Here is a 71,823-nt window from a genome sequence, read left to right on the forward strand (position 1 = left end):
GAGAGCAGCAGAAGACGGCCCAAGTCGGCCTCCCACATGGGAGACCTGGATGGAGTTTCAGGCTCCCCAGCTTCGGATTGGCCCAGCCACGACCATTGCAGCCATTTGGAGGGTGAACCAACTGATGGAAGATCTCTTGGTCTCGCTCTGTCTCGCTCTCTCTCTCTCTCTTTCAAATAAATAGACAAATCTCCTCTCCCCGCCGACACACACACACACAGAGAAGTCTTACTTGTCTAACAATGAGTTGCTATATGTAAAGCACAATTCTCCAATGGAGAAGACAAAGCTGCAGGAGCAGAGAGAGAAATGCATTCGCACTCTCGGCTGCCCACAGCCGTGGGGACCGTGCGGTGCTGCTCCCACCCTCACCTGGGGACAGAGCTATATCACAAAGCACTGGAAAACGGGCACCATTTCTGGGACACAGATGCCTGAACCAGCCTCTTCATGCTGCTGTTTGCCAGAATAATGGCTAGAGATGTCCACATGCTAGTCCGGGGAAGCTCCGGCTCTGTCCCCCCACCCCGGGGTGAATGAGACTTAGTAGATGTGATACCACTGCGGATCTTGAGATGGAGAGAGTTTCCAGGACAAACCAGCTGGGCCCGGTATCACCACCTGGGTGCTTAGACAAGGGAGGCACCCGGAGCAGGGTGAGAGAGACGAGAGAAAAGGGTGGCATCAGAGGTTGGCGTGGAGAACTTCACAGGGAGAGGGAGAGGCCACAAGCCAAGGAATGCAGGCAGCCTCTAGAGGCTGGAGAAGGCCCCGCCCCCTCCTGCCAGCCAGGTGAGCCTGACTCAGCCTCCTGCCCTGCAGAACCAGAGGCTGAAGGCTGCTTAAGGCACTCAGTTTGTGACGGTTCCCTCCAGCAGCAAGTGGGAGCCGACCCACTTCCCTCTGCCCACCACGTGCACGGCACCGGGTCTCAGGCGTAGGAGAGTTTAATAAACTGATTGAAGCATCACCACTCCTCTCCCATAGACTAGGTAAACAATGAGACAATGATGAAGAAAGCTTTGAGGGTGCCGGCCACTCGGCTTCTGATCCAACTCCCTCCTAAGGCGCCTGGGAAAGCAGCTGAAGATGGGCCAAGTGCCTGGGCCCCTGCCACTGACCTGGCTCAGCCCTGGCCATTGCCAGGAGTAAAGCAGCAGATGGAAATCTCTCTCTCTCTCTCTCTCTCTCTCTCTCTCCTCCCCTCCTCCTTCAAAACAACCAAAATCTGGTTTTAAAGACCTGGCTTTTGTACCTTTAAGGCCAAAAAAAAAAAAAAAAAAAAAAAAGTCCTGCCTCCAAGCAAGGGGCAGCTGTGCACCCCTGTCTGTCCTTACTGGGGCAGGATGCTCGTTCCTCAATCACTCAGGGGCTCCAGGACAAAACTTTTCCTGAAACTAGACTCGTGGGCTTCTTTTTCCCTGATTCAGTGAAATTTCCTTGCAGCCTTGTCAAAGAACACCAACTTCTCCAATATGTTTAGCAGACAGTAAAAACGGCGACACTTCCGCTGGAAGCCTTTTGCGCAGGTTAAAAAGTGGTCTCCGAGGTTTCCTTTTCATCTGCGGAGGATGCATTGTTATAGGGAACACATGGTGCTCAACAATCATACTACAGCGTAGTGGAAATCTTTCCAAACATCTGCTTCCAAAATGCTCTCTCTGTAGCACAGCTTCCTCCCGAAAACCAGTAACTGTCTTACTTAACATTACAATAGCACCTTTGCCGTATAGATTATGCTATGTGTTACTCAAAAATCTGTCTGCCAGCCTGCAGACCATGGACAGCCACGCACCATTGAAAGCATCTATGAGTTGCGCATTCGTGATGCCGAACTTATCCCAAGAAACTAGATTCTGCCTGCCTTGGTCAACCCTGGCAAGCTCTTCGCAACCGATAACCATGGGCTTCTGTGACCAAATCTCTACCCAGCGACTTCCACTTCCCTTACAGATTCTTGCCCGTGTTCAAGTGTTGTGTGTTTATCGCCTTTTGGTTTTTGTGTTTGCTTTACTGCCTTTTTAAAAATTGCGTTTCGTTTTGAAAGCTAGCCTCATCACTGTCATCTAAGGTTTGTTCCTTCCGGTGAGAACGTCTTAAAGAGAGCTTGTCCGCCAGCAAAGTCACCCTGGAGGGTCCAGAAGAGCAGGTTAAGCCACCGCCCGAGATGCCAGCATCCCATATGGGCGCCAGTTCATGTCCCGGCTGTTCCACTTCCGATCTAGCTCCCCACTAATGGCCTGGGAAAAGCAGCAGATGTCTCAAGTGCTTGGGCCCCTGCCACCCATGTGGGAGACGCAGATGAAGCTCCTGGCTTCTGGCTTTAGCCTGGTCCAGCCCAGGCCATGGAAGCCACCTGGGGAGTGAACCAGCAAATGGAAGATCTCTCTCTGTGTGTCTCTTCCCTACCTCCCACCCCTGTCTGTAACTCTGACTTCAAATAGATAAATAAATCTTTAAAAAACAAAACCAGAAAGAAGCTCACCCTTGGATCTCTCTCTCTAGGGTTATCCTGGGATTCCTTTCAGAATCTGGTCAAATTGACTGCTACATCAGGGTTACACCAATATTGCATTTGCGTAAAACACTGTTCTTATTACCAGAGTCACTTAGCATTAAAAATATCTTCTCTAGTACATCTTCCTTTTAGAGGTTTCCAAAGAAAGCCATGCTGGATGTATTCCATTACTGAGCGGAATTAGCAAATTCCATAAACTGAGACATGTTGGAAACATCTGTACCCAGATCCAACTGTATAGTAAACCTCCCACACAGTCTAATTTCTTCTGGTGCTTATTTCTGCAACCCCACAGTGATGTTTTCAAGGCACTTCCAACAGTATTTGCTGACAAAAGACTACGTCTTTGTTTAGCCACCAAGCTGGGTTCCATGCATTCTTTTCCAGCTGTTGTCACCACAGGAGGAGTAACAAGTGTCTCCTCTGTGGTGTGTAGCACCAAGCTTCAGGAGGGGCTTCCAAACACTGTCATCAAATCCATGGTCATTTCTGGAAGGTCCTGGATCCAGTCATCAATGGCGCTAACCATTCAAGGAACTATAGAAATTGAGCTTCATACTCTAGATAACAAATTTCGTTTCTTTTCTTTTCTTTTCTTTTCTTTTCTTTTCTTTTCTTTTCTTTTCTTTTTTTTTTAACAGGCAGAGTTAGACAGTGAGAGAAAGAGGGAGACAGAGAGAAAGGTCTTCCTTCCATTGGTTCACCCCCCAAATGGCTGCTACGGCCAGCGCGCTGCACCGATCCGAAGCCAGGAGCCAAGTGCCTCCTCCTGGTCTCCCATCCTTCACTGCCTTCCCGGGGCCACAGCAGAGAGCAGGACTGGAAGAGGGGCAACCAGGACTAGAACTCGGCGCCCCATCCGGGACTAGAACCTGGGGTACCAGCACTGCAGGTGGAAGATTAGCCTAGTGATCCGCTGCACTGGCCATAAAATAAATCTTTAAAAAGATAGAGAGGAAGAAGCAAATGAGACCAAGACATAGGGGAAGGGCTCATCTCTAAAAATATGAAGAAAATTCACCCCTCTCCCCTTCCTCTGACATAAAAGAGAACCAGAAGACGAAAAGAAGGAAAGATCTAGAAAAGCGGTGGAACGGAAAAGATGAAGTCGCTTGTGCTATAGATCTTCTTTTTTGGAAAAGCTGGTGGTGTGGGCATCTCCTTGGAGTGCAGGTGCAGGCAGAGCCCTCAGCACAGGGAGCCATCCCCACCCGACACCTGCCATCTTCAAATCCTGTCCATTGAAGGCCCTAGCACTTGGGATGCTGGGCACAGTGGGCTGCAGGGGGAGTTTTGAAAGGACATTGTTTTAAGGCGGGGTGTTGCATGGGCCGAGGTTCCTGGCCCCGCAGAGGGCTTGTAAGGTTCGCTGGAAGCCAATAGAGGAAACACTCCCATCATCCCACGGGTCTGGACTGTAAGGCCAAAGGTCCAAATGGACTCTGCTGCTGATGGACAGAATCCACCCCATGACCCATCACGGGGGTTGCCAGCTGAGGCCAGGCTCTAACTGGACCTCAAAGATCTCAAAGAAGGGCCGGCGCCGTGGCTCACTAGGCTAATCCTCCGCCTAGCGGCGCCGGCACACCAGGTTCTAGTCCCGGTCAGGGCGCCGGATTCTGTCCTGGTTGCCCCTCTTCCAGGCCAGCTCTCTGCTATGGCCCGGGAGTGCAGTGGAGGATGGCCTAAGTGCTTGGGCCCTGCACCCCATGGGAGACCAGGAGAAGTACCTGGCTCCTGCCATCGGATCAGCGCAGTGCACTGGCCGCAGCGTGCCAGCCACGGCAGCCATTGGAGGGTGAACCAACGGCAAAGGAAGACCTTTCTCTCTGTCTCTCTCTCACTGTCCACTCTGCCTGTCAAAAAATGAAAATAAAAAGATCTCAAAGAAGGCGCTGAGGGGTGAGAACTGGGTAGCTGTAGAAGACGGAAGAGCGGCACGGGCTACCACAGAGCAAGCTCTGCCTCCCCACCCCCACACCCCGCTCAGGATGGGCGCTCAGTCCATTTCTCACCTGTCACACTGCTGCACTTCAATTCTGGTCGGCGTGATGGAGGAGAGAGGCAGATCCTGTGGCACAGAGACCCGGGGACGGGGACGGTCCTGCCTGGCCGCTGGAGCACGGTTCCAGCCGAACTTGAGCTTGAGCAATTCAGGTTGGAAGCTGCAGAGACGGAGAGACGGAAGCCCGGCCGCTGGGCCAGGCATCTCACCAGCAGGCACCGTCCTAATGAGGGAAAGAGCCTGGTTTAGTTTGCCCGGGTGGAGGTAATGCATGTCACATTTCTCCGGATCATTTATTTATATGTCGTCTTCTTTTTGCAGCATAAGAAATTCAACAAGTGGAAAAGAACCCTACATAAGGGGTTTTCTCATTACTCCTGAGACAGCCACTCTCCCTGGAAATAATGCCTGCAAGTGTTTACGCTGCCTTCCGAGGCACAGAGGCGAGACAGGACCACATTTCCCCCAGTTGTTGCCGTCTTCAAAGTCTTCTTCCAAGCCCCAGCACAAAGATGCTTTATGGAAGCCCTGGCCCCCACTCAGAAGGCTTTTTGTTGCATTGTGTTCTTCTTGTTGGCATGACGAGAGCATTGAAACATGTGTCCATCCTCACGTTTGAGCCTGAATCCAGAGCTCCCTGTTAGAAGACTGGGTATGGGGGAAAATGGCCATGACAGGAAACTCAACCAGGATCACGTCCAAGCAAGGGGAGGACAGACGGGCCGTGCAGGCAGACCAAGAAGAGCCGGCTTCCGTCCCCGTCCTCAGAGGCTTGACAAGCCGCCGGCACTTCAGACCAGCATCCTCGAAGGAGAGGCCCCTGGGGAAACGGGCTTAGTGAGCCACGGAGGGGGGCGGTAGCCTACACTTGCTCCCCAGAGGACCAGCTTCTCCAAAGCTTGAGCCAGGTGGAGCCCCTGGGGGCTGCCAGCCTTGGTCTTCATTCTCTGTTGTTTCTGAATTCACGCTCAGAAGACAGAGGAAGAAGTATGCGGGTGGAGCTTGGGCCAGGAAACCTGGAGAGCTTCATGTTTTGGGTGAGACCAAGCTTGAGAACGTGGTATGAGAAGACACCCCAGTCCCCTGTCCCGTATCCTGTGAAGCTGGGATTCCTCTCCCATTTCTCCATCGTATTCGGTGCCCATTGAGAAGTAGTCCCCTTGATACCTGGCCACAACTCCCTTGTCACACCCCGCATCTCAGCCCCTCTTTTTGTGTTCCCACAGCACCCAACACTTAACTCCCACTGTGTGGTAAGGCACCTGCTTGCATGTCCCTCTCCCTCACAGACTGCATGATCTGTGAAATCAGGGATTGTCCTTTGATGCTGCCCCCTCCCAGGACTTAGCACAGTGGCTGACTCCTAGCTCCACAGTTGTTTGTCAAGCAGATGAATATATGAATGAACAAGCAACTGGACTTGCTCACATCCGCTCATTCAACCCCAGGTCGAGGTGGCCATTCAACAATACCAACCCAGCACTTCCTGGAGACCTGCTATGCACGAGGCCCTATGCTGGGCCCAGAAAGAAAGAAGCAGGACTTCCAACCCCCACTCGGGCAGGACAGGTGGGGCGCACTGAGCGCTCTGTCCTGTCCTTTCTTGTTGTTGTTAAGATGTATTTATTTACTTGAAAGTCAGAGTTTCAGAGAGAGGGAGAGCTAGAGATAGAGAGAGGGAGAGAAGGGGGGGAGAGAAAGATAGAGAGAAAGAGAGAAAAAGAGAGAGAGATTGATCTTCCATCCATTGGTTCACTTCCCAAATGGCTGCAACAGCTGGAGCTGGGCCAAACCTAAGCCAGGAGCCAGGAGCTTCTTCAGGTCTCCCATGTGGGTACAGGGACCCAAGGACTTAGGCCATCTTCTGCTGCTTTCCTAGGTGCATTAGCAGGGAGCTGGATCGGAAGTGGAGCAGCCGGGGCTCAAACAGGAGCCCATATGGGATGCCAGCATCGCAGATGGCAGCTTGACCCGCCACGCCGCAGCGCTGGCCTGGCCTGTCCGTCTTGACCCGGAGGGTGCCGGGTACCCATCTGGAAGATAAGCACAGTCCGTCCAGCGCCGTGCAGCCCCCAGCCCGCCCTCCAGACTCCTCCCTGGAGCTGCCCCCTTGAACTACTGGAGTCCTTCTCTCCTCCCACGGTTCTCAAGGGGTGGGAGTCATGTTAACAATCTGTACGGCATCTTCATCACAGCGATCAAAGGTGTTCCTCTAATATTTTTCCTGGGGGCGAGGGACGCGCCACTTCCAGCGACAGCCGGGACAGCTCCCTGCAGTGAGTGAAGCCTCATCCCACATCCTCCCTGATTTTCAAATGTTCCAGCTGAGCTTCATGTGGGGAAAAACTGTTTGTTCTGTTTTACATATAAACACAAAGGACTTCTTGGAAGGTTTTTAAAGATGCTGACATTTCCAGGAATGAGATTACCATGTAAATCCAGGAACACTGCACTTTGTTTACCAAGAGTCGGGCCCCGTGCCGGATGCCGTGTTACCCACAGCTGTGTCGCATGGTGTTTGGGTCACCAGCGTGGCTCACCTGCAGCTCACCTGCTGCAGGCTGTGTTGCGTCCGCAGAGAGGTTGCCCGGTGGCCAAGTTCCCAGCTCGGGCACTGCACTTTCTCCTTATTCCTGCCTGAGTGTTTATACCCACAGAAACACGTGATTTGATTATAAATCATTTCCATTTGTTTTCAAGTCAGGGCTTTAAAAAAATAATAATATATGTAGGGAGGTTTTGTGATTCGTTTCTGAGCTGAATTTTATTCTTTCCAAAAGAAATGGTAAAGTTGTAATCCGCACTGTCTCAGAACATATTTATTTAGACATAGAATCTTCTCAGAGATAATTGACTTAAAACGAGGTCATTAGGGTAGGTAGGCCCTAATGCAAGCTGACTGTCGTCTTTATTTAAAAGGGAATTTGGGGCCTACTTGTTGGGTAAGCCACTGCCTGCAATGCTGGAATCCCATTTGGGCACCAGTTCGAGCCCTGGCTGCTCCACTTCTGATCCAGCTCCTTGCTAATGCACCTGGGAAAGCAGCAGAGGTTGGCCCAAGTCCTTGGGCCCCTGCACCCCCATGGGAGACCCAGATGAAGCTCTTGGCTCCTGGCTTTGGCCTGGCTCAGCCCTGGCTGTTGCAGCTATTTGAGGAATCAACGAGCAGGTGGAAGATCTCTGTGTGTGTGTGTATGTGTGTGTGTCTCCCCCTCTCTGTGTAATTCTGCCTTTCAAATAAATAATAAATCTTAAAAAAAGGAAATCTGAACCCAAGGCACACAGAGGAGGGAGAACACAGAGAAGTTGGCATCTACAAGACAAGAGAAGTCTAGAGCGGATACCCCACCCCGACCAATCCTGCTGACACCCCGATCTTGGGCTTCTGGTCTACAGAAACACAGGGCAAGAAATTTCTGTTGTGTAAGCCACTCAATCCATGGAACTTTGTTATGGCCTCTCTACCAAACTAACATGATTTTATGCCAGAAAAGTGAGAGGGTGTGGAGTATGTTCTACGCAGAGGACACCAGGTAGCGAGTGCCTTAGAATAACCATGCTGTTCAGACTCTCGAACGGAGCTGCTGAAAATGACTCCAGACAGCAGGAATTATACACAAAAACTGGGCTTGTGTTGGCAGAGGCCGATGCCATAATGGGCAATTTCAGTGTCAGAAATAATCAAAGTATGAAATATCTAGTAAAAGAAAGCCAATCTCTAGCTATGGAGACTTCCTGAATGCAAGAGGCATCAAGCACAAGGCCATTAGAGTTAAACAAGAAAGCGAGCAAGCCTATTTCACACTTAGAGAAAGCTCTTGAAACTCCTCTCGCTGCAGACAAATAGTCCTACTTGTGTTTGTATTTTGAAGCACTTCGTGTGCTTTGTTCCACTTAAGTCTTGCAATAGTCCCAAGGGGGTAGACAAGGCAGATAAAATTATCCTTATTTTAGAAACGAGAAATCGGTGGCTGTTAGAGCAATTTGTCCGAGATCAAATAAGCATGAAATTTTCCTTTATTAACTAGAATTATTTTGGCTGTAAGTGCTAGCTGCCAGCACAGGTAACTTAGACATAACATAGTTGGACAATGGAGATTCCCACAGCCTAGAAAGCCATGGGCCTTGGGAAAGCCACAGCCTTCATGTTTCCAGGGTCTCCCCCAGCAGTGGGCTAAGGGTCTTCACCCAGGAGGCTGCCATGAATGATTATGACTCCGCAGTCAACCTCCAGGATCTGACCCCTCATCAAATTTCAAATTCCTGGATGGAAGAATCAGGTGTGTCTGTCCTTCTGCCAACTGACTGTGGTCAGGACAGGGCAAGGCTTATTAGGGGCCATTTCTAGAGAGACGATAATCATCACACACTCCAGCTTCCCTGTGCATCCAGATTTGCCGCTGAGTAACACACATGGCAGAACGTGGACGCGCACGGCAGAACGTGGATGCGCACGGCAGAACGTGGACGCGCACGGCAGAACGTGGACGCGCAGCGCACTCACCCACCCCCCGGGAGCTGACAGTCTAGCGCTCATCACACCCGATTCCTTTTCTCCCCGGACTCCCAGATGGGGAGAACCATTACCCAACCTCTTTAGAATTGGATGTGGCACGTGGCTGCGTGCTAGGGACACGTTGGTCATCACTTCCAGGCCTGGTGGTCTCTGCAAGCCCACTTCACAGACTCGATACACACGAACGGGGTGGCCTTGGCTGCTCCTGGATACTGAATACGGAAAACCACAACATGGAAGGGGCCCAGGTCCCGGAATCGCTTCTTGGAAGAGAGGCACCAGCAGACCAGGCACGACTTCGGAATTTTAGGGAAGCAAGAAACAAATGCGTGTGGTGTTGGAGCCCTAACACCTTCTTGGCTTGGGTTTTACCACTGTTAGTGTTATCTTAACCAGTGCAGAGGATGATGCTACAGGCACGTTTTCCAAAATATTCCCAAATTCCAAGTGCTCATTCCTCCCCTTCAGGCTCTCACACTCATTTCTGTTTGTTCAATACCCTACAGACTCCACCACCACCATTATGCTTCAGACAAAGCAGTAGGAATAAAGAAAGAAGAAATGACAGTAGGAACGTGTCTAGAGACGGGGCTGCCCACGTGACTCCTAAGTCTGTGCTTTTTTGATCCTGGTAATTCCCTTTGCTCTGGGAGCCACAGGGTCACGTTTCTACTGCATGCATTTGCCTCCTGCGAGCCGACTGGGACAGGGACATTTTCCTGACTTCCATGGGCCAATCCTTATCTTTCTCCTGGGAATTAGGAATTTGAGGGAGAGCAGCAGAGACCAGGAAATGAGAACTAACCACATTAACAGCAGGGCCCCGGGGGGAGGATCTATTAACTCCTGAGCTTGACATCACCAGAGTAGCCCAGTTACTGTCTATCTTGAGTTCACTTGTTCAGCTCTTCCCGGAATTACACGATTTGCCAAGTAATCTTCCAGTAACTTCTTAGAAAATTTTGTAATCAAAGGAACTCTGGTGAAGAAGGTAGTTCTAGAAGAGATTTACCGATTTCCTCAGCATTCAAAGGAGAGCTCGTTAACCACTCATTCATACACTGAAAGAATAGTTATTAAGCTCTTATGTGTGCTAGCCGTACTGTGCTAGATATCGAAGATTCATTGGTGAATCTGCTCTGTGCCCACCCAAAACTCACAGCCTAGAGGGAGAAGGAGTTTATCAGGTAAGCTCACTCATGAATTTGCAATTGCACACTGCAGTAAGGGCTTCAGAGGGAAGATTCAGGTCTACAAAGGAGCATGGCAAGGCATGGACTTGAAGAGGTGACGCTTGCCGGGAGTCCTGAATACCGAGTAGGCAACAGCTCACGAGGGACAGCAATGCCTGGCAATGCCTGGGCAAATATTTACAGAACTCTCTGATGGGGGCTTAAATATACGTCTACAATAAGTACCCTGGGAGCTGAACACGAGCATTTTAACGTCTGTGAAGGGAATGGAAAAGTCTTCTCACAGCTCGAGCCATTTCACCTACTTGAGAAATGAACTGAGTTGAGCTCCAAAGGATAAAAAGTGGTTTGCAAGGAAGCAAAAGGAGAAAAATACTCCAATCAGTGGGGGAAAGGCGAGTGGAGAGGCGCTAAGGCATCAAAGGCTCAGAACAAATGGCTCTGTGTGGCCCTGGCACTCCGGGGAAGGATATTTGTGAAGGAAGCGGCCAGTGCAGAAGCGACAGGGCCAGGTCACAAAGGGCCGAGCGTAGGTCATGCTAAAAGGGTGAGATTTTATCCGGTGAGCACCAAGGACTCAAAGGGAGGTGAGCCCAGGGGAGGGGAGGGTAAGATTTGAGTTTCAAATAGCTCCTTCTAGGGTTGGTGAAGAACAGGTGCAACCTGGCAGGGAACAGAAGGTGTGAGGACAGTTAGAACCAAGTTGTCATCGACTAAATGAATCCACTACGGCCCCAGCTTCTTGCTGAACCTGGGACGCAGCGAATAATGGCCCACATACTTGGGTTCCAGCCACTCACCTGGGAGACACAGATGGAGTGCCTGGCTCCTGGGTTCAGCCTGCTCGGGCTGAGGCAGGCATTCGGGGAATGAACCAACAGATGGAAGATCCCTGGCCCCCACTCTGCCTTTAAAGTAGATGAAAAGAAACATTTTTCAAAAAACCTAGATAAGTCCATTTTGGCACAGAAACACTGTGAATTTGTATGGCGGGTCTTCAAGAAGTTAATGGAAAATATATTACAGAAACCATGCATGGATTTTAAAATGTTTTGAAAACAACTTATCTTTTATTTCTACTTTTTTACAAATGTGCTGAAGTATGTTTATAAAGACATATACAGAGAGAGAGAGAGAGGGAGAATCGTGGCTCTGGGGAACTGGCTTACGTGAGAATGGGGTGTGAGATGTCCCACGCCTGCTCCAGGCAAGTCAGAGATGCAGGGGAGCCTACGGAACAAGTCAGTGTGAGTCCAAGGGTTTGAGAGCGTGGGGAGCACGTGCAACTCTAGTGCACGGGTCAGGGGAGATGAACTGAGCGGCCACAGCTCAAGCAGGGAGGCAGGAAGCAAACACGGGCAGACTCCCCCCTCCTCTCTGCAGGCCAATGTGGTGCAATGAGAAGGCCATGCCAAGGTGGCCACTGGCAAGCAAGCGTCAGTTACTCAGGAATGGCTTTGAAACCCACCTGGCAACAGGCTGTGATTGGATGGATTTGAAACTGCCTGGCAACAGGCTGTGATTGGATGGCTTTGGAAACTGCCTGGCAACAGGCTGTGATTGGTTGGGGCATAGACCACCCCTTGACCAGATTGGCTGGGCTTGGCTATATAAGATGTTGTACCAACTGAAATAAATGAGTCTGCGGGCTGCTCGCCTCAAGCCTGCTTTCACAGGACTCCCAGGGTCTGCGTGGTGACTCTGCGCCTCTTGCCCCCACCACGCTCCTCCTCTCAGAAAGGAACCCACTGCAACATTGTTGAGAAATCAACAGGCAACAGGCCTCCAAGGCTGATCTCATCCACAAACCCCTCCAGAGACACCCCCCAGAAGTGATGCTCCCTCTGGGGACCCTGGGGCCAGTCACGTCCACACTCAAATTAGCCATCACAATCATGCAGCCATGTTTTGTTAGGCTGTTTTCTCTAAACCCTGAATCCCAGCATTTCAAGAACTGGCCCGGGGGCACAGCAGGTTAAGCTGCCACTTGGGACATCGGCATCCTGTATCAGAGAGCCAGTTTTCGTCCCAGCTGCTCCACTTCTGATCCAGTCCCCTGCTAATGTGCCTGGGGAAGCAGCGGAAGATGGCCCATTTACCCGGGGGGGGTGGGGGGGGCCTGGACGGAGTTCTTAGCTTCTGGCTTCAGCCCAACCCAGCCCTGGCTTTTGTGGTCATTTGGGGTAGAACCAGCATGTTCTCTCATGGCTCTGTCTCTCCTTTCTCTCGATGTCACTCTGCCTTTCACATAAATAAGCAAATCTTAAAAAAAAAAAAAGAAAGAATTTGACCAAAGTATTATTCACATAATACTCAAAACTGTCGATACTATGCTGTTCTTAAAACCACAGTAAATACTTGAATTTTCTTAATTTTACATACATGTCTTCCACACTTAAACAAGCACACACAAAAAATTGGTTCCAGTGACAATTCATCAAAACTAAAATTCAATGTAGAACACTGGCTTTGAACGAATGAGTTATTTTAATTGGCTTTGTCTTGTAAATAAGCTGGAGTGCACTGTAGAAAGGGACTGCTCAGTTAGTGATAAAAGTGGAAAAGGAGGGGCCGGTGCTGTGGCAGAGCAGGTTAAAGCCATCACCTGTAGTGCTGTCATCCAACATGGGCGCCAGTTCTAGTCCCGGCTGCTCCATTTCTGATCCAGCTCTCTGCTATGGCCTGGGAAAGCAGTAGAAGGTGACCCAAGTCCTTGCTCCTGACTCCTGGCTTTGGATCTGTTACCAGTGAATGGCAGGGTTCTTGTCTTCGTGCAAAAAAGAATTCAGGCATGAGACAGAGAGTAGTGGAAAGTAAAATAGCAAGGTTTATTAGGGCAGGGACATCCGTAAGAACGGATGGGCACCTCTCCAGACAGAACCTGAGAGAGAGCGCCCAGTCACTCGGACCTGGGCGGGGGGGGGGGGGAGGGGGCGCTAGGTTACATGGTAGAGTGGAGAGAGTACACCTGGGCAGGTAGGCGGGTGGCTCAGCAGAGAGGCAGAGGGCTGAGCACGCAGTCCGGTTGAGGCCAGGGTTTTTAAGGGGATGGGTCTTTGTCTTCACTCATCTCCTCCCAAAACAAAGGATTTTATGGATGCAAATACTAAAAACTCCTATCTGAGTATTTCCCCTGAAGTTATCAGACAGGAGGAAGTCTGGATGGCGCCACCTTGAGTTAGAGGAACAGTGAGCAAGACCCCCTGGAGAATCAGGATGGGAGCAGGGTATTTGAAATGCAGACACTGGGCTGCATCTGGCAGGTTGTCAGGCAGAAGGGGCAGGGACCCCCACCTGGCAGGTTATCGGTAGAAGGGGGTGGGGCAGGATGCGAAGGCCGGGCTGCCCCTGAATGCTATCAGGATGACTTGGAGATGCAGATGCTGGACCTAAATGTCTCCTTAGGCCTTTGTCACACACACACACACATAAGCTCATATCTGACTTCCTACCTAACAGATCAGCTTGGCTCCAGCTGTTGCGACCATATGGGGAGTGAACCAGTCGATGGAAGCCCTCTCTCTCTGTCTCTACATTTCTCTGTAACTCTGTCTTTCAAATAAATAAAATAAATCTTTAAAAAGTGGAAAAGGAAGTCAGAAAAGTTGTTTGGGGCTGATGAACATGAAGGTCCGGAAGCCTGACCCAGTAGCTGTGCCCTGAGCGATGGGGAGCGGGGTAGGGGTGGGGAATAGTGGGGGGGGGGGGTGCAGGAGTGCAAGTTGCCCCTCCTCCCTCCGAAGCGTCCTGGAATCACCCGGCACAGATTCCCCGGGAGAGAAAAGGCGTCCGCAGTGATTCCGAGATGGGAGACGAGAATCCCAGCAGTGACTGGTCACCACGTGTTATTCGGAAACTGCTACCCCCTTTCTCTACAGGGCAAGGGGAGCGTGGGGAATGGAGACTCCTGAGGGCTGGTAAGGAATGCTCCCGAGAGTCTCTCTGGAATTCCAGTGAGCCCAGGGACAGATCCCACTTTGTAAGGGACACCCCTCCCCACGGCTGCTCAATGCCTGTCTGCATTTCTGAGGTGGATAATGAGATGGCAGCTCTTCCTGCAGATGAGGGCATTTCCGAATCTCTCCCTAGACTTGGGTAGGCGGAAGCAATACAAGCTTTTCGTTCAGGGCAAACACTTAGCACGTCACAGATCGCTATACTTGGGCAGCATCATTTTCTGAGCCCCATGGATATGGGCCTGATCATCTTAATTGTTATTCCAGGTCCTTGCCCCGCTAGAGATAAGAATTCAAAGTGGAGGCACCCATATATGTTGCACACATGAGACTAGGATTTAAAAGTGGGAGAGCAGACACACGTTCACGCGTGACTGTGGGCCAGAGTGTCACCCACGAAAGGAGAGAGAAGAGAGCAGCACCTCCAAGCGTGGTGGTCCTGGGCACGGAAAAGACCTCCGCCCCAATTCTCAGCCCTTTTTATGGTATTTAAATGGAATAAGCAAACAGGGTGGGGTCTTGGCAGGTGTGAAGCCTTTGGGGACTTTTGTGACACCTCGAGTGGAATTCGAATTCCATGAGGTCATCATAGTGGCCCCTCCTTCAGGTCCCCAGTGAGACACAGGTGCTTGCTGCGGGGGCCCGGTGACCCCAGCTGACAGTTACAGAGATAAACGACAACTGCAAGCCAGCAGGAATGGCAGCTCACCGTCCCTGCCTGCCTGGTTACGCCTTGTCACCACCAGCGGCTTCGGTGCGGAGGAAAGACCCAATTACAGCTGTGCCACGGAGGGATTTCTTTGATCAGAAGGGTCAGGGAGTAAGCACAGAACTTCTCCAAGTGTGGTCTCCTGCCAACTTGGATCCAAATGCCCCTGAAGCAGGTTAAAACAGATTCCTAGGCCCGCTGTGGGCAATCAGGCCCCTGGCTGGGCTTGTCCCAGGCTCTTCCCGTTACAGGAGGAAAGAATTCAAGGAGGCACCAAAGGTGGACAGGAAAACAGGATATACTTAAAGGGATAGTACACACTCGGCCGTGAGGAAGGAAGGACGGCTGCCCCCATCAAAGTTGGGGTTGCCCTTTTATAGGGCAGGGGGTGGGGCCTTAGTTGAATATTCAAATAGGTAGAGTTTGGGCGGGGCTTGAGTGCTGCTTTGGGAGATGTCAGGCATCTCCAGGTAGGACAGCAGCTCACTCGCACAGTCATCGCTAGGAAGGTGTCATGGCGTCTCGTGCACGCCGGGTAGTGAGGCTCAGGGGCGGGACGGGGAATGGGTGTGCTGGGTTTGCTGCCAGGGTGGATCGGCAAGGAAGGGGGAGGGTTTTTAGGCAGTGGAGGCTCAGCACAGGGGCTGTCGGCAGTGTCTCCGCTCCTTGAGCCCCCTGCCTGCCTGCCCACGTCAGGCCCAGGATCAGAACCCCTGCCTGGGGGTGGGACCTAGAAATCTACATTTTTATCACGCCGATATCACTGAAGTAAACAACAACAGAAATGGCAGGTGCTAGGCAGAGAAAGCAGCAGTTCCTGGGACAAGCTCTCACAGCTGCACAGGGCTCTGGACCTTAAACTAAGAGCAGTGTTTTTAAAAATTTGGGGAAAGAAAGTATGAGTCTTTTTTTTTTTTTAAAAAAGATGCTATTTACTTGAAAGGTAGAGTGACAGAAATCCTTTATCAGCTGATTCTCTCCCCACATGGCCACAACAGCCAGAGCTGGGCCAAGCCAAAGTCAGGAGCCCAGAACTGTGTCTGGATCTCCCCCACAGGTGGCCAGCACCGCAATATGGGCCGGGGTGGGGGGTGGGGCAACACCCGCCCCTCTAAGTTGTAAACGCAGAGCCTGCTGTAGATTCTAAGTAAGTAAGAGGGGCCAGGGCCCGTGAAGCCGGGAGGCTTGGGGACAGGGGTGGGCGTCCATAAGGAGAAGTACTTCCGGGTGGTGGGGTCCGCAGCTGGGAAGCGTCCATGAGGACAGGCACGGCGGCCCTGGGTGTCGCCATGTTGAGTTTAGGTCAAGGTTTCCACATAAAGTCTTTGCGTTGGTTTTGCCTGCCACAGCTGATGACTGATTCACTTCCTTTGACTCTCCCCTCCCCCCAGCCCTTGTCATTCAATTTAGAAGCCATCAGGATTTTTCTTTCACACTGAAATTCAAGAACTGGCCAATAGAAGGAGAGTTTGGAGCGGTGGAGACCAGTGAGGTAGCTGGAGAGAGACTTCTGGAGAGAAGTGGTGAGGGAATGAGCTAGAAGGGAGGAGAGGGCGGTGGGCGAGGCTGGATCCAGAAGGGATCGGGAACACAGGATTACTCGGGAAGGGAAAGGAAAGGGAGGCGGAGTGGGGGAGGGGCGGGGGCCATTGATGGAAGCCAGGACTGAGCACCATGGAGCAGAGAACGCCCGCTGGCGTTTGGCCACTGTGAAGCTGAGGCATGATGGGTCACGGTCACCGTCATGGCGAAATTCAGCATGGCACGTCCATGGCTGACTCCCACGTTTGGAAACCGCCTGGCACTAAGGAGGCTCAGGCCAGGGCCCTGGTCCTCTGAGGGGGGAGGGGTCTCTTAGCTTTCTGTGCTTCTGGCCAGAAACAGCACCCCCCGCCACCTGCAGATTAGGCTGCTGGTCACACACAAGTGGGGACCTTGTGGGGGTGGGACAATGGCTCCAGCCTCACTGCCTGAGAGCCAGCCCTAGGCCCCAGGCCAGCCAGGGCTGCCGGACCACAGCAGTTCCCCCAGAGGGCCCCCATTTGGATTCCAGTAGCCTCCGACTGGGGACTGCACGCGTGTCCTGGCTGGGATGGCTCACCGGCAGGTGACTTTCAAAGTGGCCTCAAGACCCTCACAGCTGCCTGCTAAGCCCAGCCGATTAGGTTTACCGGGAGATCAGTCGGGGCCAAATCCTGGCAGTGGTTTCAAGGACAACTTTTAAGACCAAAAGGCGGCCTTTTAGAAGGGGCTGTTGCCTGAGATCCAAGTCACACGGGGCTTTGATCTGCCCCTGAACAGCTGCAGGACCCCAGGGACTGGGGGTGGGGCGGCGGGTCTGAAACCCAAAGCCTCAGGTTTTCACACACACACACACACACACACACACACACACACGTTTGCTGGTTTCCCTTCCAGGCCGCCTAGGGCGTCATCTGGTGAACATCACAGCCAGAAATGCATCTAGAGGTTTTCAATTAAAAATAATCTTCGCAAATTATACAAGAACAATCAGAGTCAGACTAGGGCCACGAACTGTTCATTCTCAGGCCAGCCCCAGGCTGAAGTCCTTTGGAGATCACAGATGGGGAGAGAAACCCTTCTGGGCTCACAGCTGCCCCCTGTGAACTTCTGAATGGAGCCACGGGTGCCCGCCCCTCCTACGCCCCAGGAACCTGTCAGCAGAGCCATGGAAAATCTATGCTGAGGATCAGCCCCAGGCCTGCCTTCCATCTTCCTGTCCACCTCAAGGGGCCCCTTTCTCCACCATCTGCCAAGTCCAGCCCATCCCCGGGACAAAGAGACTCAGCTCCCCAACACCTCTCAGGTCCGAGCCCCACTGGGCCGCTGGTCTCGGTCGCAGCGCAGGGTCTCCAGGGCTCACGGAACAAGGCTGCATTTGCGTTCCCTCCCACACTGGGTCGTGGACACAGGGCCTGTGCATCCTGTTTGTTGGGGTCTCCATTCTACACCCCCAGGAGGGTGCAGAGGCTCACGGACTTCCAGGAGTTGACAACTCAGGGCAGGTCAGGACTACTCACATTGGCACAAGCAAGCGTCTGCTTGGGTTGCCATCAACACAGTGCAGCGGGCCAGGGATTCAACGGCAGACTTTTTTATCTCACAGCTCTGCAGGCTGCAAGTCCTAGACCGAGGTGGCAGCAGAGCTGACCTCATCCGGGGCCTCTGTCCTTGTAGAAGGTTCCGGTACATCAGCAACCCTCTCTGTGTCGGGATCCTAAGGGCCTCTGCTTATAAGGACGCCAGTAGGCGGATTCACGCCTGCTCTGGCAGCCTCATTTAAAGACCCTATCCACAGGGCACAGTGGGTCAAACTGCTGCTTTGGCATTCCACATGAATACCAGTTCGAATCCCAGCTGCTCCACTTCCGATCCAGCTCCCTGCTAACACACCTGGGAAAGCAGCAGAAGATGGCCCGAGTGCTTGGGCCCCTGCACCCCTGTAAGAGACCCAGATGGAATTCCAGGCTCCTGGCTTCAGCCTGACCCAGCCCCAACCATTGTGGCCATTTGGGGAGCAAACCAACAGATAGAAAATCGTTCTTCTTGTCTATCTCTCTCTCTCAGTCACTCTGCCTTTCAAAAAAAAGACTTCATCCTCAAATATAGTCACATTGTAAAGTCTAGAAGGTTAGGACTTCATCATGCAAACGAGAGGAGACACGGTTCAGTCCCTATCAGTCACAAGACACACACCCAACCCAGGCTCGGCCTGTTCTCCCAATCCAGCGCCTGTTCCTTGCCTGTTAGCCTGACTGACCCGTTTGCACGCCTCACCTGCTCAAGTGGGAAGGGGAAGAGAGAAAAAGCAATGCATTGCTCTGGTTCACAGATCTGGGAGAAAACTCTTCGGGAGGAAGTGCTAGAAATTGATGCCTGGCGGGGCCCTGTCCTGATCGATCGATTCGGACACCCATCCCCCTTGCTCGCGGGAGTCACCAAGTGCCTCTCCCTGTGAGTGCAGGTGGGGGTCTTCTGGCTCGGAGCCGCAGCCCCTTGGCCTCAGGAAAACAACTTTCCAGTGAGGGTTCACACTCCCGCAAGCAACAGAAATCGTTCACGTGCCTGCAGTGCCCTGGGTACTCTGGGAGAAACCAAGTGCTTGCTCCAGGCCTGGTCTGAACATCTGCGTGCTCGCCAGGTAGCGGTGGCCATGCAGAGACCGAGGCACTGGCCAGAGTCTGCGGAAGCCATCAAGCAGCTGTTGGAAAAGAACTGGTTTGATCCTCACCACGGACAGGCCAGCACGTGTCGGGGAATCTCCTCCAAGGAGGCCAGACACCCCTGTGCTCCAACAGAGGCCCTGCTGCTGGGGGCCCGTCCACAACACAGGAGACCATGGGCTACAGGCTGGAAGAGGCAAAGGCCACAGATCTGTGCCAGAGGGGCCTGGGGACAGGGTGGTGGTTGATGAGCCTGGGAGGGAGAAAACAAGGGGGCTGAGGCAGGGGGAGGGGTGCCCACAAGCGGTGGGCACAGCCTGTGCAAAGCCAAGTGTGTTCAGGACTGAGGATGAGGCCAGAGCCCTGTGCTGACCCAAGCAGAGGTGAGTGCCCCATGACCAGAGGCAGGAGCAGGGGATGCTGGGATGCCGTGGGTACGGACACCTCCCGTTAGGGCCCAGAGTTGGCAGCGGGGCCTGCAGCCCAGGGAGCAGGGCCAGCAGCAGGGGAGGCCAGCTGACGTTCTCAGAGTCAGCACCTCTTCTGCATCCCCACCAAGGCCCCACTCGGCTCCTGGCAGGCCCCACACGCGCTCTGCTGTCAGCATTATTGCTTTCCAGGAATCCCCTGTTTTGCAAAGTATTTTTGCCAAAATGTGATTTTTTGCAAGTCCTGAGGCCCATCTCCCTCCTCCTCTGTCAAACTGATGAAACCATTCATCTCCCAGCCCCCAAGCAGCCTCTCCCCCTTCCTACCTCCGCGCCACAGCTCAGCCCCAGGACCTGGCCGGGACCCAGGAGCCTCAGCGGCAGAAGACAGGCCCGTGGGTCTCCCAGACCTGGCCACACGAGGGGCCGCAGCATTCCCTGTGCGTGAGCAGGCGCTCCTGGGGGCATCCGTCAGCCCCAGGCAGCCCCTGCGTTTTGGCAAGAAACAAGGTACACCCACTGCAGCAGATTTGGACCTGAAAAAGGGCAAGGGGCCTTCTAAAATATTTGCCTGAGGTCCATACATAAACATATTCTGCTGTTCGGAAAACCCTCCCCCACATGAATTAATGGGTGTAGCAACTATCCGTTCACATCACCACGGAGTAGGCGAAGGCGAACAGAGACGACACAGAGCTTCAGGTTGGCTGATGCTTGAACCCGGGAACCATTGCCACCCAGCCTTGCAGGTGAACAGCGACTTTCTCCAGCCCACTGCTGTCCTTCAACCCCCTAGGGAGAAGCATCCCCGAGCTAAGGATGCTGGGAGCTGTGCCGGCCTCTGGGACAGGCATTGGGGCACTAAACGTTCTATAGGCGTTAATTGCACACGGTCTGGAAGAACAAAAGGCAAAATCCAAATCCTACACAAAAACCACCTGTGAGTCTTGAAGGGTGACAGCTGGGGTTGAACTGCATGAAGACCGGAGTGAGAAAAAAGCCACGCCTTTACCCGCATGCCTGAGGATAAACCCAGCTTGTTCTACCCCCGCGTTCCAGGCAGGCCTGCCCAAGCTGCTCGCGGGTTCAGGCCTTGGGCTCTCCTCACCTGTATTCTGTGGAGCTGTCCCAGCTGCTTGTGGAGCCCCGGGTGAGTAGCCAGGCCAAGAATTACCTTGAGCCTTCTGGAAGTCCAGCTAGGGCCCTGCGACGAGAGAGGAGAGATGGGTCACTTTGCTTTCGCTCTACTTTAGCCAGCCCTGGGGTCATAACCTCCCCAGCACCAAGCTGCAGCTTTGGGGGAAATAGGAAAGTAATTCTATGACAAAACTCTCTTAGCAGGGGCTGGCACTGTGGCGTAGTGGGTAAAGCCGCTGCCTGCAGTGCCGGCATCCCATATGAGTGCCAGTTCGAGACCTGGCTGTTCCTTTTCCAATCCAGCTCTCTGCTATGGCCTGGGAAAGCAGTGGAAGATGGCCCAAGTGCTTGGGCCACTGCACCTGCTTGGGAGACCTTGAAGAAGCTTCTGGCTTCTGGCTTCGGATCAGCTCAGCTCCGGCCATTGTGGCCAGTTAGGGAGTGAACCAGTGGGTAGGAGACCTCTCTCTCTGCCTCTTCTTCTCCCTCTGTGTAACTCTGACTTTCAAATAAATAAATAAACCTTTAAAAAAAAAAACTCTTTTGGCATTTAGAGGACAAACCAGCTGCTACAAGACCTAACTGGCCTTGGGCTGTTTTTCAGAATGTCTTCCCTCTCCCAGGGAGAATGTAAGATGGCTAAGGCATGCCACATCAGAGACAGAATCTTGAGTTGAGAGATGACATGGATCTGTGGTTTGAACATTGTCAGTTTCTACTGTGGGAATGTCTTCAGAGGGAACCCTGCGTGAAACCAACACGTAGAGTAGACGAGTGGGAGGTCCACTTGCCCCCCACCCCCCACCCCGGCACCCCCTGGCAGAGTGAGCCACACCAGGGTCTGCCTCCCTGTTGTCCCCGGTGCCAGCTCTGGAGGCAGGGAGGAGTCACGTGGGCTTCTAACCCGGTTGTTCCATTGATGGTGGCCTCGTGAAGAGGGGATCTCACAGTGGTAGCCAGTGGCTGACCCTGAACTTCACACACCTGTCTCTGGGAGTCGTGGCACCTGGGCCCCATCAGCCCTTTAGCCCAGAGGTCCTCGGCAGAGTAACCTTCCCCAAGTGGTTGATGCAAATAATGCGATAAAATGACACTTGACTTCTTTCCTTCCAGCTTGTGGGGGAGTCTGGGAGTGGAGACACATGGACAGCTGGCACATAGACAGCTGGACGTTAGAGAGGTCACTTGCCCTAGATCACAGGATGTAGTTAGTAAGAAGCAAAGGGAAGTCGCAAGTCAGGGTGCGCTTCCAATTTTCCCCTTCCGCTGTTTCTTAACCGTCACCTGTACCGTCCGTCTCTCCTTTTCTCAACGTTAATTCACAATCCATGCTGGGTCCCAACTGTGTTCTTAGCACTATTTAGGCATTAGGATATAACAATGAATAGGACATGAAAGCCTACAGAGCACACACTTAGAAATAAGTAAGCAATTAATAAAATGACATCTCATGGTGGCTACAATGAAGGAAAGAAACAAGATTCAGGGACAGAGAATAACTGAATTCCCTCCAATCATGTCAGGGCCACGTCTCTCCTGGTCCCAAACCCAGAGACACACTCGGCACACTCCACATGTGCTCCCACTCCCCACTCCCGAAAAGAGACGACCATGCCCACCAAGGACCCGCGGTCCAACCGTCCAGCCGGTTGCGTGGAATGGAACAGAAGAAAAAGGCAGACCTGCCCCACTGGAAGTGCTGACGGAAGACGGGGCGTTCCTAGGGGAACAGGGAGTGCCTGGGGAATAGGAAGTTCAAGAAACAGGAAGTAAAGGAGCCGCAGCTCCCCAGGGTGTGGGACTGTCCTTGGCTGGTAAGCGATCGACTCTCAGATCCCCGAAGCCCTAACCACGCATGCCAGGGAGAGGCTGGCAAAAGGAGTGGGCAAAGGGCAAGCCTGGGGGGTTTCCCCCCTCTAAGGACTAAAGGGAAGCCCGAGTGAAGGGGTGTTGAAAGTTCCCCCTCTCTCTTCTAAGCCCGGGACTCTAACAGTGAGAATTTCAGTCCCGTTGTCCAGCCTTTGCCAACTAAGGGAAAACGGAAACCTCAAACAGGAATCAGGACCCAGGAGCTTTGCTCCCTGAGGCCGGGACAGTTACTGCCTCTCAGAGAAACTGGCAGGAGGGAGGGGCCCCTGTCCAGAATGTTCGCTGGAGCAGAGGGGACGCCGGATGCAAATACTTGGAGACCATGAACGTCCTCACATTACAGCGCAGGCACTCCCGGACACGATTTCTTATTTTCTCTATAACTTCATCGGCGATCCCTCATGGGACCCAGCCCACTGGGCAATAGGAACAACTGAGACTGGGCCATTACCGAGAGTTCAGACTTTTCCAATTCAAACTGTCTCCTTTCCATGTAAACACTGGGTCAGTTTATTCAAAGTTCAGTTCCCATCAGGAAGGCTCAAGTTTTCTGCCTTCGTTGCCTTGCTGCCTCCCAATATGGCAGCCAGGTATTCGGAGAGAGGAAGGACTCCCGTGACTTTGAAGAGACAGGGAAAGGCACTGTCAAGCCCCCTTGCTGGAAAGCTGCCTTTGCCAAATGTTCTTTATCAACTTAAAGGGCATCCGGATGCTTCTGCTGATCCATTCCACGTGGAGGTTGAAGGCTCGTGTCTGGTTTTCCCTCTGCCACACCACTGGGTTGGTGTGTGGGACCTAGACTGGAGCTGGGACAGCCCGTCAAACAGTCTTCTCCCAGAGTCTAAGTTACGTCCCCTTCAGCCCATCCAGCTGTCTCTCACCACCATCGACTCTAGGATTGTGATTTTGAGAGGGGATATTGGGACTGGCGTTTGGTCTCTTGCCTACCGTATCATTGTCAACTCATGGCCACACCTCCCATGCCATCTCCCAGGTGACCAGAGCAGGGGTCATCCAGAGAGCTGAAGTTTCATGAACCCAGGGACTCATGCAGTAGCCTCAATGACTTGGGCTTCTGTGCTTGTCTGGCTGTTTCTGGTGGCCCCATGGAACAGAAATGTGTGACCCAGATCCCTCTTCTGGACACGGTCTTTTTCCTTCTCTGTGCCCATAATTCCACATTCAGGTAGACTAGCCTTCAAGCTCTTCTTGTACATGATGTTTCCCCTCAAGGCCTACTTGTCTCTGGCTGATGTCTGTCTCCTCCATAGTTATGGGAAAATTCTAGGCTATGTGTCCTGTAGGCTTCGTTTTTAATATGTTAAGGAATTTTGAAAGTCCGCTTCCTCTCTACAAAATCTGGATTTCAAGACTCATCTTGCTGCAAAATCCTATTTTGGATGTGAGAAACTGCCTTTCTCTTTGCATCCTGAAATTACAACGCATTCTTTCCCAACCTCCCCCTGAGGGGTAACAGATGGCTCAAACTACATAAGGAAAACTGGAAGGAAGTTCTGCCCACAAAAATGCCAAGGGCAAAGGACATTAGTAGTTTGCAAAAACAAACAAACAAACAAAAACCAAAGGGGGGAAAAAACCCTGCTCCCATTTCGTAAACCCATTCCTGAGGGTCACAAGATTGGCCTGGGCCGGATGGGCTCCTATTCTCAGAAGAGGCACAGGAACACTTCAGGGGATGCGTGGGCCCACCAGGGGCTCAAGGGCCGTGCCACCACGTGTCATCATGGATGTGTACCCATCCCTGCCTTTCCTATCCCTCTGGCTGTCTACAGCTGTTTGGGGAGACGCTACAGCAGTCATAGTGTCATCGAGATTCTCCCACAGCCAAGAGAACCAGGTGCTTCTGATCTAACAGGAACTGGAGGGACAAGCTGATGTCTTCCCAACGTCACAGTGGCTAGAAGGGCCTTGACTTCCTAGTTCCACAAAGTTACCAGCTCAGGGCTGATCTCTTCTGCCATGTGGCTCTCTTAGAGACTCTAAAAAGGCAGGGAAACAACTCGGTGGACCCCTCGGCAGCTCTGCATGGAGGCTGCACTCAGGAAAAGTCCAGGGAACCCAAAGAGAGATAGAGCCCGTGGCCTGTTTCCATTCACCCACTTCTCCAGGAGCCACTTCAAAGACACGGAACCTTTGCTGTTTTTGATGATGTCCTGTGTGCATGAGGCAAGTTAATTCCAAAGGACTCTCACATTTACGCTCTCCTTTTAGCCTCTCAAAGCCCCATGGGGTAGGGACAGTACATGTGGTCATGTCCTCTGACAGCAGGGGTTGTGGGGAGCAACTCGAACTAGACTAAGTTACTGGAATTAAGACTTATTCTATGCATCTGCTCTCCCACAATATGGCGCTGGGAGAGTAGTAAACAACTTCTACACAGCTGCCTCCAGTTCAACCAATAACCTGCAGAAGCTGCTCCTGCTCCTGATTGGAGGAGAGCAGTGTGCTCGGCGTGTGGGTAGCAGAGTTGGGATTGGTGGAAGAGGACTATAAAGGAGGAGAGAGACAACATGCACCAGGAACATCCGGATAACATCTGAGCAGCCCCCGAGAGAGCCGGCTGGTGGTGTGCCGCTTCTCCGCAGAAGTGGGGAAAGTGGCAGGGGGAACCGCCCCTCCATGGAGGTGGAGGGATCGGCAGCCAACCCGGGAAGGACCAGCAGCAAACCCGGGAAGGGCCAAGCAGACAAAAGAACAGCACAGGGTCCTGTGTCGTTCCTCCGCGAATGGGGGAGCGACAAGGGGTCAGCCTCCAGGAGACACAGCGGGCATTTGAAATGCTGAAGATAAACCCTGACACCGAACTCCTGGTGCAGGTTCTTTGTCCAAGACACAAAGAGGCAGCTGGCGTCTGTCTTCACAGAAAGATGGGAAGTTGAGTGGTGATGCTGACTGGTTTAGAGGGAGGCAGTGGGTGCCTGTAGATTCTTGCTGGACTTATTTGCATAAACCTGGAGCCCATCCTGGCTCAGACACAGAGTGGTGGTGTGAGGTGGAATCCGTGGACCCTCTCAGCTTTGGTCTCCTTTTCCATGCAACAGGAATAGTAATGTGTCTGCTCTACTCTCCTTACAAGACGACTGAAAACATCAAAGGTCAGTGTCTATGCAATAGGATAACCATGGTTGACCACAATTAGTTGAGTCCTTAAAAATAGCTAGTAGAGGGGCCAGCACTGTGGCATAGCAGGTAAAGCTGCAGCATGCAGTGTTGGCATCCCATATGGGTGCTGGTTTGAGTCCCGGCTGCTCCACTTCCGATCCAGCTCTCTGCTATGGCCTGGGAAAGCAGTAGAAGATGGCCCAAGTCCTTGAGCCCCTGCACCCACATGAGAGACCCAGAAGAAACTCCTGGCTCTTGGCTTCAGATCAGTGCAGCTCCAGCCATGGTGGCCAACTGGGGAGTGAATGGGATGGAAGATCTCTCTCTCTCTCTCTCTCTCTCTGCCTCTCCTTCTCTCTCTGTGTATGTAACTCTGACTTTCAAATAAATAAATAAATCTTTTAAAAAAATGAGTGCCTGTGGGTGCTGTGTTCGTGGAGGGGTTTCTGCACATGCCAGTCCTTCAGAGGGATACCGTGACTACTCAGCTGTCAAAAGCTACAAGGTGCCCAGACTCCTGCTTTTTCCAGTCTCACGTTGAGCATCAAGTCTAGCGTATCTGCCTCCTGATCTTAGGAAAGAAACAGGAGAAACCATGCACCGTCAAGAAGGTATGAAAGAGACCTTTTATTCCTGACCAGAAGAAAGAACATGGTGGGTGGAGGGTGGAGGGTAGGCTCTTGGGGTTCTCAGTCTGGCCATTAGAAGAGCGATTTTGTGTTTTTCCCTTTTGATCTTCACAACAACCAAGCTGATGGGTAGGACAAAAAGTACCACTTGGATACAGAGCTGAACTAATGAATGGTGGGTTCTGATCGCAGGGGATTGAACTCAAGTCCACATGGATACAGAGACAGCAGAGAGGAGCTCATGAATGGTGGGTTCTGGTCACAGGGGATTGGACTCAAGTCTCCTAAACAAGGCCCAGTCCATTTCTCCCCCTGCTACTAGATTGTGGTTGAAATTTTCAGCATTGGACACAAAATAGTTGAGCAACTTGGACAAAGGCATTTTTCTGAAATTTAGCAATGGACACCCTCACTGTTCATGAACACCTGGTACTTATGGAGTGGGGTATCCATTCACAGATATGTGTCGATCTCCTGTTGGGAGCTTGGCACTGAGCTAAGATTCAAAAAGGACGCCAAAGTAAAGCAACTGATGCCTCCTATAGTCTATGAAACCTTTAGCAAAAGCCAAACAAATACATGGAACAGCATGGAATGATTTGGGCCAGAACCAAAACTAGCACAGGGCATGGCATGCAATAGATGCTAACAGAGCATGATGACGCAATAAGACATTGAATCAGTTAGATGGAAACCATACGTATTAAGGGCTAGGTTTTATGGTTCAGGACGTAAAGGAAACTGGGATTTGGATGGAGAACAGGTCAGCAAAAGGGGGTACCATTGGAGGGCGTGTCATGGAGAAGGAGAGAGCTCACCAGATGTTAAAGACCAGAGATTTTGTACTGGGGAGAAGGTGTACATACGCTTGGTGAGAGGAAAGCAGCATGAAGTCCCAGAAACAGGGACACACAGACAGAACTTGACTTACAATGGCTTCACTCAGGATTCTTGATCTTCATAGTGTTCAATAGATTATATGAGATATTCAACACTTGGTAGTAAATAGGTTTTGTGTTAGATGATTTTACCCATCTGCAGGCTAATGCAAGTGTTCTGAGCACATTTAAGGCAGGCCAGGCTAAGCTAAGACATTCAAGAGATTAAATGTGTTGACTGCTTTTTGACTTAGGATACTTTCAGCCTGCAGTGGATTGACTGGGATGTAAGCTCATCAAAAGACAAGGCATGAATGCAACAGTGGTACAATGTGCACCAAGCGTCAGCTGAGGGGAGACATGAACACAGGTGGAGAGTTCCCAATCTCCATGGCATAAATGCCCCCTCACAGCGGATTCCCAGCTGCCAGCATGACACCACCAAACAGGGAGCTGAGAAGAGGTAGGTACTAACATGCCGTCACAGAGTACTTCCACCACAGAAATACACTGATGTAAAGGATCTTAGGAAAACAGATGATAGTAAAATAATTAAGAAACTGTGGGTTTTAAGTATTTATTAATTTTTAAGACTTTTATTAATTAAAATGAACAAAACTTAATTAACTTTAGTAAAGTTAATTACACTTTTGTTAATTAAAATTTTAATTACTAAGTTTCTTAAAAAATATTTATTTATTTTCAACTACCTGAAAGGCAGAGCAAGAGGCAGAGAGAGAGAGGAGAGAGAGATTTTGCATCTACTTCTTTTTTCCCAAATGGCCACAATCCCCAGGGCTGAAGCCAGGGACCCAGAACTCCATCCGGGGCCCACGCACTTGAACCATCATTTGCTGCCTCCCACGATGCATTAGCAGGAAGCTGGATTGGAAACAGCGCAGCCAGGACTGGAACCAGCACTCTGATAGGAGATGCTGTTGTCCCAAGCAGCAGCTTAACCTACCACACAACAATACTTACCCCACTCATTAAATTTTGTGGTGTGTATTTAGTTATAAGTCTTTAGAATTTACATTTGAATCATGGCTGTGTTTGGCAGGTGGTTGATAGACTTCCTGAAACTATAGCCTGGTTTCTCCGTGAGCCACAGTTAGAAAGTTCCCCCACCCTGCCTGGTTATCACTGCATGGATCTAAAGCGGAAATGGGAACTTGGGAGTGGCTCCCTCTAGAGGAGGGAGAGACATGAGGTCACTACACAGAGCAAGGCTATAAAGACCAATAGTCGAGGAATCTGGTCCAGATGGAGTGAATGGGAACGTGGGAGGCACTGAAGGGTGCCAGCTGCCTTGGTGTCTCAGGCTGCAGTGGGGAAGCTGGAGAGGGGGCACAGGATGGAGAGAAGCAAGGAGGCTCTGGGGTTCAGTTAGATCTCCTGTGGGGGCTTAAAGTAGGGGTAGCAAAAGGAGAATGGGAGAGCCATGTTCAGCTAAACCCAGCCCAACACGGTGCCTGGAGGAGGGGGTAAGGCGATGAGCAGGCCAGAGATGCAAGAAGAAGCCCGAGTGACCGTGACCGAGAGAAGGGTTACGAGGGAGGACACTGGCTGACCTGCATGCACTGGGGAGGAAGACGGCTTGGACCTACTGGATGGGCGGCAGTGGCCAGGGAGACACAGCAGTGGGAATGTCGCGGGGGATCGAGTGTGGATGACTGTAAGGGGGTCTCAGGCTGGAGCCTGTCGGTGAGCTATACAACGGAAATGGTCCATTTAAGAGTTCCAGCCCAGCGCTGGCAAACCTGGAGCTGAGTGAGCTCTCCGGAACAGAAGCTCCAAGCCCGGGCACACACCTTCGTGTGGAAGGTGAGAGGAAGAAGAGCGAGAGGAGACACCAGGTAAGAAGTCAGCAGCAGGCAAGCGGGTCACAGATCAGGAAGAGAAACGCGTTCCTCCAGCTCCACCAGCAGCTGTTGCCTCGACCTGGGCTCCCCCGAGCTAAGCCTCACTTGCAGCCCCAGGCTCTTTGCTTCAAAGGGAGGCACCCGGCAGGTTGGAGTAAAAGCTGACGGTGCTGAACAAGTTCTAGAAACAACGGGCAACTTCCCAAGGGTCGAGCGTGACTTCAAAACCTGGGGTCCAGGCAGGCAGAAGCAGAGCAGGACGCGCGCAGCCTGAGACGTGTTTTTCTCCCCCAGGGACGTGCAATGGCAACCCGGGGAATGATCCTGCGGCTACATCGCTTCCAGTTGTTCCTTTCAGCAGATCTCTCCGTGAAGCCTAAAAACACAAGTCTTGTCCCTTTAGAGGAAACCTTGTTTAAATGTCCAAAAATAATAAAGCATAAATACACCACTCTTCTTAAAGGAATGTGCTGTGTGTGTCCATTGTCTCTTACAAACACCAGAGAGACCCACATGGAATCTGTAGGGATTACTCTATAAATAAGGAGCCCTCTTAAAAATGCAAGAGCCAGTTCAATAGCTTTTTCATCACTCTTATTGTCTATTGAGAGAGAAAACAGACCTCAAGCCAAGTAGAAAGATAATATCCCACATATTGTGTTTAATTTAACATACTTAGCAGAAATAAAAACAAAACTTACTCTCCAGGTTTATTTCCAAAATGTAGTGGTTCCAGCAAGTCTTTAGCTTCATAAAGGGCTGAGAATAATAGCAAGAATATTTACATTCTTGTCTGGTTTTACAATGCAGCTCATCATTTTCTCTTTGGATATCCCTTCTCTTGCGTGTTTGTTCTCTCTCTCGTCCTTAACCCTGGCAAAGAACAACCCATGTCCCTACATTTCTTTTTGTCTTTTTCATATGTGAATGATAAAATATTCCTTAACTCTTCATAATATATATTAGAACTGGCCACTTATTACTTCACCAGGCTTAAATTAAGGGAAGCGTTTTATTATTATTATTATTTCTAATTCCAATTCCTTAGCTCCACGGATGTGCTGCAGTCAGGAAATGAATAAAAATTACACCATTGTTTGTTGGCAGGGCTTTGGGGAAACAGACACCCTCAACTTTGCTGGTGGCACCACAAACTGGAAAAAGAAATCTTCCTGCCATTTTGCAATATGTGACAAATCATAAAAGTTATTCTGCTCTCTGACCTAGTAGGGCCTCCTGGGGGGAAAATGTCCCAAGAACTAATTCCAAGGAAACAAACATATTTGCAAAAGGTGTTTTGAGCCCTGCCATATATCACAGGGAATAATTGGAAACAGCCCAGGTGCCCAACAGTGAGGAAATGGTTTAGGCAGACTGTGCTCTGGGGTGTAACGTAATATGAAGAGGTCGCTGGGAATGACAACTACAGAGATGATGACAAAACCTGGGCAGTGTCAGGAAAATCAGTCTAAGTGGGAAGAGTAGACAGCAGAGTGAGGTGCAGAGTCAGAGGTAAGACTCAGGCTTCCGGAGGAGAGAGGCTGGAAGTGGAGGGGCAGCAGCTCAGCCACGGTGCTTCCTGGGCGTTGATTCCACCCTGCCTGCTTGGCCGCTATGGTTCAGTCTGCTGAGTCCTATAACTCCTCACTGAAAAGGCAGAGGCGTTCCCAGAAGATGGAAGAAAGGAGAAGCACGTGGAGATTTTTTTTTTAAGTGCAGCATTTTGCCCCATTGTGTGTGTGCGTGATTATGCATTGCATTTGTCAGAGTTTTGTGACTATAATGAAACGCCCGATACAGTCTCCTTATGAAGGAAAGAGGTTTGTTTTCATTGATGGTTTTTGAGGTTCACCTGCAAGATGGGACAGCCCATTGGCTCAGCATCCGGTGAGGGCGGCGGATGGCAATGACAGAGAGGGCGCAGAGAACGGGTCGTCTCGTGAGCAGGAAGCAGAGACAGCAGCTGGGCCCAATCAGCAACGCTCTCAGGAGAACCATCTTTCACTGGCAGGCCCCCAGTATCTAAGGACTTCCCCACGGCCCTCCTCCTAAACACCATGATTTCATTAAGTTTTCCCCTCTCAGTACCACTAACATTTTTTTTAAGACCTATTTATTTATTTGAAAGATAGAGTTAAGGAGAGAAAGGGAGAGAATAACAGAGATAGAGAGAGAGAGAGAGAGAAATAGAGAAAGATTTTACAACTGCTGAGCCACTCCCCAGATGGCCACAACAGCCAGGGCTGGGCCAGGCCAAAGCCAGGAGCATGGAACTCCATCCAGGTCTCCCACACAGGTGGCAGGGGCCCAAACACTTGGCTGTATTCCTATGCTTTTTCTGGGCACATTAACAAGATGTTGGATAACAAAAAGTGGAACAGCCAGGACATGAACCAATGTCCATATGGGATACCAGTATCGCAGGTGGTGGCTTTACCAGCTGTGCCACAACACCAGCCCCAGAACCATTAATTTATGACTCTAGGGTTTAAAGTATTTCATAAGTTTGAGCACCAAGCAGTATTCAAACCACAGCATGTTTAATTTAATTCAAAGCTCAAATAATAGTTTTAAAGAATGTGAGCTTTGTACTTTTATCAAAAGCAGAGCTTTAAAGGCTAAGAAATACACAGCTCCCTTTTAATGTGTCCTGGGTATTTATTTAACCTATCTACTGGCATTTCAGCTGGGCCTCCAGTTAGTCCATTGAAACTGTCCATATTGCAGCTATGTAGCCTCCCACAACCATGAGACATAGCCATCAAGCAAAGTAAGAGCCTATCAAAGCCGGCCCCGTGGCTCAACAGGCTAATCCTCCGCCTAGCGGCGCTGGCACACCAGGTTCTAGTCCCAGTCGGGGCGCCAGATTCTGTCCCGGTTGCCCCTCTTCCAGGCCAGCTCTCTGCTGTGGCCAGGGAGTGCAGTGGAGGATGGCCCAAGTGCTTGGACCCTGCACCCCATGGGTGACCAGGAGAAGCACCTGGCTCCTGCCATCGGATCAGCGCGGTGCGCCAGCCGCAGCACGCCAGCCGCGGCGGCCATTGGAGGGTGAACCAACTGCAAAGGAAGACCTTTCTCTCTGTCTCTCACTGTCCACTCTGCCTGTCAAAAAAAAAAAAAAAAAAAAAAAAAGCCTATCAAGCAGTTTTCCCAGGGATAGTGTTTATACCAGGTACACAGACATGACCTGTCTCATTGACGTGGCAGAATGGCCATAGCGCTTAAAGGCAAAATTGGAAAGAGAGCTAAACAGTTTTTTATTAAGGGAAGTAGACTGAATGGAGGACTCTCGAGTGTACCACTGAAAAGACTCAGGATTCTCTTCTGCTTTTCAGTGGAAATTCTCCCCGGTCTGAGTACCACAGGCCCCCCGAGGCCAGGACTCTGGGGCATTGCCCACCATCTCGAGTCCTGCTTCATCGGGCTTCCACCTGTCTCCAGCACCCCCCCCTGCCAGCTCCAGGGCTTCTTACTCCGTTGTCCTCGGTCTCCAAGGAAGTTCTGGCGGATCCTTCCATCGCTCTTCCGGCAGTGGTGTTGCTGATGAACAACCAGCTCTCTGGGGAGAAGAGTCCTGATTTATAGCCTTTGCCAGTTGTCACAGTGTAGAACACTCCTATGGTGACTGGCTTCACGCTACCAGGATGGCAGTACTTGCTAGTTAGAGGAGAAGGGAGGCACAAAGACAAACCATTAGGTAGTACTCACATCACACCTGCAGAGACAACCCCGCCTTCTTGTCTTTCCAAATTGACATTGCCTTAAGCTGGGCGTTAGCACCTATGACTTCCATGGCCTCTGATCTGGGCTCTCTGGAGAGCACAGCAGAACACATCAGAATAATTAGGAATGTTGTGTTTTAAATGCTCATTTTCTTTGTTTTTTAAAAATTCGTTCATTTGTTTATTCAAGAATCAGAGATCGGCAGAGCTCTTGTCTCCTGGTTTACCCCTCAAATGCCCTTAACAGTTGGAGCTGGGCCAAGGCTGGAGCCAGGAGCTGGAAACTCAACCCAGGTCTCCCCACCATGAGTGTCAGAGACCCAGTTACTTGACTGCTGCCCTAACAGGAACTGAAGTCAGGAGCCAGAGCCAGGAGTTGAATCCAGGTACTCCAACATGGGACACAGGCATTTTCACACCTAGACCAACTACCAACACCTATTTGCTTCATTCGAAGCAAAGAATTTTAATTTAAATTTTACAAAATGCATTCCTTTTTTTTTTTTTTTTTTTTTTTGACAGGCAGAGTGGATAGTGAAAGAGAGAGACAGAGAGAAAGGTCTTCCTTTTGCTGTTGGTTCATCCTCCAATGGCCGCCACGGCTGGCGCCCTGCGGCCGGCACACCGCGCTGATCTGAAGGCAGGAGCCAGGTGCTTCTCCTGGTCTCCCATACGGGTGCAGGGCCCAAGCACCTGGGCCATCCTCCACTGCACTCCCGGGCCATAGCAGAGAGCTGGCCTGGAAGAGGGGCAACCGGGACAGAATCTGGCGCCCCAACTGGGACTAGAACCCGGTGTGCCGGCGCCACTAGGTGGAGGATTAGCCTATTGAGCCACGGCGCAGGCCTCAAAATGCATTCCTTTATATTTTACTACTAGCTCATGAAATTCCTGGAAAGGTAACCATCGGCTCCAGCACCCCAACCCATCTTTCCCTAGAATCTGGGTCCCAAGATGATGGTGTCTCAAAGGGTTCCCTGTCGTTTGACACTGCCCGTCTGGACAAGTTCTCCACCCTGGTTCTAGAACAGCGCTGCCATAGTTTCCCACTGAAATCTCTGGCTTCCACCCTGGTTCCCTCTCTCCCCCGCCCTACTCCGTTCCCCTGCCTGCTGTGTGACCATTTTCATTCTGGACCTGTGTCCCTCTCATTTTCCCTGAGTGATCTCCCTCACCACCATCACATGTTGTAGTGACTCCAAACATCCACCCCACATCAGCAGCCCAAATCCTTGCTTTTTTATAGGTCAAGATGGCCCCTGTGTATCTCCAATTGAATTCGTTTTTTTGTTTCTTCTTTCCTTCCCTTTGACACAAACTTGGTATTTTTCCTGCATTCCTTACCTTGGTGAAAGGACATTCCCAATCATTCACAAAATTCATTCACCAATACTGACAGAGTATTCAAGATGAGCCAGGCATGGTTTTAGGCTTTGGAAATAGTAGAGAGAAAAATCTCCCAAGTCCTCAGGAAACTTGCTTTCCAGTAGGTTATAAAGACAGTCCACAAAACAAAGACGCAGACAGAACCCAGATGTGTCCTGTGAGACCACATCGGAATGAACACAGTGAGGGCCAAGGCATCTTAAAGTCATGCTCAGTGTTTTTCTCTACTACTCCCCATATCTCATCAAATACTCATATCCATCCTTCAATGCTTCCTATGACTTGATTGGGATGTGGCTCCTGAACTCACCCAGATGGTGAAGTCCCAAAGTCACAGACTGACAGGACTAACAAGAGGGAGGCTTGATCCAAGTGTGGTGTTTGGGAGGTCCTTGGATCATTAAGGCTGTGCCTCTGGAAGGTAATTCTGCTAAGAGGTGGCTTATACAAGCCTGAGTCTGGCCCAGTCGCTCTGTCTCCTTCCTGGCTCACCAAGCAATCCTTCCTCCACACACTCTACCACCACCATCCTCCATGCTCACCAGAGGCCAAACCAACGGGAGCAATCTGATCTTGGACTATGAACCTCCAAAACCATATGTCAAAATAAACCACCCTTGTAAGTAGCTTGTCTTTGGCATCCCGTCATAATGAAGAACTGACTGACGCACTGCCTAAATATCTCTTGAATGGACGCCTTCTTGTCTTTCCAAATTGACATTGCGTTAAGCTGGGCATTAGCACCTATGACTTTCATGGTCTCTGATCTGGCCTCCCTGTTACAGGTTCTTCCCTGATCCCTCCTGCACATTTTCTCTGGAGCTTTCCAAAATCATGCCCTCAACTTGCTCAATCTCCTGGGACACTTTAATAACTGCAGTATAAATTCCTTAGTCTACTATATAAACATTATTTTCTCAGCTATTTACCATGTATGCGATGCTTGGTGAACACATGTATATACACACACACAGGTATGCACTACAGAGAGGATTTCATTATGCTTCCAACAATTTGGAGAATTCTCATTATTTTCATTTTGTGCAGGAACCACACCTTTGTCACAATCTACCCCAACTTTTCTTACCAAAATTCCTCTCCTATCCCTCCCCCACCACACCTGAAATGCTGCATCACTGCCATATTTTTCCTTTTGAAGCCATATTCATACATTTGAGTCTCCTTTCATTGTCCGTCTTCCAGACATTGGTTCCTTCACACTCTGCCCGGTGGGACACTCCAGTTCAGGTGCCTCCTCTTGGGAAATGCTTCCTACCTCAAACCCCACCACCACCCAGGAAGTCTCTCCCCTTTCAGCACTCCCACAAGCCTCTGCTCAGAACACTTTTGTGTCCAGCACCTCCTATGCACTAAGCACTACTGCAGAGATTGGGGACGACTGGTGAATCTACCTAACTCCCTGGCCTCGTGGAGTCGGGGATGTCCTGGTGGGAAAAAAGTGGTGTGGCACTCATAGGTAAATACTTCTGAAGAGCAATCCACGCTGGGGAAAAAGTAAACTAGAGCACGGAGTACTAAGCTAGGGAGAAGGGCTCTAGCTTTGGCCAGCATGTGAAGAAGTTTGTGGAACAACGGAATTAAGATATGTTTATTTGGGGGCAAAATTTTTGAAAACATGTGTACAAAGGATCTCCAAAAAATTCATGAAAAAATGCCTATTATGAAAAAAAAGTTATGCATGGATTTCAAAAATGTTTTGCTCCAAAACAAGCTTATCTTTCAATTTTGCTTCCCACAAACTTCCTGAAATGCTCTCCTGCTAGTTTGACAGCTCTCATCACAAAATCCCACAGACCGGAAGCTTAAACCACCACAGGGTCTCACAGGGCTCTGGGCTGGGGCATCCAAGACCAAGATGTCTGCAGGGTTGGTTCTTTCTGTAGCTTCACTCCTTGGCTGCTTCTTGCTGAGTGCTCACATGGATTTTCTCCGGGCCCAAGCATTGCCCGAGTCTCCTCAAGTACCCAAATTGCCTCTTCTTAGGAGGGTGCCAAACACATTGTTTTAGGGTCCACCCTGGTAGCCTTGCTTCAGCTGAACTACTCTTTAGTCCCATTCCGAAGAATCAGAGGTTAAAACTTCAACATCAGAATTCTGGAGACACACAATTCAGCCAGTCACAGCCAGGGCACCTGCTCTTGTCTCTAGGGGCCAAGTACAGCTCCCAGTGCCAAGTTTTAGAGTTAAGAGTCTATGTCCATATTCGTCTCCCCCTCAATCATGGCGTGCTGGTTGTTGGGATCATGTCTCACTCTTTCTTCTTGATCCCACATTACCTAGATTATATGCATCAAGCGTTTGTTGCATACCTAAATAAGGGAAAGGGATTTTGTAGACGATTTGTTTTGGACCCAGAATTCAATCAGTTAGCAATGTTTCAAAGTCAAGAACCAAAACTCAAGATAGCTCAGTAGAAAATCCCAGCAACATATTAATAGTGTGCCTAATTTTGGAGCAATTCCTAACAAGCCACCTGAGCTGCGCACACTTTCCCCGTTAATTTTCCAGTGAGTGTTGTACCACGTCCAATCATCTGATGAGGACAGTGAAATTGTATCCGACGTTTCAATTTTCAAAAGGTGAGGATGATTTCTGGCTTGGAAGCCGTTCAGCCCCAGGAGTTTCGATGTTAGCATCTGTACTGATATTAATTTGCTTCTCCATCTGGGCCATTCATGGACAGGTCCAGTAGAACCCTCATGAAAGGGATGTGACTGGTCGTATCCCACAGGAAGGAAGACAGAAGGCAGATAGTTTTTTCTCTGGGAAATGCACAAGGCAACACCAAAGGGGCAAACACGAGGAAGCAAATGTACTTCCACTAACAGAATGCACATGGTGGGTGGAGACAAAGAGACATCGGGAACGTGCATTCTTCTACCTTGAAAGTAGCAACTTCCACAGATCATGTTTCATGCTGTTTGCAATTCTTTAATTAACATGATTTTTATGGGGATTGGAAAGTAGCACATATTCTTTTATCGCCAGTACAAGTACAATAAACACAAGAAGAAGAATTATTTCAGATCCTAGTTATGTGGTCTTTTTTTTTTAAGATTTATTTTGTTTACTTGAAAGGCAGAGTGACAGAGAGAAGAGACACAGAAAGAAATCTTCTGTCCACTGGCTGGATGAAGCCAGGAGCCTGGAACTCCATCTGGGTGTCCCATGTGCGCAGCAAGAGCCCAGGTGCATGGGCCTACTTCCACTGCTTTCCCAGGCACATTAGCAGGGAGCTGGATGGGAATCAGAGCAGTCGGGACTCGAACTGGCGCTCTAACATGGGAAACCAGATTCATAGCTGACAGCTTAATGCAGTGCACCCCAGTGCTGGCCATTTTGTGCTTGCTTTTTTTTTTCAATTTATATAAAGCTTTTTTCCACCAGAAATCTTTTATTTAAGGAATACAAGCTTCGTGTATTTTGTAACTACAACTTTAGGAATATGGTGATTCTCCCAATCGTACCCACCCTTCCACCCAAATTCCCACCCCACTTCCTCCTCCCTCTCCTATTACCATTCTTATTTTTTACTAAGATCTATTTTCAATTAACTTTATACGCATACAATCAACTCTGTACTTAGTAAAGAGTTCATCAAATAGAATGGGGAAGAAAACTGTTCCTCAACGGTTGAGACAAGGGCTGTTCAAAGTCATTGTATTTTGAAGTGTTAATTTCACTTCTATAGATTACATAGGTGCTCTGTTAGTTATCATAGATCAGGGAGAATATATGATATTTGTCTTTTTGGGATGGCTTATTTCACTAAGTGTGATGTTTTCCAGTTTTATCCATCCAGATTTCATTTTTTTAATCATCCACATTTTTTTATCATCCAGATTTCATTTTTTTAAATTGCTGTGTAGTAGTATTCTGTGGTGTGCAAATCCCATAATTTCGTTATCTAGTCTTCAGTTGACAGGCATTTAGGTTGATTCCATATCTTAGCTATTGTAAATTGAGCTGCAATAAATTTGGAGGTACAGATAACTCTTTCATATGCCAATTTCATTTCCTTTGGGTAAATTCCCAGGAATGGGGATGGCTGGGTCATATGGTAGGTCTATATTCAGATTTTTGTGCTATCTCCATATTGTCTTCCACAGTGGCTGTACCAGTTTACATTCCCAGTAATAGTGAATTAGAGAGTACCTTTTCCCCAACATCCTCTCCAGCATTTGTTGTTTGTTGATTTCTATATGAAAGCCATTCTAACTGGGGTGAAGTGAAACCTCATTGTAGTTTTGATTTGCATTTCCCTGATGGCTAGTGATCCTGAGCATTTTTTCATGTGTCTGTTGGCCATTTGGATTTCCTCTTTTGAAAAATGCCTGTTTAAGTCCTTTGCCCATTTCTTCACTGGGTTGTTTGTTTTGTTGTTGTGGAGTTTCTTGATCTCTTTATATATTCTAGGTATCAATCCTTCATCAGTTGCACAGTTTGCAAATAACGTTTCCCATTGTGTCAGTTGCCTCTTCACTTTGCTGAGTGTTTCTTTTGCAGCACAAAACTTCTCAATGTGATGTAATCCCATTTATCCAATTTGGCTTTGATTGCCTATGCCTCTGGGGTCTTTTCCAAGAACTCTTTATCTATGCCAATGTCTTGCAGGGTTTCCTCAATGTTCTCTAATCATTTTGTGGTATTGGCTAATAGATTTAGGTCTTTTTTGAGTGAATTTTTGTGTAAAGTACAATGGTGTCTTGCTTCATGTTTCTGCACATGGAGACCCAGTTTTCCCAGCACCATTTGTCGAAGAGACTGCCCTTGCTCCAGGGGCTCCTTTCAGCTGCATTGTCAAAGATGAGTTGGCTGAGATGCATGGGTTGATTTCTGGTGTTTCTGTTCTGCTCCATTGGTCTATCCATCTGTTTTTGTACTGGTATCAGGATGTTTTGATTATAACGGCCCTGTAGTATGTCTTGAAATCTGTTGGTATTGTGATGCCTCTGGCTTTGTTTCTATTGCATAAGATTAGCTATTCGGGTTCTCCTGTGTTTCCATTTAAATTTCAGCTTCATTTTCTCTATATCTGAGAATGACCTTGGTATTTTGATTGGTCTTGCATTGAATCTGTAAGTTGCTTTCAGTAGTATGGACATTTGGATGATATCGATTCTTTTGATCCATGAGCACAGAAGATATTTCAATTTCTTGTGTCTTCTATTTCTTTCTTTAATGTTTTAAATGTTTCTTTTTAGTATTTTTAAATGTTTATTAAATGTTTTAATGTTTCATCATAGAGATCTTTGACAGCCTTGTTTAAATTTATTCCATTGTATTTTATTTTTTTCCTAACTATTGTGAATGGAATTGATCTTAGAAATTTTTTCTCAGCCATGGCACTGTCTGTGTATACAAACACTATTGGTTTTTGTGTGTTCATTTTATATCCTGACACTTTACCAAACTCTTATGAGTTACAATAGTCTCTTAGTTGAGTCTTTTGGATCCCCTATGTATAGAATCATGTCATCTGCAAATAGGGATAGTTTGACTTCCTCCTTCCTAATGTGTATCTCTCTGATTTCTTTTTCTTGCCTAACGGCTCTAGCTAAACCTTCCAGGACTATATTGAATTGTAATGGTGAGAGTGGGCATCCTTGTCTGGTTCCAGATCTCAGTGGGAATGGGTCCAAAAAAAAATTTTTTTCCCCATTCAATAGGACAATGGCCATGGGTTTGTCATAGATTACCTTGATTATATTGAGCAATGTTCCTTCTATAGTCAATTTGCTTAAAATTTTCATTATGAAAGGGTGTTGTATTTTATCAAATGCTTTATCTGCATCTATTGAGATAATCATATGTTTTTGTTCTTCATTTTAATAATGTTATAAATCACATTGATTGATTTGCAAATGTTGAACCATCGCTGCATACCTGGGATAAATCCCACTTGGTCTGGGTGAATGATCTTTCTGGTGTATTTGGATTTGATTGGCTAGTATTTTGTTGAGGATTTTTACAGTCATTCTCATCAGGGAAATTGGTCTGCAGTTCTCTTTCTCTGTTGCACCTTTTTCAGGTTTAGGAATTAAGATGATGCTGGCTTCATAGAAGGAGTTTGGGAGAATTCTATCCCTTTCAATTGTTTTGAATAGCTTGAGAAGAATTGGAGTTAGTTCTTTAAATGCCTGGTAGAATTCAAGAGTGTGGCCATCCAGTGCTGGGCTTTGCTTTGTTGAGAGGTCTTTATTATTAATTCAATTTCCATTTTGGTTATTTGTCTAGTTAGCTTTTTCTAAATCTCCCTGGCTCATTTTAGGTAGTGTCCAGGAATCTATCCATTTCTTCTAGGTTTCCCTGTTTGTTGGCATACAGCTCTTTGTAATAATTTCTGATGATTCTTTTTATTTCTGTGATGTCTGTTGTTACATTTACTTTTTTATCCCTGATTTTATTGATTTAGATAATCTTCCTCTTGTTTTGTTTTGGTTAGTTGAGCCAATGGTGTATCAATTTTGTTTATGTTTTCAAAAAATCAACTTTTTGTTTTGCTGAGTTTTGTATTGTTTTTTAGTTTCAATTTGTTTATTTTTTCTCTATTTTAAATTATTTCCTTTCTCCTACTAGTTTTGGATTGGTTTGCTGTTGTTTTTCTAGGTCCTTGTGATGCATTGATAGCTCATTTATTTGGAGCCTTTCCAATTTCTTGTGTAGGCAACAATTGCTATAAGCTTTCCTTTTAACACTGCTTTTGCCATATCCTATAAGTTTTGGTATGTTGTATTGTAGTTTTCATTCATTTCCAGAAATTTTTTGATTTCTCTTTTGATTTCTTCAGCGACCTACTGTTCATTCAGGAGCATGTTGTCCAGTCTCCATGTGTTTACATATATTCTATAAATTCTTCAGTTGTTGATTTCCAGCCCTATTCCATGGGGTCAGAGAACATGCGTGGTATGATTTAAGTTTTTTTTTTTTAATTTGCTGAGACTTGCTTTATGGCCCAGCATGGCATCTATTCTAGAGAAAATTCCATGCACTCGTGAGAAGAATATATACTCTTCATCCATACAATAGAAAGTTCTGTAGATATCCACTAGGTCTGTTTGGTTTATGGTGTCGATTAACTCTGTTGTTTCCCTGCTGATTTTCTGTCTGGTTCATCTGTCCATTGCTGAAAGTGCAGTGTTGAAATCCCTTATTATTAGTGTGTTGAAGTCTATGTCTCCCTTTAGATCCATTAACATTTCTTTTAAATAGCTAGGTGACCTGTAATTAGGTGCATATACATTTACAATAGTCACATCTTCCTGTTGAATTTATCCCTTAATCATTACATACTGCCATTCCATGTTTCTTTTAACAGGTTTTGTGTGAAAGACCATTATTTTTGTGATCTTGGGATGGCTACACCAGCTCTTTTTTGGTTTCTGTTAGCATAGAATCTCTTTTTCCATCCTTTCACTTTCAGATTGCATATATCTTTGTTGGTGTGATAGGTTTCCTGTAGGCAACAAATAGATGGGTTTCATTTTTTAATCCATTCAGCCAGTCCATCTTTCAACTGGAAAGTTGAGGTCATTGACTTTCTGTGTATAGCACATCCTTAAGCATCTTTTGTAAGGCTAGATGAGTGGTGACAAATTCTTTCAGTTTCTGTTTGTTATGGAAGGCCTTTATTTCACCTTCATTCATAAATGAGAGCTTTGCAGTGTACAGTATTCTGAGTTGATAGTTTTTTATCTGAAGACTTGAACTATATCTTGCCATTCTCTCCTAGCCTGTAAGGTTTCTGATGAGAGGTCAGCTGTGAGTCTAATTGGAGATCCTCTGAAAGTAATCTGGCATTTCTTTTGTTTTACTCTGAAGAGTTTAACTACAATGTGTTGTGGTGAAGATCTTCTCTGGTCTTGTTTATTAGGAGTTCTCTGTGCTTCCTTTACTTGGACTTCCTTTCTTTCTCCAAATTAGGGAGGTTTACTGTAATTGTTTCACTAAAAACCCTTCTAATCTATTCTCTCTTTCCATGCCTACAGGAACTCCTAAGACCCATATATTGGGTCATTTGATAGAATCACATAAATATCCCCACACTGTTTTTTAGTTTTCTAATTTCTTCTTCTTCTTTTTTTTGATCTGACTATATAATTTCCAGAGATTTGTCTTCTAACTTGGATATTCTTTCTTCTGTCTCATTGAGTCTTTTGTTAAGGCTTTCCTCTGTATTTTTTATTTGTTCTATCGAATTCTTCATTTCCAGGATTTTGTTTTGATTTTGCTTTAAAATATGAATTTTATGGGAAAAATTTTTTTCATGTCATATACAGATTTCATTAGTTCATGAATTTGCCTCTGATTACTTCTAAGTGATTCTACAATCACTATTTTGAATTCTGTTTGTGGCATTTCATCAATATCTTCTTCACATTCTAGTATTGAAGTGTTGTGTTCTTTTTGGGGCATCATATTGTCTTCCTTATTCTTGTTTCTTGAATTGCTGTGTTTATTATTAGGCATTTGTGGTAATACATGTGTGTTTGTTTGTTTGTTTTCCCCTGTGATGGTTTTTACCTTTGGACTATTCCTCTTTGGCTTAGTGGAGTGTCCACTCTTTCAGTGAATACCCAGAAAAGTGTGCTGGGTGTGGTCAGGAATCTCTGTTCAGTGCTCCAGGGTAAGAGGAGTGTCCAAGGTAACATCCAAGTTGGATGTGGTAAATCTCTCTCTCTCTCTTTTTTTTTTTTTTTTTTTTTTTTTTTGAGGAATGGAGGTTTGTTCTGCTCTGTTGGTATAGTCTCATGCTCACCTCTCCTCAGAGGAGACCAATGCCTGGGCACTAGCCCCAGTGGGTGCAATTTTCATCTGCGCTGCCCCCAAGAACCACACAAAGGATCTGTGCAGTCCTTGGTATGAACATAGATCCTGCAGCAATGACCCTCACCAGGAAATCACGGAGCCCCAAGTGTGTGGAGCCACCCAGAGTGACTGCCCAAAGCCCCAGCCACACGGGGCACCCTTCCACGCAGACACAGTGTTTTCACAGTCCTACACAAGGCTCCCACAGTCACAAGCACCCAGCATCTTATCAGTTCTCCCAGCCAGACTCAGGTGTCTCCTCTCAACTGGTTGCTGGGCACACAGACACAGTCTGGTGCAGCTGTTACACATGCCCAAAATGGCACCTGCCCTCTCTTGGCTAGTTACAGGATGCTGGTACTGGGTGGTCACAGAGAGAGTAGCATGCCCCTCTTTTTTCCCTCTAGGTTGGCAGGTGCACTGTCCCCCACAGTGGTCCAAGCCGGGCCCACACTGGCTCTTCCTGCAGCTTTATCACCAGTGGTTTCGACTGTTGCAGTCTGGTCTCCCCTCACTCCAAAGCTGTTCCTAGGCTCTCAGCTACTAGGGTCCCAAGATGTGTGTGTCTACACCCTCAATGTAGATCCACAGTGTCCCCCCGGCTTGCATGGAGTTTCCTCTGCCATTTTCTCCCTAACCCTTTCCTGAGATTGTACTCTCTCCACTATTCCACCATTTTGAAAAACTCCCAATTTTGCAGTCTTAATCCAATTTTTCATCTTCTAAGTGCTTGGTCTCAATGAATTCAGATGTTTTGTGTGTGTGTGTGTGTGTGCATATATACTATTTATACAGACTACTGTGTTGCTAAAAGAATTTGAGGCAATTTATAAGATCACTTAAAATATAACAAGATTATACAACTTAAAAAAGAGATAAAATTTTTCCATATGGCCTTTGCTTGAAATGAGATTGACTTTTTATAATAGATCTTTCACACTGAGATCTGCCCAAACATAATTACATCCTTCTGTATACACACAAAATGCTCCAAAGAAAATAATGGTGCTAACAGAATCCCAGGGTGGCGTCTCTGGGGCTAGGGAAGATTATGTTCTACCCTCAGGTACATTTTTTCACAGCAAATGAAGGGAATCATTGTCTGTGTGGTGAGAAGTCATGAAGTTCTAAATATTTTAGTTTCTCAAGCACAGTGTCCAGACTTCCCTACTCATGTGCATGTATGCAGTACAGAAAGTCTCCAGGTATTGTTGTGATGAGCAAGAGAGGCAGGGTGGAGGATCAGGAGTTAGAACAGGGGCCGGCACTGTGGCATAGCAGGAAAAGCCACCACCTGCAGCGCTGGCATCCCATATGGACACCGGTTCTAGTCCTGGCTGCTCCACTTCCTATCCAGCTCTCTGCAGTGGAAGAAGGCCCAAGTCCTTGGGTCCCTGCACCCATGCAGGAGACCTGGAAGAAGCTCCTGGCTCCTGGCTTCAGATCGGCCCAGCTCCAGCCACTGCAGCCAATTGAGGAGTGAACCAGTGTATGGAAGACCTCTCCCTCTCTCTGCCTCTCCTTCTCTCTCTGTGTAACTCTGACTTTCAAATAAATAAATAAAACTTTTTAAAAAAGAAGTTATAAATGAAAGAGCTCTGTGAGTGAGATACCGGCAGAAAGAACAGGCCATCAAAGAAGGAGGTACCTTTCTCTGAAGGGAGGAGAGAACTTCCACTTTGATTATAGACTTGTATAAATAAGGTCTGAGTTTGTGAACTCAAGAGGCTTCTATAGCTTTGGCAGCTCATGACAAGAGCCTCGGGTGATTTCTGGCATCATAAATAAGAGTGTCAATTGTTAAATCAACAACAGGAGTCACTGTGCACTTACTCCCCATGTAGGATCTCTGTCCTTAATGTGTTGTACTATGAGAATTAACAGTAAGACCAGTATTCAAACAGTACTTTACACTTTGTGTGTCTGTGTGGGTGCAAACTGTTGAAATCTTTACTTAGTATATACTAAGTTAATCTTCTGTTTATAAAGATAATTAAAAATGAATCTTAATGAAGAATGGGATGGGAGAGGGAGTAGGAGATGGGGTGGTTTGTGGGTGGGAGGGTGGTTATGGGGGGGAAACTGCTATAATCCAAAAATTGCACTTTCGAAATGTATATTTATTAAATAAAAGTTTTCTAAATAAATAAAAAGAGGTTAGAACATTCTCTGAAAAAAAATCCAACCCAGTTTCATTTCCTATTAGACTCACGGAGGGAGCAGAGGAGGCGGGATGTGGGGAGGAGATGACGGAGGAGTTCATGGCAGTGGGATGGTGGATACTGTGACACTGAACGTTGAGAACCATGGGTAAATGTAGGTGGTGGGTTAGTGGCAGGGTACCATGTCAAAGGTAAGAGCATGGTTTCGGCCTTAAGTAGACTGAGCTCCAGCACCAGCTCTGCTATTCATTGCTGAGTTATCTCACCCACGGTCACGGACTGAACCTCTCTGGACCCAACTGTCCAAGTTGTTTAATATTCTTGGCTCCCTGTTTGAAGTCAGGAATCAGCAGCAGAATCTAATGCAGAGGTGCTCGGCGATCTGATGGGGGAAGCCCACTTCTGCTGTGCTGGGTGGACCTGGAGGGGTCAAGCTCTGAGCTTGGCCTCCAGGGCCTCCCCAACACCTCCAGGAGCTTCTCACGTGGTTGCCTTTAACCGTCCATTACCAATAAAGATTAGTGAGAAAAGACGTGGCGCGTATTTCTCTCTCCTTAGTGGTTTATACTTAGCCCTATTTTGGTTACTGTAACAAAGGGCCATATATTGGGTGGCTTAAAAACACAGACATTTATTGCTGACAGCTCTGGAGGCCGAAGTGTGAGGTCAGTGTTCCAGCCTGGTGGAGTTCTAGCAAGGTGCCTCTTCTGGTTGCAGATGGTCAACTCGCACATGGGTGGGGGACAAGGGAGCTCCCCAAAGTCTAAACGTGAGGGCACTAATCCCACTCAGGGGGGGCCCACCCTGCTGACCTAATCCCCTCTCCATAGAGCCCCACTCCATATGCCACTGCTCTGGGAGTTGGGGCTTCGATGTATAATTTGGGGGGTGGGCACAAACTTTCAACACACAGCACAAACTCATCACTCTAAATTCAAGGCGTCGTACTCGCTCTTGTGAAAGAGCAGAGGACAGGAAACCACATCTCGGAGGGTGTGATTGGGGGATTCTCAGGTAGGAGCTCAGAGCTATAGACGCCAGATCTTGATGGATTGACAAAAAATACTTCAAACTGGACCTGGCTAGGTGGGCTCCCCACACGTTTCCTGGGGCTCCCTCAGCCCTGGTGCAGTTCTCTGAGACTCTAGAGTGTGGATGCAAAGACCAAACTGAGTAACTCTCTCCCCAGCTGTCCCAAGTCTACGACTTTAACAAGGTCAGACTCACCAGACGGTGCTCTGTCACATTTAATGTTCGCTGTATTTAACAATGTTTTGGGGGTCAGCACTGTGGCACAGTAGGTTAAAGCCCTGGCCTGAAACACCAGCATCCCATATGGGCACCGTTTCCAGTCCCGGCTGCTCCTCTTCCAATCCAGCTCTCTGCTGTGGCCTGGGAGAGCAGTGGAATATGGCCCAAGGGCCTGGGCCCCTGCACCCACATGGGAGACCCAGAGGAAGCTCCTGGCTCCTGTCTTCAGACCGGTGCAGCTCCAGCCGTTGCAGCCATCTGGGGAGTGAACCAGCAGATGGAAGACCTCTCTCTCTGTCTCTACCTCTCTCTGTAACTCTTTCAAATAAATAAAATAAATCTTTAAAAAAACACAATGCTTTGAATAGTCATTGCATTTTTTTCAAATGCCAATGTTCCTCCTGGCCCAGTAGGGGCTCGGTAGGTGGTCTCTGGTGAAAGTGACCACCAAGTCCTTGAAGACAGGGACCATTCCATTCTTCTGCTTAGGGATTCAACCAATATGTAGGGAGCATGGATCAGGCCCTGACCTGGTGGCTGGCTTCTGGTGATGAGCGAAACACAGCCCCTCAGCCTCCTGGCACTTGGAGTCTGGTGGGAGGAACAGGTGTTAACTTCAGATCACAGCAAGAAACCTGAAAGTGTGCCCTGTGCTTAGTGTGTCACAAGACATGGCAGGCCAACCCCGGGGCGGGGGTACAGTTAGTGCCTGGGAAAAGAAGCAGCACTGTATTTGGAGAGGGAGCACAGAGCCTGATGAACGGGTACAATCTAATTAGAGTGCAGGGAGTCTGGAACGGCCTCTCTTAGGAGGTCATCTAAAACATAGGGTTGGGGCACAAACCAGGGGCTGATTAAGGGCAAAGAGGTGAGGTTGAGAGGAGGCTTGGAAGTCAACAGGGGCAAGATGGCAATGGGACTTACGGGAGTGTGAAGACTTCTCTTCTAAGCTAAGGGCAACGAGAGATCATTGAAGGCTTGGGGCAAGGTTAAGGGCAGTGAGAGGCGCTGACGGCCTTGGGGCAAGGTTCCAAGCTGATTTGGTTTCTACTTCGAGGCGATCCCTCCAGCTACAGATGGACCCAGACACAAACAGGCGTGGGAGTCGGGGCAGAGGTGAACAGGTGCTCCAGGTGAGAACTGTAGGTGCTGGGCCTGGGATGAACGCGCCACTGTGACAGAGAGAGGCAGGCAGACTGCAGATGTTCTGAGAAGATGGAGCCTGCACACTTGGGGTACTGTAGGGGAGAGTGTGTTCTGGGGGTGACAGGGCGGAGGGCGGCTCCATCTCCAGGAGAGGGGTACAGTGGAGGAGCAGGCTTGAGGGCAAGGTCAGGAGGTCCAGGCGGGAAGTGTGTAGTTCAGGAGGCTGTGGGAGCTCCGAGTGGAGCTACCCAGGAGGGGGCACTTAGCTCTGGGCGTCCTGGAGCTCAGGGGAAGCTGAGAAGGGCCGCACATCCACTAGTCATGGCTGCTGCCCTAAAACCATCACAGGACCCAGAATGTTCCACTGAGTCTGCCGTTGGCCCAGAGGCCACGTAAGCCCTCGGCTCAGCAAGGCCACTGTTGCTGCGGCAACATTTTGAAAACCTTAAAACCCAACCACAAATACAACCGTTCACTGCCAAGTGGGAACAGAAAGAGTTAAATGCATAATATGTATCAAAATTACTCTATTTATCCTTAAGCTTCCTCTCATATTAAAGTTCCTATACTCAAGTCTCAGTATAATAAAATCTGGATTAAGCTGTTGTACGGCTTAATGGAGCCAAGTCCCTGTGCCAAGACTCAGTTAATACATTTTAAATGAAAACACACCAGCAATATTTAGAACAAGGGTCAAGAATCATAAAATAAATACCACAAAAATAATTCTGCATTGTGAAATAACGGGTGTTATGCCCCTGGGAGTCTACAATCTCTTCTGAATCAAACAATCTCTTCACTTGGAGACAATTAACAAACCATTGGCAGCAGGCACTGCTCTTACCTTGAGAGAAAGAAGTTCAGATAGCGAAGCCAGAACCTGTCTCCCTGCATGGCTGAACTTGGCTGCAAGCGTTGTCAAAATATTATTGCTCTGGTTCAAGGCAGGAGACTGACAGACCAACCACTGGGTGAGAGTGAGTGCCTGGAGAGGAAGAACCTAGTTGTGCAAACATCTAGAACCTTCTGGAAGCTGAATGAACTCGTATCTCTGGGGATCCCTTCGTCCTCCGAGGGCTGGAGATAATGGAGTGAATGAAAGCTGGTTCCCACCTACTCCTCTAAAACCAGTCTCATTTTGAATCCTGCCCGAGAACTTGGGGCTTGCTCTCTATCTTGCCGTGGCATCATGAAGGTTGTGTCTCATTGCCACCTGCAGGGACTTGTCCCTTCTGTGTCCACAGGAGGGTGCCTTGCTAGGTGCCACTGTTTCAGGCCCGGCAAAGTTCTGGGCTCCTTTCTCAGCCCCACATGCCAGGGCCCACAGCTTGGGATGCCTCCTTCACATTTCCAAACCAAAACCAACATCAAGGCAAAACCTGGGACAGAAAGAGTCAGAGACCAGGGCGTTGGCTTTCTTCTACCTCGGTTACTCCAGGCCTTAGACAGCAACAGGAAGCAGAAAACCCATAACCTGTCCCCCAAAATCAATCCAGGTCATGTGACCCCCTTGGGTCATATGGATCTCTGGGTAACATCCAGGCAGGGTCTGTAAGCTGTCTCCAAAGCCACTATCCCCCCCCCCCCCACCCAGCTCTGTGTCTGGGCTTGACTGGCAGTCTCAGGTAGTAACCTGAGACTCAGTAACCAACTGAGTTGTCACCTTCCTCACCTGTCATGAGCCTCAGTGACAGCATTTGCCAACCATCTCCGTTACCACCAGGCTTCCTCCTCCTCTCGCGAGGTTGGGGACACTCGTCCTTTAACCCTAGGGCCCGGGAAGAGCCCTCATCAACGGATGTTCTGGTACATTTTCTGCTTTCTGAGCGTGACCGTGTGCGGGCGATGGAGGAGTTCAGCTCTGAGTCCGGCTGGGAGCAGTGGCTGACTTGGCTGGCAGCTCATTTGTAACAGACGCTCTCCAGTCCCTGGACCAAGGCTGGAATAAATGCAGCTACCCATCTGAGCTGAGTCTTGACAAGACCCTGTTTCCAGACTCTTCCATGCCCAAAGCAGCTATACCTACCACAAAATAGAGGAGTTGTCCTCGAAAACCATAGTGCCGTCAGAGAAACCTTGGCCAGCTAGGCAGCTTCGGCAACTGTGATAGAAACACACTGCTCTCAGAATCTCAGATGACCCCAGGTGGGCGAGAAGAACAAAGAAAGAGAGGACTGTTTCCTGAGAGCCTGCACAAGCAGGCGTTGATGCAATTCAAAGTTAACTGGCAGGGGTGCAAGGACGAAGCTGTAGCCCAGCAGGGGTGAGTCCAACCTCACAGATGGGCAAATGGACCATAGCGAGCAGTCTTCAGGCCAAAAATTAGTATCATCTCCCCTAATTAAACCTGCTCCGAAGGGGACCCGAAGCATGACCATGATGCCTTTCAAGAGCCTTCGGAAGCCAAGGAGCTTGTAGCCACCATGTCTGGCTCAGAGAAAATAAACAGCCATCGACGTCTTGGCCCAGAATATAAACTGAAACTTTTAGGGAAGTTATTTTCCAAGGTTGGATCAGTGTTTTTCTTCATTATTATATATATATTTTTCATTTTTGTGCACATTGCTACTACTGGCTTCCAGCCAGGTCTACTCTGCCAAGAGTAGGAAAGCTATGAGAACAGCTACTTTTTTTTAACATTTCTAAACTGACTAGAAACAGAAGGTACATAGACTCTCAACAGAGAAAATGAGACAGGGGGATGCATGCTTTGAGGGCCAGAGTGAAGAGACGTGCAGAGAAAGAATATCTGGCACTCTAGAAGGGATCTTGGTGGGCTAGGGGTGAGGAGAGGGGAGGGAGCATCGAGGGCATGTCCACTTTCAAGGCAGGGAGTCTGGGAGCATGCCCCAAACGTCGATGGACTTGGAGAGCCCATGCCAGGTGACACTTTCAGTGATGTGCTTCACGTTCATGTCCAAGTTTGAAGGCATGCCACAGAAACGGTTCCCATCCCACATCACCAGCTCAGAGCTGTCATTCTCCAGAACCTGCTTCCTCCCATCATCAAACCCTTCAACCTTCTGTAGTCTCAGACTTTCATCTTGCATCCATTTTCTACAACTGTCCCTCCACCTGCACCCCATAGGCACCACCATCCCAGTCCACGCGCTGCAGATTTTGACAAGCAAAACCCAACTTCATCTGACCTAAGGCTAGGACATGCTATGTACCAGGCTGGCTCTAGGAGCCAGGTGCCACAGGCAAAAGGGAAGAGAGGAGAGACAGAAGGAGACTTGGTTGTTTTTAATACATAATAAGAGCAAAGTGGTCACATATGTAAGTGGAGGTGACCAAAGAGCACCTAGAAGTTGAGGATGGAGCTCAAGAGCTAGGACCAGGAATAATGCCCAGCATGAATGGCATAAAGCCCGGGTTGAATCCATGGTGACGCTTTATGTAAACCATTTCCATCCTCACCTACAAATATGTCTTCGTTTACACCCATCCTCACATTGCTACATCTCATCTCTGTATTCAAGACGAATCCTCCACCTTAGTCATAACCCCACGCCTTCCCATCTCCTTAGGCACCTTATCCAACTCATAATCTCTTTCCTTATCCTCAACTGCAGACCTTCAGTCTACAAACAACTGCCTTTAAAACAACAACAAATTAACTTTGAAAAAACGAACAAAATCCCCGCCCGTGACCCTGAGAGTCCCTCCAGGCACTGCCGTGTCTCTGTGCTATTTATTTTCCCAAGAAGGAAAGAGGTTTCCATGAAGGAGACCAGAGGCCATCTTTACTTCCTCATTTCCCATCCACTGCCCTCTTGCTGAGGTCACCAATGGTCTTCACGTCTCCAAACCCAAAGGATTTGTTTCACTCACTGTTTTATTGGACACTTCTACATCTAAGATTGTTCTTCCTTGGAATTCTCTGCTCCCTGGGGCCCCATTACTCCTTATTCTTCTTTGATTTTGTGTCATTGACCCCCTTTGGAGACCCCGTCCTCTGCTACTACCATATTCCCCAGAGTTTTAGCTGTGGACCACGTCTCTCCCTCTGTAGCTCCCAGTAGGTGATGTCTGTCATAGGTTTCTCATTTAATTCTGTTATCAACAGAGAATGTACTCCACATGATTTCATTTTCTTAAGATCAAAGCTTCTTTTATATAGCCTAAGCATATGATCTACTTTAATGACTGCTCCGGGTGCAAATACAAAGAATCAGTATTTGTTGTTGTCAGTGGGAGTTTTCTATAAATGTCAATTATGTCACATTGTTGACATATTGTTCCAGTTTTCTGTGTGATCATTGATTTTCTTCTCCTATCAAATAGAGTGTTATCTTCCATTATAATTGAGGATTTGTCTGTTTCTCCTTTCAGTTATATTAGTTTTGCTTTTGTTGATACTTATATATGAGAATTGCTTTGTCTTTATAAATTGATCACTTTATCATTATAAGTTCTCCTTCTTTAGCCTTAGTAATAGTCCTTGTTCAAAGCCTAGTGTATCTGATACAGTCAATTCAATTTTCTTTGGATTAGTGTTAACAGAGTATATATTCTCCATTCTTTTACTTCTGTGTCTTTCATTTAGAGGGTCTCTTTCAGGCAGCCTACAATAGGATCTTGTATTTTTATCCAGTCTGATAATCTCTGCCTTTTCAGTGGGGTGTTCAGGTCATGTGTATTTAATTTAGTTACCCATGTGTAGAATTTTAGTTTGCTATCTTCCTGTTTGCTTTCCATCTTTAACTTCCTTCTTCTGCATTAATAGAATTTTTCATGATTCATTGTATCTCCACTATTGGTGGGAAGCTGAAAATGTCCAAATAAAATCTGGTACATGTGATGTAATAGAAGAATTAATTAAAAAGAACAAAGTCATCAGCTATGTAGGCTTTGGCAGCATAGGGGCCAATCTGATGATGTTGATAGAAACAACCTCAGTGAAGCGGCAGGATTAAAAACTCAATCCAGGTGGCGTGTGGAGAGAATAAAAAGTGCAGAAGTAGAGACAGGTAACATGGGCCACTCAGGAGGTCTTTCTACAGAGCCAGCCTGCCACCGCCTGCGATGCCAGCATCCCATATGAGTGCTGCTCAAATCCTGGCTGCTCCACTTCCAATGCAGCTTTTGCTAATTTACCTGGGAAAGCAGCAGGAGGCGGCCCAAGTCCCTGCATCCCTGCCACCCACATGGGAGACCTGGATGGAGCTCCTGGCTTGGACCTGATCCAGCCCTGACTACTGCGGCCATTTAGGGAGTGAATCTTCCATCTGGTGGAAGATTCTCTCTCTCTCTTTCTCTCTCTCTCTCTCTCTCTCTCTGTGTGTGTGTGTGTAACTCTGACTTTCAAATAAATAAATCTTTTCTAAAATTTTTTAAAACTAAAAAAATAGTCTTGATGCAAAAGGGAAAAGAGAATGTAAAATTAATTCAAAAAGTAGTTGGCATCCACAAGAATTACATTTCTAACTTTTTTGTTCATTTACTTATTTCAGAGGTACACAGAGAAAGAGCACTCCCATCTACTGATTTAATCCCCAAATGACCACAACAGCTAGGTCTGGGCCAGGTGGAAACTAGGAGCAAGGTCTCCCACGTGAGTGGCAAGGACCCAACTACTTGAGCCATCACTACTGCCTCCCAGGGTCTGCATTAGCAGGAAGCTGGGGTCAGGAGCAGAGCGTGGACTTGAACTCAGCCACCCCAGTAAAGGATGCAGGTATCTTAACTAGCACCTTAACTGCCAGGCTGAACACCTGTCCTAGGGGTTACCTCTTAACACGGGAAATAGTAGAGTGCCAGCGCCGTGGCTCACTAGGCTAATCCTCCACCTTGCAGCACTGGCACACCGGGTTCTAGTCCCTGTCAGGGTGCCGGGTTCTGTCCTGGTTGCCCCTCTTCCAGGCCAGCTCTCTGCTGTGGCCCGGGAGTGCAGTGGAGGATGGCCCAAGTGCTTGGGCCCTGCACCCCATGGGAGACCAGGAGGAAGCACCCGGCTCCTGGCTTTGGATCAGCGTGGTGCACCGGCCGCAGCGCGCCAGCCACGGCGGCCATTGGAGGGTGAACCAACGGCAAAGGAAGACCTTTCTCCCTGTCTCTCTCTCTCTCTCTCACTATCCACTCTGCCTGTCAAAAAAATAAAAATAAAAATAAATTAAAAAAATTAAAAAAAAAAGAAATAGTAGAACAGATCTGAGTGCGGATGAAAAAGATCCTGTAATGAGAAAGGGGTTGATAGATTGAGGTTAGCGGAGGCAGGGGGAGCAGAGACCTTGCAGAAAGGAAAAAGGTTGGACTCTGGAACATACATGGAGGGGGTAGACTTGGTAGGAAAGGACCGTGTTGTCATTTGTAAAAGGACAAAAAGCAAAGACGTAGGAGGTGTCGGATTGGCTGGTGACTTCTGATGGAAAGGAGAGGGAGTATCTCTGTCTTCCCACGTTCTCAAAGTCCAGCAGGCAGACGTCGCCTGCCGAGATGCATGGAGGTAGGAAGGGCTATAACAAAAGGAGGCAGGGATCCCAGGGTTTGATGGAACAGTCAGAGGAGTCTTCTTCGAGCTGGGATCATTTGAGCTGGGTTTTGAAAAGCGGATATAATTTGAACAAGTAAACATTTGTTCATTAGCAAAGATCTTAGGGAGAGATTATAACCACCCATGAGCAAATCAGGGTTGCTGCCAAAACTGGGAAGGGGTGTTCCAGGCCAAAAAAAAAAAAAAAAAAAAAGAAGAAGAAGAAGAGCAAGGGGAGGGGCTGGTGTTGTTGGAGCAGCCGCTTGCTCCACATCCCCTATCAGAGCCCCAGGTCAAGTCCTGGCTGCTCTGCTTCCGATCCAGCTCCCTGCTGGTTCCTGAGAAAGCAGTGCAAGAAGGCCCGAGTGCTTGAGCCCCTGCACTCCTGTGGGAGATCCAGGAGGAGCTCCAGCGTTCTGTCTTCAGCCTGGTCCTTAAAAAGAACCCTTGGAAGAGTGAAAATTATGAAGACTGAACCACTGATTCGGAAATGCAACAATATTACCTTCCAAAAACTGATAATAGCTTTCTTCTGGCTGTAGCTTCTTATGATATGCTGAGAGGCATCAACTGATCAGACAGATGGTAAATTATTACAGTTCTTTCATTAATGTCATCTGTGGTCTTATCCTATCAGCAATGGTCGCATGTTGTATCTCACTCTGCCTTTGCAGGCACTCAGTAACAATTAATAGGATCTAATTCCGGTCCAGCGACATTTTTAAAAGGTTTTCAAAGTAAACAATTTGATACAATTTAATTATAATGCTTTGAGATTTCAGCGAGGATTAACGGCATTAAAGAACACACATAAAATTCTTGACAGACACAAAGTGATTGCTAAATGAAACCGTCAGGAGGGTCCAAAAGAGACTTGTCTGAATTTCAATGAGCACCAAGAAATGAACCTGCATGCAGACAAAACAAGAACACACATTAAGCAATGCAGGACCTGGTGTCTCCAGGACACAAATCCGTACCCCTCACTGCCTGCCTCCAGTGCGGGTCACACTGACACACCGACAGAGTGGCTGAATCTCTACACGGCATTGTGTGAGCCCAGCGACAACAGCACAGATGGTTCCTGAATGAGAAAATCGCCTTCCCTGTTCCTCCATTAAGTTAGCGTCTTCAGCTAACGAGTACCGAGGTTCGCGTTCTTTTTCAGATCCAAATACTGCTGGGTGGGAAGTTGCCTGGCACTGAAGAGCCACATTCAAATCAGAAAGAGAGCAAACCACATCGACTCACAGGTCCTGGATTTGTCGCTGCATATGGTGACTGTGGACTTGAACTTGACATCCATGTTCTAGGAGACGGTACATTTTTAGCTATATGTATAGGAAGAAGGGTGCTGTGCACTGCTGTGGGCATGTTGCTTTGTCTGTAGGACACTGCTGGCTCCTTCAAGGAACTTCCCTTCCCTGGTACCACGCCTATGACTGTGGTAAGCCAGGCCACCCCAGCGCCACCTCTCAGCGCATCTGACGTCTCCTGACAGGTCTAACCAACCACAGGGATGGGCTGAAGTGTGCGTCCTTCTCTGGTATTTTTCCATAGGAGCTGGAATCAAACCAGGAAGACAGCGGATCCCAGGGCGAAAGGCGGAGCGCAGGGGAGTAAGGTGCTGACTGAAGTAACTTTGGAAGTGAGGGAACTCTCTAAGACTGTTAAAGGTGAAGAGACGGTGTGCACACTGTTATCCACTGAGAAAGGTGCTCCCCATGAGCGTGCAGGGTCACAGCTCTGAAACCCTGACGCATGCACGCTGGAACTGAACAATCAAGCAAATGCATGGCAGATGGCAAGGATCAGGTTACAGATCGGAGAGGTTACAGATGAGAAGGGGAGGCGGTGAGAATCCGAGCTGGAGACGTCAACATCAACTCCAGTTTAGATGAATGTAGGTGCCTATGGTTGTGTACGGACGAGTTCCCAGTTAAGTACACATATGGCATTAGCATGCGCAGATACGCAAATCCCACTGTCAGTTGCAAGGACCCAATGCAATGGTCATCCAGTTTCGGTGAGCGTACATCCTCTCCCCCCAGATCTCAGTTTGCAATAGGAAAACTGAGCAAGAAAGCAGCCAGGGTCTCAGATAGGGGTTTTATTTTTTTAAGGATTTATTTTATTTATTTGAATGACAGAGTTACAGAGAGAGAGAGAGAGCGCGCGCTCTTCCATCTACTGGTTCACTCCCCAAGTGGCTGCAGTGGCTGGAGCTGTGCCGATCTGAAGCCAGGAGCCAGGAGCTTCTTCTGGGTCTCCCAGGTGGATGCAGGGGCCCCAGCACTTGGGCCATCCTCCACTGCTTTCGCAGGCACATTATCAGGGAGCTGGATCAGAAGTGGAGCAGCCAGGACCCAAACAGGCGCCCATATGGGATTGCATCCCAGAGGAGGGGTGAGTAAACCATCTCAGATTCTGTCGTCGCCAGTGTCTGTTCAGTTCCCAGACACATACGCACTCATACACACACACATGCACACACACACACTCTTCCATGACAAACGATCACCCCTTTTTCTGTATATAACATCCTCCTCCATGATGGGGCTATTGCAACCAGCACTGGTCATCCCTATTGTGAAAGGCATGGTTTTCCTGAAGGGCTTGTTCCAGATGAAAAACAAACAAACAAAAACAAACACATCTTGACCTAATCAGACTGTTTCTAATTAGTTTACATACAAAGAGATCAAATAAGAAAAGCAGGAGTCAGCTCATCAAATTTATATGGAAAGGAAAATTAGATCTCTACCTAGACAAACATATTCCCTCAGTCTGATCATGACAAAGGCACCCAGTGGTTTAGAAAGTGGAGCACAAAGAAGCTTGCATGGTGTGTAATACCACTCTCCATCACATTCGTGACAGCAAAGGAGACACCAGTGGGCCAGGGATGAAGCTGAACTGGCTTGGCCTTGAGAGGGAACAAGTGATTCACTCTCCTGTCATCAGGACTCCTCCATACTCTGACACTTTCACTCAAAGTGACTCCTCGGGCTTCGCACCAATTAGCCCAGGAGTTGCAAGCAAAATTGGAGAGGACAATGCCCCATTGTTGCAAGCAAGGACAATCTGGTTTGATACTTTCTAAGGTTATTCTTGCTTAGCAGAAATGACAAAATGAAGACAAAGTAAAAAGTACTCCTAGCTGATACTGATGTTGAGTGGGTAGAGTCGCCGGGGTGATGACAGAGGGGGTAGCGCCCCCGAGGAGGGCAGCAGGTAGAACACTGGGCTTCCTTTGGTTTCCCTCTCAGGACCACTGTGTGAAAAGTAATCAAAGAAGAAATAGTCTGTTAATGAAAGAAAAAACACAAATAATAAACCGTGATGTGATAGCAATTTGTTCTGGCTTCCAGATTTTTCTAGACCTTCTTTTGGGCCCATGATAGAATTTCAGATCCCTTGTGCATGAGGTAGGATGTGGCCCTGTGACTTGTTTTGGCCAATGGAATAGCAAAACAGGAGGCACATGTAACTTCCAGTCGGAGCATCTAATATCCTACACATGATTGGCCGCTCAGTCTTGTCTACTGGCTTGGTGACTAGTGACATTTCAGGTGGTGGCTGCTCCACCAGCTGGACTCCTAGAATGAGGACATGGGTAAGGGACAGGTCAACTCACAACGGAAACCTAGCACGAGCCAGAAATAAACCTTTGTTGCTGTAAGTCTCATCAGGCTGTTGAAGATGTTGAGCCCACATCTTAACCTAATCTAGCTAGATTTGTATACTTCAACTCAACTGTGAAATAGCATTGTGTATCTGTGAAATTAACAAAAATGAATTAAATGACAAAAATCCAATTCCAGGAATGCTGGTGATATTTTTAAAAAACACATTGTTGATAGTTATGTAATATAGTGCAACATTTCTGGAACATGACCTGGTATTATTCACAAGAGTCAAAAAAAATTCACATCCTTTAGCCCAATAATTCCCTCCTGGGGATTTACTTTACGGAAATAAGTCAGAAAAATTCTGAAGATTAATTATGCAGAATGGTTTGCAGCATCCCTGTTTATAATTATCAAAAACTGGACAAATCAAAATGCCACCCAATTAGTTAAGTCAACTATAGCAATTAAAATATTTGATCAAATTATAAAACCCATGGAACAGTATATCTAACATACAGTTCAGGTTAAAAGTAGTCTACCTCTGTGTTTCACTTATACCCCTGCAGACTTTCAGCTCCTATGGAAAATAAACAACTCTTTTTCACTTGACTAGAAGCCTCATGTGGGTAGGAACTTCCTGGGTCTTGTCTTCCATCACATACCATGTAGCTGCCACAGTATGAGAGGACCTCAGAAGGTGTGCAGAAAAGCACCATTACAAGACGTTCACTTTGGTGCAAAAAGAAATTTCCATCTGTGCACATTTTCTCATCGTACACTTGGCCCATGAACTTGTTGAAGACCCGGTGTTCTTGGCATACAGGAGACATTCTGTCACGTCTCTGTCAAGTTCAGTACCTAACTAGTTAATGTTCACGAGAGCCTTCGAAATCAAGCACAATATTATTATCTGCAATTCGTGGCTAGAAAAAGCCATGCTTTCTGGGAGCCTCTGTTTTCCAGAGCACGGGGCAGCATGTTTAAGGAACTCCCTCTGAGGGAGTGGCTCGCGCCTCAGCCCTCCCTGTGCACACAGTCGTCTTCCCTGGGGAGGGAGGCTCTGGGAGGGGCAGGGAGGAGCTATCTTGGGGCAGAGAGAGATCGAGAGCGAGAGCGAGAGCGAGAGCGAGAGAGAGAGAGAGAGCCAGACATATCTAGAGAGAGAGGGCTCCCATCCAGTGGTTCACTCCCTCCAAACACCCACAGCAGTTGGGGCTGGGCCAGACCAGTGCCCAGAGTCAGAAACTCAATCAAGGTCCATCTCTGTGGGTGGCAGGGACCCAACTGTTTGAGCCATCACCGTTGCTTTCCAGAATGTACCATAACAGGAAGCTGAGTCAAACTCACAGCCAGGACTCCAACCCAGGCACTCCCCAGTGTGGGATGCATGGAATCCCACCCACTCCACGCTCTTTGTTTTGTCTGAGTTTAGGTTCTGGCTGGGTCTTTCAACCCCTGGGGGCCCCAAGAGTTGGACTTGGGTAGGAAATCGGGGTGCTGAGATGGCAAGAGTAAGACGTAAAACTTCCTGGGTGGCTGTGGTTCCCACAAGTGTGGACAATCTGTCTCCTTCCCCAGATGTACACACAAGAAGAACTCCCAGCATCCCGCAGCCCAGGCCCACACTCCACCCTCACACGGCTTAAACCGAAATGCTGAATTTGGTAAGACATAATGAAGGGACAGGCATCGTGGCACCGTGGGTGCAGCTGCTCCTTGGGACGCCCACATCCTACATCAGAGTGTCAGTTTGAGCCCCAGCGACTCCACTTCCAATCCAACTTCCTCACAACACATTGTAGGAGGCAGAGATGACGGCTCAAGTTCTTGGGCCCTGGCCACCCACACAGATGGAGTTCCAGGTTCCTGGCTGCAGCCTGGCCCAGCCCTCACTGTTACGGGCTTTTGAGGAGTTAACAGCCGATGAAAGCTATCTTGTTCTCCCTCTCCTCTCTCTTTCTCTCTCTTTCCCCATCCCCTCTCTCTCTCACTCAGGCTTGCCTGGCAGGACAGGGAGACAGAACCCCTAGGTTCCTCAGCACCAGGAGTGTAGCTGGTGCCATCACCAGCCCCAGTCAGACTGACATTGAACTCTCTAGGGTCTGAAGACACATCCACTTCAAAGTCTCACTACTGCCTCCTGCACGGGCCGATGCAGGCCAGATGATGGAGGTACTTGTAGGTACGGCTGACAGTGAGCACCCCTGACCAAATCACTCACCGGTCAGACTTCTGGGCTCACCTAGAACCAAGGTCAAAGCGACTACCCGCTGACATCCCGAACTCCAACTGAACAAGAAAGTCTTTCACAAGGAAAGCTACTCCATAACGAAGGAGCTGTTACGCCAGACATGCAGACTTCCATGCAGGGACGCAGGAAACACGACACCTTCGAAAGAAAACAACAGTTCTCCAGAAGTGGATCCTGAAGGAAGTGGATGAATGTCTAAGAACTCAAAGTTACGATTGTGAGGGAACTCAACGAGATGCAAAAGAATGCAGATGTGCTGTTTAAAGAAGTGAGAAAAATAATGCACAGTATGAATGAGAAATTTAACAAACAGGCAGGAATCATCAAAAACAATCGATCAGAAACTCTGGGGCAGAAAATTTCTGTCAATGAAATACAAAATACAGTCGAGAACTTAACAGAAGAGCAGACCAAGCAGAAGAAAGTATTTATGATCTTGAGGACAGGACGTTTGAAATAAACCAGTTGGACAAAAATAAAGAGAAAAGAATTTAAAGTAATAAAGAAAGTGCACAAGACATATGAGATACCATTAAGCAAACAGAATACACTTCTTCTCTCCAGCACATGGAACATTTCCAAGGATAGACCATATTAGGCCACAAATCAACTCAGTAAACTTAAAACTTTAAATCATACCATATCTCTTCTCAGACCACAATAGAGTAAAACTAGAAATTAACAACACAAAGATCAACAGAAAATTCACAAATACATGGAAACTGAACAACATGTTCCTGAATAACCAATGGATGATTGAAGAATTAAAAAAGAAAATTTTAAAATTGAAAATGAAAACACAGCATATCAAAATTTGTAGGATACAATGAAAGCAGTATTAAGAAAGAGGTTTATAGCAAAAAAATGCACACATTAACAAAAAAGATACACTCCAAATAAACAATCTAATGATGCATCTCCAGAAAAACAAGAACAAACCAAACCTCAAATTAGCAAGAGGCATGAAATAATAAGGATGAGAACAGAAATAAATAAAATGGAAATTTAAAAAATGAAAGATCAACAAAATGAAGTTAGCCAGGCTGACAAAGCAAATGAGTAAAACTCAAAGAAACAAAATTAGAGATGAAAAAGGAGACCTGATACCTCAGAAATACAAAGGATAGTAAGAAAGTAGGAATAACTAGATGCTACCAAATTGGAAAACATCAAAGAAATGGATAAATCCCTTACTTACCAAGATAACATTAAGAAGATATAGAAAAGCTAAACAGGCCAATAACAAGTAATGAGGCTGAGGTAGTAATTAAGTCTCCCATCAAAATAAAGTCCAAGACCTGATGGCTTTACAACTGAATTCTACGCAACAAACTATTACAAAGTATTCAAAAGGGTTGAGGGGTGGTGCTGTGGCGTAGCAGGTAAAGCTGCTTCCTGCAGGGCCGGCATCCCATATGGGTGCCGGTTCAAGTCCCAGCTGCTCCAGTCCGATCCAGCTCTCTGCCCTGGCCTGGGAAAGCAGTGGAAGATGGCCCGAGTTCTTGGGCGCCTGCACCCATGTGGGAGACTTGGAAGAAGCTCCTGGCTCCTGGCTTCAGATCAGCACAGCTCTGGCCATTGCAGCCATTTGGGGAGTGAACCAGCAGATGGAAGACCTCTCTCTCTCTTTCTCTCTCTCTCTCTCTCTCCCTCTGCATCTCTGTTACTCTGCCTTTCAAACAAATAAATAAATCTAAAAAAAAGACAAATGTATAAATGCTGACAAGAATAAAGAGAAAGAGGAACTCTTATACACTGTTGATAAGAATACAAATTAATACGGCCATTGTGGAACGCAGTTTGGAGATTTTTTTTTAAGATTCATTTTATTTATTTGAAAGACAGAATTACAGAGAAAGGCAGAGCCAGAGAAAGAAACAGAGAGAGGTCTTCCATCCACTGGCCCACTCCTCAAATGACTGCAATGGCCAGAGCTGAGCTGATCTGAAGCCAAGAGCCAGGAGCTTCCTCTGGCACTCCCACGTGGTTGCAGGGACCCAAGAACCTTGGCCATCTTCCACTGCTTTCCCAAGCTGTAGCAGAGAGCTGGGTCGGAAGAGGAGCAGCTGGGACTCAAACTGGCACCCACATGGGATGACGGCTCCACAGGCCGGGACTTTAACTCGCTGTGCCACAGCGCCGGCCCCTTGAGATTTTTTTTTAAAGATGTCTTTATTTTCATTTGAAAGGCAGAATGGCAGAAAGAGAGGGAGAGAAAGAGATCTTCCCCCGTTTGTTCTCTCCTTACCTGGCCATATAGCCAGGGCTGGGTCAGGCAGAAGCCAGGAGTCAGGAACTCCATGTCCCCATGTGGGTGCAGGGTCCAGGGATATGGGCCATCGTCTGCTGTTTTATCGAGCACATTAACAGGGTGTTGGATTGAAAGTGGAGCAGCCGGGACTCTAAGGGAGGCTTTAGTATGGGACACCTGCATAAGTAACAGCTTAACCCGCTCCACCACAATGCCGCCCCCTGGAGGTCTCTTCATGGAAGCAGAACTGCCATATGACAATCACACGACTGGATATATTTCCAAAAGACATGAAATCACGGCATCAAAGAGGTACCTGCTCCACTATGGATACCACAGCACTGTGCATAACAGCCAAGATATGGATCAAACAAGGTGTCCATCATCAGATGAACGGGTAATGAAAGTGTGGTGTATACACACAGCGGAATTTTATTCAGCCATTAAAGAGAATGAAATTGTGGGATTTACAGCAAAATGGGTGGACCTAGAGGACATCATGCAAAATTAACTAAACCATACACGGAAAGACAAACGCTGCCTGGTCTTCCTTGGATGTGGAAGCCAAAAGGGAAAAAAAAATCAGTGTGAACACAGTGGTAGCTATAGACTGGGAAGTGTGTAGGGGAGATAGTTTGATAACAAGTACCAAGCCAGAGTTAGAACAAAGGAATGCGTTCCTAGTGGTACACGGCATGGTTGAGTGACATACTTCACAATAATTCAGTATGTAGTTGATCAACAAGTAGAAGCTCCAAGCATCCAATCGTAAGGAAAAACAGAAGAAGGAGAAGTGTTGATTATAGCATTTGATCAGCACACATCATCCACCCGTATTGAGATGCCGCATGGTAGCCTATAAAAAGGTACAAGAGTTCTTAATTGAAAAATTTAAAAATATACAAATAATAGGGAGGGGGAAGACTTTCAGCCTAGTAGCTAAGATGCCCGCAGCCCCCAGAAGAGCGCTGGGATTTGACGCCGAGCTCGGGCTCCCGACGACTCCAGCTTCCTGCTAAGGAAGACCCCAGGAGGCAGAAGTGACACCTCAAGCAGTTGGGTCCCTGCCACCACGTGCATTCCCGGCTTCCAACTCCAGCCTGGCCCAGCCCCAGCCTGGCTGTTGGCACACATCCGCGGTGTGAACCAGCAAACGGAGTGTGCTCTCTCTCTCTCTCTCTCCTCTCCTAATACGCAAATCGATATTTTAGAAACAATAGTAGACAAAGCACTTAGAACAGTGTCTGACACATAGTAAACTCCCAATAAATACGAATAATCTGTCCATGCTGCTTTTTGTTGAAAATAAAGAGAGAAAATTTGAATGGAAAAAGGGGCTAGGGGCTGGTGGTTTGCCCAAACTTGCCTCCCGGTAGCCAGGGACTTCCGAATGTGATGCTCAAGCATTTTTCAAAAAGAAAAAGATTTTTGCAAAGAAGGCTGAGTTCCACCCATTCATGTTAAGGCTCAGCCATCCCCACTCCGCCCGGCCATCGGGAGCCACAGCAGCGGCAGGAACACAATAGTTTGCTTTGTATGTGTCTCTCCTGATCGGCAAAACAGATGCAGCTTGGACAGCGTCCAGCCCAGGCGTCTTCGGGCGGACCGAAACCCCACCCCTCTGGCACACGGCTCCCGATCCCAGTGGATGGGCTCCCCATAAATCAGGCAACTGCTCCAACCCCCAAACCCGCAGCAGAAGGGTTCTTGGCAGAGAGCCTCCATTTTGGTAGCTTATGACTTCTTGTCGAATTGTCTGGTCCTGCAAAACCCACATGGCATGGAGGGAGATGGGTTGCAGGGAAAGGTAGGGTGATTTTCAAATGCGATCTCGGCTTCTAACTGAGCACATGTACGCTGTCTGTGGCCCGCGTCCTCGGCGGGTTCAAAAGCAAGAACAGCAGATTCTGGCAAAGTCCTCCAGCAGGGTCCAGTCCCAGCGAGAGAGCCAAGCAGGGTAGAAGAGACCCAAACACAGAGCCGCGAGGGGCCTGCCGTGTGCCCCTGAGAGCACCGGGACTTGGGACCCCCTGAGTGCAGCTCCACACCCCCTCGGAGGTGGCAAACCCGACCCCCCCTCTCTTGTTCTGCACAACACAAGGCTCCCTATTGTTCTTCCCAGAGGCAAACCCACTGCTCCAATTCTCATCCCATCCAGGGAACGCAGTCTCTCTTGGTCTCTGTGTTCCAGGCTCCCCGACCCGAGTGCCTGTGAACCAGCTGGGCGGCCTGGGACAGTGTCAGCAGGAGCCCGGTTGCGTGTGCTGGCCAAGGGAGCTGAGCGAAGCCGCCTCCCCTCGCCGGGCTGCACCTGTCTTCTCCATCCAACCAGAGGTGTGCTGACGAGCAGACGGTGTCGCGGCCTCCCTTAGCTCTGTGCCTCTGGTTCTGTAAGTGCACGGAGCTTCCTGCTGCCCATCTGAGTGCAAGAGCAGGAAGATGGGACCGCCCCCGAGATCCTGTCGGAACCCATCTCCCTTCATCCCCCGCAACACAAGACATGTCTCATAGCTCCTTTCTGCAGTCCTTGGAAGGACGAGTTTGAAGACGGGTTAGAAGATCCCAGCAGTGGGGTGGGGGGTGGGGTGGATAGCTTGTTACTAAAAATAAACAGGGGGGCTGGCACTGTGATGTAGCACATAAAGCTATTGCCTGCAGTGTTGCCATCCCATGTGGGCGCCAGTTCGAGACCCAGCTGCTCCACTTCCAATCCAACTCTCTGCTATGGCCTGAGAAAGCAGTAGAAGATGGCCCAGGTGCTTCTGCCCCTGCACCCATGTGGGAGACCCAGAAGAATCTCCTGGCTCCTGGCTTTGGATAGGCACAGTTCTGGCCCTTGCGGCCCTCTGGGGAGTGAACCAGTGGATGGAAGACCTCTCTCTCTCTCTCTCTGTCTCTGCCTCTCTGTAACTCTGCCTTTCAAATAAATAAACAAATCTTTTAAAAATAAATAAATAAATGAGTGAATAAGTTAAAATCCTCTTAGAGGGAGCATATATCCTCAATCTGTTCTTGGGGGGATGGATCCATCTTTTCAACAACTGTTGACACTAAAGACTAGAAGGCTTTTATTTTAATTACCTGCAATTATTATAAAGGACATTTTGGGGACATTAGTGAATCTGAATATGGCCTGTATATTAAATATCAGACTTGTGTCAGCATTAAATGTTCTGCATTTCATAGTTGGATTGTGATTATGAAAGTGAGTATCTTTATTCACAGCGTGCGGGGATGAAGGATCATGGTGTCTATGGCTTATTCTCAAACGGTTCTGTGAATCATGACAAGTGTCCCTTTGGAGAGAGGTTCAGCACGTGTGGCCATGCTAATCATTGGTTAAGGTTGAGGGCGGGTGAGGGCGGGCAGATGTCCACTTCACCATTCTCACAACTTTTCTGCAGGCTTGAAATTTTTCAAAATACGAAGTTAAACATAAAATAGAATGAGGGTTTAAAAAAAAAAGCCTCTTAGTTTGGTATGAAAGGCAGCAGATGCACAGACAGGTGAGAGTCTCGGGTTCTAATTCAGCCCACCAGCCCTGTGGGGTTGCGACCCCGTCACCACAGGGACACGAAGCTGGGCTGGCCTCACACAGCTGCGCTCTGCTGGACAGAACCCTGCCAGGGAGATCTGGTCTACCTTCCAGGAGCCCACAGCAAGCCTGGGAGAAAGGTAAGTTGAAGCCATTACTCTGCAGTGACTAAAGGCCGCCCAAAGGCAGGGGGCAGCCACTCAGTCCTGGAGGTCGAGGGCTGTTGTTGTGGGGCTATAACGAAGACCTGGGGCTGGGTACTTCTAGAGCGCAGGGAATTATTTGGTTCATGATTCTGGTGTCTGGAATGTCCGCAGCATGGCTTCCTGGTGGGGGTCCCCTGGCTGCGTCACAACAGAGTGGAGAAGCAGAAAGGAAACCAGCCAGGCACAGAAGTGTCCAGGTGCGACCAGAAAGCCAAAGACTGGGAGGGTGGCAGGCTCACTCTGCACAGCAGCCACTCTCTTGTGTCAAATCCACTGCCCCAGAACCCAAGCCACTCCCAGCAGAGAGCATGGATCCATTCGTGAGCATGGGGTCCCCATGACCTGATTTCCTCCCTCTAAGCCCCCCTCTCTCTATTCCAGGTTCCCCGTCTCCACAACTTCCAGCACAGGAAACTTTGGAGGATGAACCACAGCCAAACCACAGCAAAGGACTTGCTTCCCACAGCGTCTCACCTGACTCCCTCAAGTTCAAACCGGGGTGCACTGAGAGCAAATCGTCCTCTCTCCCCGAAAGTAACAGCATTTCCCTTCCTTCCTTCACCTCTGGATCTGGCCATTGGTAAGGGTGAGGTTGGCCATGGTCCAGGCTCTCTACGGGAGACAGCAGCACTGGACCCTTGACACCCATCCCCATGGCTCCAAGTCCGCTGCTCGCACCAAATCTCAACAATGTCAAGGCGGTCCAAGGTTCAGTCCTGTTAGGAGGGATTGGACCCAGCAGGTGATTACAGTTCCATTGCATTCTCTCGAACCATCGTGATGGTCTCCATAATGAAACATCATTGCAGTCCAAGCATCCATGGTCGTCTCCGACGGGGTCAGGCACAGTGGGTTCTCACAGAGACAAGGTTCTTCCCAAACATCTCTCTCCTCCTTTTACCAACTTGGGAGAACTTGGTCAGTCCCATGAGGCTCTACCCCGTCTACAGTTGCTTCATTTTCTCCTTTTTGACATCCTCCAAGAAAGAGCCAGGCTTGGGCTCCACTGCCCAGTCCTCGTGTGCTTCCTGTCTGGAGGAAGCCTCTTCCCTGTGGTCCTTTAGGGGCACCGAAGGGCTCTCTCCTCTTGGCCAAGGAGAACCAAGGGTTCCCGAAGGAGGCCACAGAGGGAGACAGCTGTCTCTGCCAAGGCCAGCGGTAGGAACACCTAAAGCTCACCAGGGGCCCAAAACAAATGCTCGGAAAAGAGACAAAGAATTGAAGAATGCATGGACAAGGAAAGGGAGCATCCCTTCCCGGAAGTCACGGCGCGGAGAAAAACCCCTCCCTCCTTCCGTTCTCTGGATGCGTGTGAGTCTTCAGAGTGAACCACGCATTGGGGCTAACTCCTCAGTCTGTCCCAGTTTCAGACTCCTACTCCTTCTATCTGGACTTCCAAAACGTGTCTTCCTGGACCACATTCCTGGCCCCGAACTCTGCTTCCACCTCTGCCTCCCTTGTGGCATCTTTATAGGAGGGTCCCATTGAAGCGCTGAGCTGTGGCATCCAATGACTGGAAGAGAACCCAGTTGGCTCCTCTCACTTCTCTGTCCTGGTATTCCTTCTCCTGGACCACACATCTCTCCTCTCTGTCTCCAGCAGCTTGTCTGGGCTGGAGACCCAACCTACACATCCATCCACTCTCCCGGTCAGCCCCAGGTGTTGCTCCCCCATTCGCGGAGGAACGACACAGGACCCTGCGCTGTTCTTTTGTCTGCTCGGCCCTTCCCGGGTTTGCTGCTGGTCCTTCCCGGGTTGGCTGCCGGCCCCTCCACTTCCGTGGAGGGGGCGGCACCCCCTGCCACTTTCCCCACTTCCGTGGAGGAGCGGCACACCGCCGGCCAGCCCTCTCAGGGGCTGCACAGGTGTTCCTTCAGATAGATGTTCCTGGTGCATGTTGTCTCTCTCCTCCTTTATAGTCCTCTTCCACCAATCCCAACTCTGCTACCCACACACCGAGCACGCTGCTCTCCTCCAATCAGGAGCAGGATCAGCTCCTGCAGCTTATCAGTCAAATTGGCGAGAGGCAGCTGCGTAGAAGTTTTACTCCTCCCCAGCGCCATATTGTGGGAGAGCAGATGCATAGAATAAGTCTTAATTCCAGTAACTTAGTCTAGTCTCAGTTGCTCCCACACCCAGGGAGCCCTCTCCCACACCCACCCCCAGGCTTGGAGGAAGACTGTGTCCCTGACCCACAGATGCCTCCCGATGGCTCCAGGAGTAAGCGAGATAATGCAGTGGCCACTTCTCACCCACACCGGGCCCCTGCTCTGCAGCCCACAGCACCCACCACCATGTTCTACACGCCACCTCCCCCAGCCTTGAGGATGGCTACACTACCTAAAGGAGAAAACAGTCTTCAGAGCACCTTGATCTGACTGATATTATTTTAAAATAGACTTTGTGTTTTAGAGAGAACTTGGGCTCACAGCAACACGGAGTGGAAGGTACAAAGAATTCCCTTAAGCCCGCACACAGCCCTGCCTCCCTGAGCAGAGGAGGAATATCCGTCACACTGGATGAAGCCACCTGGACCCAGCCCTGTCACCCAGTGTCCAACATTTACACCAGGCTCGCACTCGGTGTTGTGTGTTCTGCAGGTCTGGACAAAGGCGACACACGCCCACCACCGTGCTACCATGCAAAGTAGCTTTTCTCCCCCACAATCCTCAGTGCTCCGCCTGTTCAGACCTCCTCGCCTGACAGCCTCAGCCACCCTCGATCATTTTACTGCCTCCATGCTTTGTTTTTTCCAGAACATCCTAGAGTGGCAATCACAAGGTATACAGCACTTTCAGGTAGGTGTCTTCCATGCAGTAACATGCACTTTAGTTTCCCTACACCTTTTCTTAGCTCAGTAGCTCATTCATTTTTGAAAACAAATTTTACTTATTTATTTGAAAAGTAGAGTTAGAGAGAGAGGGAGAGCCAGCAAGCAAGAGAGAGACCTTCCATCTGCTGGTTCACTCTGGCCACAGCAGCCAGAGTCGAGCCAGACCGAAGCCAGGAGCAAGGAGCTTCATCTGGGTCTCTCACATGTGCAGCAGGAGCCCAAGCACGTGGGCCAGCTTCTGCTGCTTTCCCAGGCACATTAGCAGGGAGCTGGATCAGAAGAGGAGCAGCTGGGGCTCAAACTGGTGTCCATATGGGATGCCGGCATGGCAGGCGGCGACTTGATCTGCTACGCCACAACACCAGGCCCAATAGCTTATTTCTTTTTAGTGCTCAGTAATGCTCCATCGTCTGGATGTATCTTAGTTTACCCAGTCACTCGCTGAAGGACACCTTGGCTACTTCTGAGCTTGGGCAATTATGACTAGAGCTACTGTGAACATCTGTGCCCTGGTTTTTGTGTGAACGTAAGTCTTCAAATCAGAGAGTGTGACTGGAGAGCGACTGCTATATTCAGAGCTATCACTAATCCCATTTCTCCAAAAAGGCTTCACCCTCCTCAGCCCCCCGCCAGGGCTGCTGTCCCCCCACCACACCAGTTCTCAGTGTCTGCATTTGCCTGACTTCTTGTACCTCGATAGCTTTTAAATAATTCTTTAGTTGAGAGGTAGAGAAACAGAAAGGCAGAGACAGGGCGTGAGCTCGCATCCCCTGGTTCATTCCCAAAATGCTCACAGCAGCCCCAGGTCAGAAGCTGAAGGCAGGAGCCAGGGACTCAGTTCACGTCTCCCACCAGGTGGCAGGGACCTGATTACTGGGGCCATTATCTGTTATCGCTCAGTGTCTGTTATTATTTTTAAAGATTTATCTTATTTATATTTGAAAGACAGAGTTACAGAAAGAGGTAGAGAGAGGGGGGGGTCTTCCGTCCGCTGCTTCACTCCCCAGATGGCTGCAATGGCCGAGCTGCGCCTATCCGAAGCCAGGAGCCAGGAGCTTCTACCAGTCCAAGGACTTGGGCCATCTTCTACTGCTTTCCCAGGCCATAGCAGAGAGCTGGATTGGAAGAGGAGCAGCCAGGACTAGAACCAGTGCCCATATGGGATGCCGGCGCTTCAAGCCAGGGCTTTAACCCACTGCAACACAGCGCCAGTCCCAACCCTAGTGTCTGTGTTAGCAGGAAGCTGGATCAGAAGCGGAGCCACGTATTAAACCCAGGCACCAACCTGGGACAAGGGCATGTCAACCTTAACTGCTAGGTCAAGTGCCCACCCCTACATATGCAGCTTCAACAAATAGCGTTTGGTTCTGTAGACTCCTGTGCAGCTGTCGTTCAGGAAGATCCCTCCCTGCAGTTTCCCTGACACAATAGCATCGCTTGCGTAACTGTCGCACATATCACAGACAGGAAATTGACCTTGATATGGATGGACCACTGTCTGTTTAACCATTCACCCACTGAAGGACAATTTGCACGGCTTCCAGTTTGGGGCTATTACAAATAGAGCTGGTTGGAACATTTTTGTAAAAGCTTTCTTGCGAACGTAAGTCTTTGTTCCTTGGGGGTGATGGCCAAGAGTGCACTGGCTGGGTCACGTGGTCAGCACGTGCTTCCTTCGTGAAGCAACGCTACCCTCCTTTCCGAAGCAGCTGAACCACGTCACACCCTCCAGTGATGGGTGAGAGATCAGTGGCTCCGCCTCCTTTTCTGCACTTGGCGCTCTCCCTAGTTTCAATGTAGCCATCCCGATGGGTGTGTGGCTTTAATTGGCATTTTCCGGATGACTAATGACACTAGACATCTTCTCCAGGGCTTATTTGCATTCTGCATATTCTTTTTAGTGCAATGCTTGGTCCTGTCTTGGCCCAATTTTCTAATTGGATTATTTGGGGGCCATGAGGGTTTGCTATTGTGTTTGGAAAGCTCCTCTATAGTCTAAACACGAGTTTTTTGTTGGTATGTGGTTTGCAAATATTTTCTCCCAGGCTGTGTAGCTTATCTTTTCATTGTCTTCACAGAGTCCTCTTCAGAGCGAAATTTTTGATTTTAAGGAGTTTACTTGATTTTTCTTTTTATGGATCACGCTTTTAGCATCAAGTCCAGGAACACATCATGGAGCCCTAGGCCCCACGATTTTCTCTTGCTTTTTAAAAAGAGGTTTTCCTTTGTGTTTTCGTAACCCATATTGAGTGAATTCTGGCACAATGTGTGTGGTGTAGGTCCAGGTTCATGTTTTTGGCCAGTGGGTACCTGTGGCCCCAGTGCCCTTTGAGAATTGCCATTCCTCCTCCACTGAACCACTTGGGCAAAAATCAGTTGGACGTATTTATGCGGGCATTTGCCTGACTTTTGTCACCGTTTTTGTCTTTTTAAAGACTTCTCTGCCTGACTGAAGGCTGGTGGCCGCAAAAGTCTGAAGTCTCAGGGACAGCACATAGACAGGTGGTCACTGATCCCAGCCACCTGAGCTACAGCTCATCCCCTAGTTGCAAAGCAGCAGGTGCGTGGCAAAGGGCGTAACAAAGAAACCGAAAACTGAAGAGGGGTTGGGGAAGAGGGAGTGTCAATCACCCCTTAATTAGGTCTGATGAAGCAGAAGCCAAGAGGGCACGCGGCTTTTCAAGAAGATGGGCAAAGATGAGTCCATTCTAAACTGTGAGTCAGTTTCCCTTCCCTAAAGCCCTGAGCTCCTCCAAAGGCGACGGAATGTCACGAGGTGGGTGTGGCCGCCGTGGCGTGACCACACAGGCGTGAGATGAGCAGTGAACGCCGGGGCGCATCTTGCAGGTCAGTGCGGTATTTATTTCTGGTTTCCCCGGGACATGTCAGGATTCAGTCTCCTCCTTAGAATCTCACACGCAGGAGCCCAGTGCATCTGGTCCGAAGCCAAGAACCCAAGGTTCTTCCTTTCTCTTCAGGGGCCCTGGCCTCTCCCTCAGTCTACCAAGCTGACCCTCCATGATCCATTTCACCAGGCAGTCCTGCAGGGTGGGGAGGGAGATGGAGAGGGACTGTTACAAGCAGCAGCCTGGAGTGTGAGGTCATGCTCATTCCAGGTGTGCACTGGAGAGCGCGAG

General features: G+C 48.7%; 1 long non-coding RNA gene across 1 annotated transcript; it reads right to left on the reverse strand.

The window, feature by feature from the left end:
* Positions 1 to 20,587: 20,587 nt before the first annotated feature.
* On the reverse strand, positions 20,588 to 48,553 carry LOC138849233 (uncharacterized). The gene is made up of 3 exons (XR_011387713.1): positions 48,348 to 48,553; positions 32,408 to 32,664; positions 20,588 to 20,713 (listed from the first exon to the last, which is right to left on the reverse strand). It is a non-coding gene; the product is annotated as an uncharacterized lncRNA (long non-coding RNA).
* Positions 48,554 to 71,823: the final 23,270 nt, after the last annotated feature.

Source organism: Oryctolagus cuniculus, chromosome 4, assembly GCF_964237555.1.
Source record: "Oryctolagus cuniculus chromosome 4, mOryCun1.1, whole genome shotgun sequence".
NCBI classification, from domain to species: Eukaryota; Metazoa; Chordata; class Mammalia; order Lagomorpha; family Leporidae; genus Oryctolagus; species Oryctolagus cuniculus.